Consider the following 70,481-nt stretch of genomic DNA (forward strand, 5'->3'; position numbering starts at 1 on the left):
TCATTATATATGAGATGCAAATTCTATCTTGATCGCTTATATCTCACGGCATGTTTCATAGCAAACCTAAAAGTTACTTTTATAACTATTCAGTTACGGATTAGTGTTTGACATCCCCTAAGTATACCATTACATCTTTTATGAATCAATAACAATATCAAGTCTAAGAATCCTATAGATACACCATTTAAAATTATAACTGATAACATATCATATAACAATCCTAGCAGTATCTCAAGGTGGATCTATCAAAGATCATGTTCTCTAACATGTGTCTATATTATTGATTTGATATTTCTATATCTATGATCTGTGAAATATGATCATCAATCAATACATGTGCTAATATATGAATTATTGTTGTCTCACGTAATGATATAAGACTAGAGATCATTTAGAATAACATCACAATAAAACAAATAGCTTCACAAATAAGTCACGTACTTACCAATTAATGTAAATGATAATTGTCAAGAAACCAAATAACATATTATTTAAAAATATATAAATATAAACATGATATAATCATGTCTATAATTGCTTAGGACATATCACCAATAGTATGGAAGAAACAGTGAAAGATAAAACGTTCTTTCGTGGAAGATAACAAGAGATATCTTTCAACATGCATGGTATCTGTACCTAAAGAAGCTAATTTGTAACAGTAGAGGACGCGTTCTTTTCCTTGTGTTGTTGCCATCCATCAATCCTTCTTTTTATTTTAGCAAGGAAAAGGGAAGTTGACCGTAGCGTTTACTAACGCGCAGTGATCGACAAAAAAGCGCGGCATTTACAGCCACCATGCAACCCTTCGCTCCTGAATAAACGTTTAAATATTTCATAGTTTCATTTTCTATCATGCGCAGGTGAAAAATAGAGAGAGATTATGCTGATATCTGAGTCTATCCTTAGCTAAGGAGCCGTCTCATTGCAAATTCTTTCGTTTTTTACAAGTACAATACAACAAAGAGTGGTAAAAATTGGAGTAGATTCTGAGAAACATGTTAATGTGAAAAATTGGAGTATACAGAAGGACGCCCTGGTTGCGGTTGCCTTTCCCTTTTGATTGATATGATGATGGCCTCCACCACCTGACCCTGTCGCCTCCACCACCACCTCACCTCTCTTCTCGCCTCCCCTATTTATCACATCGCACACTAGCGCTCTTCAGTCCTCTTCTCCTTCTACTTCCACTTGTTCCAATAGCTAGCTAGCTAGGATCCATCATTACATACCATCGCCTTCCTTCCAGGACCCAACCAAGAAGACGAACAAGAACAATTTCATCCAAGAGCCTGACTGCCTGCCATGGAGCACAGGGAGCAGGTGATAATTTCTTCTGTCTGTCTTGTTGATTAATCTCATCTTGCACTCCCTCTGCATATATATTAATATCTGGGGAGGGGTCGGAGCATGTGCTTGTTTCATGTCATGTGTACTGCTTGAAATATACCGGAGATTGCCGTGCACCTGGGTTCTTGCTTCTTGTCTATGAAAAAGAAAAGAGGTGCTCTCAATTCTGACCTTGCCTGCGTTCGTCTCCACTCCTGTCATCCAGTAGTCTCATCATATGGCTGTGGCAGCAGAGAAGAGACGAACCCCTCTCAACTTAAGAATGATACGATGATTGTTGTTTACCTTGTTCTCCAACTGCCAACTGGTACTCTCCTTTCGCATGTCTGATGCCTTCTGCAACTGCATCGCATCGTTTGTGGAAAGAATTTCGATTTCAGGCACAAAAGCAGCAAACTGCCCTGCAACTTGCAACATTAGCATCTAGTCTGAGATAGTTCTTGGTTCAATTCGCCCCCTTGGTCTGATGGTGTCTAAGTGGATAACAATCAGTTCGTTATATTACGTAAGATTTTTGGTATAGCATGCAGTCTGGCAGTATGAGTAAAACATACTCGGTATGATGGTTTCCAGATTATTTGCTTTTTTGCTATAGCATGGAGTCTGGCAGTATGAGTAAAACATACTGGCAGTCTGGCAGATTATTTACTTATTTCGATAACTGATTTTGAATCTTTTAACAAAGACTGAAGAAGACTTGTCTGAATCTTCTTGCTCTCTTGTAGGAGACTACTGCAACAACTATTTCGATTGACATACCGGCAGGAAGAGTGGCTGATCATCTCCTGACACCGACACCAACAGAAGCAGACATCATCCCAATTCCTCCTGGTTCTAACACCAAAAGCATCCCCATCACATACACACCCGGTTCTTCCTCCAGCAGAAGTAGTGCTCCCCCAAAGCCCCAACGCTCGCCGTCGTTTATGTTGAGGAAGACAGTCAAGAGCCTCTTGCCGGTAGGGAGCTTCAAGTCATCAGTTAAAGGGTACGAGGCATCTTTCTCCAAGTTGTTCAACTCTAGGATGGCAAGGACGTCGTCGCTCCCGTTGGACCATGTTTCAGGGGTCGATGCACCACTGTCACATGAAGTCGATAAATCTTCAACCACTGTAAGAATTTCACTTCACTCTTGTAAGTTTGTGATGAAGAGATCATCTCATCTTCATTACTCACTAATTATATCTTACCTGACCTGCACTGGTGGCAGGAGAAAGCAGTTCACATATGCCGCTCGCAGTCCCTCCCCATGAACATGAAGAGATTCAATGCAAAGAGCTTCAAGAGGATGGACTCACTGGGCGGCAAGTACCGCATTGTTCCTTCGACACCGAGAGTCCAAGCCGCAAGCAATGTCGTCCCTGATATAGTCCCTACTGAGTCAGGTGGGTAATGTCCAGCATCTATCGATGAGTCTGTACATATCCCGCCATTACTGAATTACTATCAGAGTTTGTAGGGTGCTAATCAGTGTATCATCTAGCTCCTTCATTCAGGCATCGGCGAAGACCATGGCGAGGACATACCGGAGGAAGAGGCAGTGTGCCGGATCTGCTTGGTTGAGCTGTCTGAAGGCACTGACACTCTGAAACTGGAGTGCTCATGCAAGGGTGAGCTTGCTCTAGCTCACAAGGACTGTGCCGTGAAGTGGTTCAGCATCAAGGGAAACAGGAACTGTGAGGTGTGCAAGCAGGAGGTCCAGAACCTCCCCGTCACCCTGCTACGTGTTCAGAGCACGCAGGGTGAGGCGAATCATGTTGGCATCAGGTCGAGGTACCAGCGGTACAGGTAATGAATTGCTGTTGACAATTGCCGCTCATTTTGTCATCTTTTGGGTACAGAAGAACACCTAAGCTAATGTCGTAGTAGTTAATGAATAATAGCACACTTGTGCTACCATTTCTTTTAACAGTACGAAACCCCATCTGCACCGTCTTCATTGAAGATTCGGGGCTGAGTACGGAATGGGGGACGGAGCCTCCTAGGGCTCGACTCCACCGTGGAGTCAAGCCCCCACGCTCCGTGCGTGCCTACGAAATGGTGCAAGAGCCAGGGCTCCATCCCCCGACCCGCGGTTGCTCCCCACCGAGCTTTACCGCCCGGGCATTCGCACTTGTGCTACCCTTGACTACCTACTTTGAGCAGATCACCATCATACGTGGTGGTTAAAATAATTTTCGACGTGTGCCAAAAAATAGACCTGAAATTTGCAACGAGATGTGTGACATGTTTCTGGTCATACATGGGTAGTGTCTTCTATTCGCAAACTTACCCTTGACGTATATATGATCCTTCCTCCTGTTACTCAGAATCTGGCACGGGACACCTATCCTTGTAATCATAAGCATTCTCGCCTACTTCTGCTTCCTGGAAGAATTACTGGTACCTCCCTCTCGATCTCGTTCTTGCCACTGAAGCACAGTCAGGTACAATCAATTACTACATATATGGATTGCTAAAATTTCTCTTCGGTATATATGTGTCAGGTCGCTCATAACGGCATTGCTGCTCTGGCGATATCGTTGCCCTTCTCATGTATACTGGCCCTCTTCTCATCATTGACCACAACAAGCATGGGTATGACAGTGAGCCATTGTCCCATCTGTTCCTCGCATACCTGTAACTAGATGCATGCTTGGTTTGATTGTAACGGCTTCCCTGCTTCATGTGCAACTTTGCATGCAGTGGCAAGAAGATATGTCTGGATTTTCGCCGCAGTTCAGTTCTTCTTCGTCGTGTTCTTCACCCATCTGTTCTACAGATATGTAAGCACAAAACACACCAAGCTCAGTCACTCACCTGAACTTGTGAGAATTTTATCAAGCTCGGACGTGTTCTGAACCAGTGATCGATCTTGGCAAAAATTCCTGCAGCTCCATTTGCAGGCCGTGATATCCATCATCCTGGCCACCTTCGCTGGGTTTGGCATGGGGATGACCGGGAACTCCATCATCGTTGAGATACGGCTGTGGAGGGCGAGGCGGGTGGTGCCCCCGACTGACACCCGTCGTGGTCGCAGGGCTCCGGTGGCATCTCATCAACCTTCCGGCCAGTCTTCAGCTGCCGGCGATGTTGAGAACCCTCGAGCATAGAACATTTGCAGTTTCTAGTTATCTAGCAGTTGTAGTTTACCTGGGAGGTTGGGACCATATTTTACTGTATAAATGGTACAGCAGGCCAGGTCTGGAAGTATTTTTATTTTTATGGTGAAGAACATGCAAATCTTTTTCTTTTCTCAGCTCTTCTATTTGCAGCATACGTAGAAGAAGTGTGCTACGAAGTTTTCCCGTTTAACTCGGGAACTTTCCTGTGTTCCATATACTATGCATAAGAATATATACAATCAATACTGTAACATTATGGTATCACCATTCTCTGTTGCGTGCTTGGGACATATATGTAAATCCAATTAGAAATCCAAAGAAAAACAAGCAAATGCCTTTCACATTTTTGGGTACGTACTGATAATGCATAGGACCGTCAATCGTTACATTGAAGAAGAGGAATCGGTCACGGCGAGCCTTAACTTCCGCTGAACTATATACAGCGAGGTCAAGTGATACAAGCATTCGCTAGATCTCTTTACTTCTATATATATACAGGGAAAGTCAGCATCATAAACCAAATCTAATATCACAGTTTGTAAGATCGAAAACGAGATTAGAGAGAGTTGAATAGACACTTTACAATTTTTTTACGAAATAGGTACTTCTTGTTCACCCAACGTCTTTCAAAATTGCACAAACAAAAATATAGATTTTAGAGAGACAAAACGAGAAAGAAAGTTCCAAGATAACATGACTATACGGATGTAATATGAACCATATACTCTATTCAAGACTATTCTATATGTCTTTAAGTATAAAAACTTGAAACTTGAACGAAGAGCAAAACAAAAGGACAAGCATCGAAAGAATTAACTCTCTGTATTGATGGTCTAGAGAAAAAAGGATTCAAGATCTCTTAAATATATAAGTATATAAATATTTATACCTCTAAATCTTTTTACTCCTATATATATACAGGAAAAATCAGCATCATAAACCATATCTGACATCACAGTTAATGAAAAGACGACATCATAAGCCATTGAGATGTGACATCACGGCATATGAGATCAAGAATATTCTATGTATCCTAAAGGGCCAGGGATCGTTGGCTTCTCATGGCACTGTAGCTCATGCAGCACGCCGCTGGAAGGTGGGTCCCACCATTTACTGTAGTCATTGTTCATGCTACTGTACCTATTATTTATGTCATTTAGTAATAAAAAATACATATGTGTGTGTATAATATATATTATATATGATTGGTAATATATATATACATGAGTTCAGAGAAATCTAGCATCGTCATTAGCCTAAAAAATCGTCGTCACCTCCTTCCACGCTTCTCTCACGTTCTCGCTCCATACCAACTCCCGTCCTGCGTGGGTCTGAGAGAGAAATCCAGCGTCCTCTCCGGCCATCGACCAAAAAATCCTCACCTCCTTCTTCTTCCATATGTCTCACGTTCCTGCTCCATACCAACTCTTGGCCCCACGTGAATCCAGAGAAATTCAGCATCTCCCTCAACAGACTCCAGCCGCCAACCCAAAAAATCCAATGCTAGGAAAATGGATGTCGTGGGAAATGTTTGGCGTGACTACTCGCGATCTACTTCTGTCTTTCTCGTCCTCTTCGCCATCATCTACTGTATCTAGCTAATAGCGCCCAAATCATCTGCTCTTCCTACTAAGTTCTTGCTTATTGCCCCCTGCCAACAAAAGATCTGAGCGCTTCTAAGCTACTATTGCTGATACTTGCTACTGCTTGCAGGCCTTGCAAGCTTCTGCCAGTGGCGGAAGCAGCTGGGGTGCCCGGGCACACCAGAAATTTAAAAACGTCAGTAGGGAGCAGTTATGCATTTTTACGTTGGGCCAATTCTCACAAGCTCCTTTGCAAAGTCCTGAGGGCCACGACTCAAGTGGAGGCCTCACTGCACGCTCTCAATCAGAAACATCATCCATCACCAGTTCAACAGGAGTCCAACTCGGTAGCAATCTCGCGGCATCGATGGTGCCTGCACACTGCACTGCACTGTACTGCACTGATTCACTCAGAAACGACCCTAACGTCCATACCCGGTGCTGGCAAGCGGCGACCCACGAGCATAATGGCGTCGGCGTAGCACTCGGCGGCCAGTGAAACGACGCCGTGGCCGAGTCGCCTAAGCGGATCCAATGAGGTGATTTAACTCTGAAATTTTCACAAATTGTTTCATTGTGCTTTCGATTTTAATTTGAAACCGATTAGGAATTGAAGTTTTGTTGTCGTCTTGTCGATTTGTGAATATAGAGTTCAGATTTAAAAACTAGTGTTGAAATATGAAGAGGAACAAAGACATTCAGCACTACTATTGAACTTGTATGCTTGATTTCTATTTTACTTTGTGAGTGATGAACTGAATGTGTGTGGTTCATTCGACCGGTAAACTTTGCGCACACCCACTGCTAATTTTCTAGCTCTACCACTGGCTTCTGCATATGTCAGTCACTCGAACTACCACCCACTTGAAACGTGAAATCATTCTAAAGAAGAAAATAGCCTGACATAGTTAATGCTCGAACTCTATCTCGTATAAACTTCAGCCAAAAAAAGATATCAACAAACATTCAATAATATATCACCATGGTCAAGTGAACATTCCACGGGATGATAAGTTCAACACTTTTTAAAATGTTTTACGTACTAAAATAAGCATTGGAACTCATCCATAAAGACGATTTAATTGAGTGAGATATTTGACCTTACACTCTTATCATGAGAGAATTGATCTAGAAACAATTTTGAACGAGAACGTGAAAGATAAATTTATGCATTCCCATGTCATAAAACCTAATTGTTGTTAGATTACTATGCTTAGACTTGGTATATTCTACTCGGTTTAGCGTATTACGCAAGTCTCTTACCTTTCCATATCTCCTCGGCATCTATTTATATAAACCGCCTGGATAGATATGGAAAGGCCCTGGCCTCCGGCCTATATATGTAACATATTGTTGCATCAATCAATCCATTGCGTATTATTATCGCTATCATGGTATCAAGAGGGCTCGATCCGGCACCTTCACTTCCGCAACCCTAGCCGCTTACCACGGCAAAACCCTAGCCGCCCTAGTTGCTCAATCGTTGCGGCTACCCTAGCACCGTTGATGGTCGCCCATCATGGCTACCACCTACGATTCGTCGTTCTCCACCTCGATGGCTGGCGACAACCATTTGTCCACCGAGGCACGACAGGCTGAGGCCATGCGCTTGGCCAAGGAGGAAGAAGACTGACACGCCTGTCTCACTGATGCGGAGTGCTAAGCAGAAGCTCCTAAGGAGGCTTGTCGGCTTTAGTTGTAGCACGATGCCTAGACTACTACCATCCCGTGCGATAATGCTGCCCACGCCACCACAACCGCTCTCCACGCCCAAGCTATTGCCGTCGTCAACTTTTGCACCCTTGTGCCTATCGCCCTTGATCTCGCTTCCTCGAACTACAACAGATGGCGCAGTCTGTTCCTTAACACTCTCAACAAGTATGCACTTGCCGACCACATCCTCTCCGACGATGTTGATTGGGCGCTCATGGATTGCACCGTCCTCTCTTGGATCTATGCCACCATCACCCAAGAGCTCTAGAGATCATCATGGTGCCCACGCCGTCTGCCCGCCTCGCCTGGCTCGGCCTCGAGCAACAATTCCTTGGCAACAAGGAAACTCACGCTCTTATCCTTGATGCAGAATTTTGTACAAGGCGATCTTTCGATCTCCGACTATTGTCGCAAGATGAAGGCCATGGTCGATGCCCTCAGCGACCTTGGTGAATCCATCCTTGACTAGACACTTGTCTTGTTCGTCCTCCGTGGGCTCAACGACAAGTACACACACATGGTGGCGCTTCTCAAGCGGACTAAGCCATTTCCCTCCTTCATCAAAGTGCGCTCTGATCTCTTGCTCGAGGAGATTACTATGCAATCGAAGCTTGGCGCCTCTTCCCACGTCCTCGTCGCCACTGCCCCAGCGTCCACCCGCCCTCCTTCTTCGACAGGCAGCAACAATGGTCCTCCCGCTGGTGGGGGTGGTGCTAGCAGTGGTGGTGGCCCAAATGGGGGCAGTGCCACTGGCTCGTCGCGTGGGCGTAATCGTCATTGTAATTGCAACAACAGGGGCAACAGTAGTGGTGCTTCTTCTAGCGTGCCTCCTAGCTAGCTGTCCTTCTACAACCTGTGGACTGGGCTAATACAGATATGGCCTGGTTCACAACCTCCACGCCCTGATGCACCTCGTCCTGCTGCACCAATTATATGTGACCCTTCTCCGCCTACCCCGGTAGCTGGTCTCTCCGCCTTTACCAGCATGCCTGGGCCCGTGACACAGGTGAGTGCTCTAGGGCTAGTGCTTGGGCTCTTCTAGCATCTCGTCGTGCTTCCTGGTGTGTCACCTTATGGTATGTGGCCGCAAGGACCAGTCGTCGCCAACTGGGATCAGCAAGTGCTCGCCATCGCCTTCCAGATGATGATGCTCACACCTCCACTGATGACTGATTGGTACTTTGATTTAGGAGCCTCTTTGCACATGACTTCAAACTCCGGTAATCTTAGCATGTCCTATCCTCCTTCGTATTCCACCCCCCTCGAATATCATTGTAGGCAATGGGTCTTTGCTACCCGTTACCTCCACTGTTTCCGTGTCGTTGCCTACCGCTCATTGTTCTTTCCACCTTCGTAATGTTCTTGCATCTCCACATATTATCAAGAATTTAATTTTTGTTCATCAATTCACTATTGACAATCATTGTTATGTGGAGTTTGACCCTAATGGTCTTTCTGTGAAGGATCTCAAAACCAAGAACGTGATCGCCAGGTGCAATAGTTCCAGCTCGTTGTACCCTTTCTAGTCTTCGGCATCAGTGCCTCTTCCTCATGCCATCACTGCTGGTGTCACCTCTCCAGTTGTTTGGCATCATCGTCTTGGTCATATAGTCATGAGGCTTTCGCTAGACTTACTAGCACTGCGGCTATTCCATGTAATAAAGTCTCCTCTAAGTCTCTATGTCACGCCTGTCAACTCGACCGGCATGTTTGCTTACCTGTTGAGTCCTCAAAATCTTGAGCATCTAAGAATTTCAACTTAATACAGTGTGACCGTTGGACCTCTCCTGTCGTTAGTGTTTCTGGTTACAAATATTATCTTGTTATTCTTGATGACTTCTCGCATTTTCTTTGGACGTTTCCTCTTCGTCTTAAGTCCAACACTTCTCCCACACTCACAAATTTTTTCTCCTTTGTCTCAACTCAGTTCAGTTGCACCATTAAGGGTATTCAGTGCAATAACGGTCGAGAGTTTGATAACTCCTTCGCACGCACGTTCTTTCTCCAACATGCTGTCACCCTTCGCCTAACATGCCCCTACACCTCACAACAGAATGGTAAAGCTGAGCGCATAATTCTTTCCACGAACAACATTATGCGCTCTCTCATGTTCCAAGCGTGTCTCCCTCCTTCCTTTTGGGTCGAAGCACTTCATGCGGCAACTTATCTTCTTAATCATCATCCCACTAAAACACTAGACTTCGCGACACCATTTTTTGCCCTTTATGGTGTTCATCCATCTTACTCACATCTTCGCGTTTTTGGTTGCAAGTGCTACCCAAACCTTTTCTGCTACTGGCACAAATAAGCTTTCTCCTTGTTCTACCCTTTGTGTTTTTCTCGGTTATCCTTCAGATCACAAAGGATATCATTTCTAACTGGATTATCATCTCTCGCCATGTGACGTTTGATGAGTCTTCTTTTCCTTTTGCCGAGGTTTCTCCTCCCCATCCTTTATCCTACTTTGATTTTCTTTCTGAGTTCGATTGTGTGCCTCTTCCTATTGGCCCCCATTTTTTGCAGGTACTTCTGTCGCCGCCTCACGTCGTGCCAACCTTGCTACCCCTGCTGATGCTTTATCGCGGGTTGTTATTAGCAGTGTTGGCACCGCTCCCTTGGTGTGTTCGCCTAGGTCCGAAGAACCCGTGGTTGGGCCTCTGCCATGTCCCACTGCCCCTCTTGGCCTCGTGCCAGAGGTTGTTGCTAGCAGGGCCTCTCAGGTGGTCACTCCACCCTCGATGTTTGTGGCCCGAGGCAGCACGTGTGCCAGCATCCCCAGTTGCTGTGGATGCGCTCGAGTCAATCGTGGCCGCGTCCTAGGCTGCTACATCTCCTGTGGCCGTGCCACTAGCTATTGTGTCACCCGTGGCCACACCCCCGGCTACGTCTCCTGTGGTCCGTGCACCACATTCTACGGCTGCCCCTCCGCTTCCACCTACGGTGGTCCCTATCATGCCTGTGACTAATGATCACACCATGGTCACACGCGGCAAGGTAGGTTTCTGTCAGCCAATTACTCACATGAATCTCCATGCATCCTCGCTCTCTTCATTGCCAAAGACATATCGTGGTGCTCTTGTCGATTCCAATTGGTGTGCAACAATGACTGAGGAATACAAGGCCCTGCATGCAAATAATACTTGGGATCTTGTTCCCTGTCCATTCGGAGCTAATATTGTGACCGACAAGTGGGCCTTTCGACACAAGTGCCTTGCGGATGGATCTTTTGATTGGTACAAGGCACGTTGGGTCCTTCGTGGCTTGACTCAGTGGCCTGGCATTGATTATGACGAGACATTCAGTCCAGTTGTTAAGTCGGCTACCATCCCCACGGTGCTTACAATTGCTCTCTCTTAGGATCGGCCTATTCATCAGGATGTGAATAATGCTTTTCTACACGTTACTTTGTCAGAGACCGTCTATGGTGTGCAGCTGACTAGATTTGTTGATCCTTCTTGGCTTGATTATGTATGTCGTCTCAACATATCTCTATATGGTTTGAAGCAAGCGCAACATGCCTGGTACAATCGGTTTGCTTCTTACATTCTCTCTATCGGGTTTGTTGGTGCTCGATCAGATACATCTCTCTTTGTTTATAGGCGTGGTCATGATACCGTCTACTTGCTCCTTTATGTCGATGATGACATTGTGCTCACAACCTCCTCAGATGTTCTCCTGCGGTAGGTTATTGGTGCTCTTCAGCTGGAGTTCTCTATGAAGGATCTTGGCAGTCTTCATAACTTTTTGGGGATATCCGTTACACGGTAGTCTAGTGGTCTATTCTTGTCGAAGCGACAATATGCTCTTGACATTTTGGAGCGCACTGGTATGTCTGACTACAAGCCTTGCACTACACCCGTAGGCACTTTTGCTAAATTATCTTCTGCTGATCCTCCTGTGGCTAATGCAACTCTCTACCATGGTATTGTCGGAGCACTACAATATTTGATATTTACTCGTCCAGATATTGCATATGCCGTCCAGCAGGTTTGCCTTTATATGCATGATCCCAGTGAGCCTCATTATGCTCATGTGAAGCATATTCTTCGATATCTTCACGGCACCCTTGATTACGGTCTTCAACCTCACCAGACATCCACAACAGATCTTATTGCTTATTTAGATGCTGAATGGGCTGGCTATCCCAACACCCATCGCTCTACTTCCGGATACGGTGTCTTCCTTAGTGATAATCTCATCTTTTGGTCCTCCAAGCATGAGCCTATTGTTTCTCACTCCAGTGCCAAGGCCGAGTACCGGGCCGTTGCTAATACCGTAGTCGAGACTAGTTGGTTACGCCAACTTTTGGGGGAGCTTCACTGTCCACCTCATCGTGCTACTATTGTCTACTGTGATAATGTGAGTGTAGTTTATCTCTTGACGAACTTAGTGTAGCACCAACACACTAAGCAAATCGAGATTGATCTTCACTTTGTCCGTGACAAGGTTGCTGTTACAGCTGTGCATGTCCTTCATGTCCCGACGACTTCACAGTATGCTGACATCTTCACCAAGGGTTTGCCTACCTCTGTCTTCACCGAGTTTTGTTCTAGTCTGAACGTTCGTTCCACTACCACTCCGACTGCGAGGGAGTGTTATATTACTATATTTAGACTTGGCATATTCTACTCGGTTTAGCGTATTACGCAAGGTCTCTTGCCTTTCCATATCTCCTCGGCATCTATTTCTATAAACCGCCTGGATAGATATGGAAAGGCCCTGACCTCCGGCCTATATATGCAACACATTGATGCATCAATCAATACATTGCGTATTATTCTCGCTATCAATTGTCTCACTTTTAGGTGATCACTAGCTCAATACAAGTTTATACGCTGTCAAGTGTATAACATATGTTAAAAAGACATAGCATATGTATGGCCATTGCATCGTTGTCAAGTGGCGACCATCTAATCCTAATTAAAAATTAAAACATCAAAAGAAATCTAGTTCAAGATGATTTATATATACTTGTACCATAAAATGTTGATTATAGTTTTAGGATCTTCGATCCTAGGAAATATCTAGTCTCTGTCTAATATATAGCTTCTTTGGCTACTTCTTTTCAGCAAAAACCATTTTTGACCAGTGCTGATTTCCTTTACGACCTGCTCGATGCATAAATATACGCTGGCCTCAACAAAGTGGCGTACATATACACACACGCCAGCATATTCTTTCCTTTGGGACTTAATAATAAAAGGTAGGGCCACACGATTATTTTGGTTAATTTCCAGGCCCACAAGTTTCTACTTTGTCAGTAACATACTGTACATGCATGGATGCACACACCTGGATGTGTCTGAATCTGAAGAAACCCCCGGGAGCAAGCTAAGAAGCATACATGCTTTGCCCAAAGGCTCAAGGTTGGAATCGAATCACTTGCTCTCAATGCAAGTTTCCCTCCTCACTCACGCAAGCACGTACGCTTACTCGGCCACCATGGCCATGGCCGTTGATGTGTATATATATCAACTGGATCCATCAATCCGTCACCCATCGCCATTGCACTCGAACTATCGATCGATTTACGCACTCGATCTAGCCAACCAGCCACCACAGCATATAATCAATGGCTTCCAACAACGTGGTCGCCTCAGAGGTGAACACCGGCGTAGCCAAGCTCAACGACCACCTCGCCACCGCTCTCACCGGCGGCGAGGCCGCCGGGGCCACCACCATCATCACGCTGGCGGGGGAGAACAGCGGCGCCACCATGGAGGCCACGGGCGACATGGAGGACATCGTCGTCGTCGGCAACGCGGACGCGGACGAGAATGAGGATGACCAGGAGGAGGAGAGCGTGGTGAGCGCCTACACCAACAGCAACTACCAGGCCGTCAACAACTCCGTGCTCGTCGCCGGCAGCTGCACTGTCAACGACCCCGGCGTCCACGTCGTCGTCGTGGAGCACGTCGACGAGATACGCGACTACGACGACGACGTCGATGGCCAAGACAACTAATATTATCATGGAAGGAGAGCATGCACGCAAAATGTTCAACAATCAACTCGGCCCGAAAATGTTCGAAAGAGTTCAGGTGATCCACTCGTGATCGATGGACATATATATATCCATGCATGAGATATATCCTGATTTGTTTGCAAGACTTTGGTTTATAATTGCTTGGTTTGGTCGATGTATTATTTACTATGTTGCTTTGGTCGACTTTGTACCAGTGGACTTGTAAGTTGCCTGATGCACACATGAATAAAATTCTAGCTTAATTACAAGAATGTATTTATGCCCGCATGAAGTTTTCTCTTGTTGTGCATTCACTCGAGCTTTATGCCTGGTGAGAAAAACAAGAGAGGAATTGTCGATATATCTGTTGGCACGGCTACAATAGGTGGTACGTCTGTGTAATCATCACAGACGCTCTCATAGCAAAATTTAAGGCATAAAGGTTTTTCTAAAGAAAAGAGAAACAAGTTAATCTCTTCCGGCGTGGTCCAACATGGATTCATCGATCATCGATTGTACCATTAGTTCATTCTTTCACCTCCTTAATTTATGCTAAAACCAATCATGAACAATTAATAATTATGCGGAAAAAAGTAAGAGAATCTCAAAGATGGTGATCAGACCATCATGATCCAATTCGGCTACTGGGATCCCACCGACGCCGTTAATAGCTAGCAATCATATGCATCATCGACTAGTCGATTAATTAGTTTCTCTCAGTGATGTATTTTCAATGCATGAGAAATTGAGTAGGATCTGTTTTGTGCGTATATATGACGTTTAGGAGAAATACACAAACCCTCCCGACTGCCAATTAGATAAGGCAGACAATTCTTACAGGGAACTGTCTGTGGATAACTTTGGGGAGCACGGGGACAAAAACAGCCCTGAATGCATGCACATCGCAGAAACATAAGACGGTTGATCTTCATAACTGTCTGCGATATATAACACCACCGCAAATATATTTTCAATATATACAAACTGACTACAATATGTTTCTAGACGCTTTTTTTAGGCGAGTCGGGTGCATTATGGTAATGACAGGAGTCAGTTTTCTTGTTGAACTGACTGGAATACGAAGAGTTAGGAAGCCAAGAGGATGACGATTTGCGATATATATTCGCGTGTGCAGAGGCTAGACGGTTAGGGCTTCCTCCTCACTCTCTCTCACTTCGCTCTCAAATCCACGCCATGGCCTCCTCCTCATCGTCATCGCCCTACTCGCTTGTCCCTTTGCCACCACCGACGTTGCCGCCATTAGTGCCTCTCAGGTTGTCATCGCCCATGCTTTCTGTCCGGCCGTGATGAAAAGGTTGACACCAATTAGGCGGCGACTCTTTTTTGTGCTCGAGTATGGTGACGAGTCATTGGCGTCTGACACCAAGCCCAGAGGATGAGGAAGAGGTGGATCAGGGCGACGACGATGTCACCAATGAGTATGGCTATGACAGAGATGATGATGAGGAGCCTGAGGAGAAGGGGGATGGTGACAAGGGCTACGATGATGAGGAGCTCGAGGAGAAGAAAGAGGAGGAACCCGAGGAGGAGGGCGACAATGATGATAAGGACGAGGAAAATGATGATGCTGATGAGGACTCCAATGGCACCGAGTATGATGGCGACGAGGATTATTAGGTGGAGCTCGATAGGTCGCATTGGTCCTAGCTGATGCTGATCGATTATAACGATGACGAGGACACTACGGCCTCAAAGAGGAGGAAGCTACAATATATAGTACTACTATAGCTAGTACGTAGTACCATGAAGGTCGTGCATGCAGTAGATAGGCAATGTAGGCAGTGCAACGACACTAGCCCAGCTTCATTTTGGCTTCATGGGAGCCACCCGTATTTTGTCTTTTGGTTGGTCGTCATATAAACCAATATGCAAGATGTAAAGTATATATCTAAATTATTAGCTATGAAATATATGCATATGAAATTATGGATAGCACAATTCATGAGATCAATGTAGGTTCAAAAGATTGTAAAAAAAAAAAGAGTATCGAAGATATGGCAGTTGGTTCTTAAGAGAAAAATGATTGTGATGTTATATATCACAGTCGGTTCTCATTACAAACCGACTGTGATACGTCCTTTAGGGTTAGGATTTCATGGCCAGGACGAAGATATGACAGTCGGTTTTAATGAAGAAATGTTTGCTGTTACCAGAACCTTATAAACATCCCAACTTTCCCTCCTAATTTTCATCTCCACCCCCTCCAAATTTTCAATTCAATTCCCTCCTAATTTTCATCTCGCCGTCTGGCCTCCACCTCACCGCACAACCTTCTCCACCCTACCTTCTCGTCGTTGATGGTTCCTTCCTGCTAATCCTTGATAGGAGCCGGGGAAGGCGGCGATGACATGCATGATGTCGACGACAGATGCAGCAGTATGGATCTGATGTGTCTAGATCAATCTAGTGTAAGAGGAGGTGGCATCACGGCTTCAAGGCAATCATTGTTCATGCAGGGGCGAAAGATGGTACGGGAAAGAAACGGCCGATGCAGCGGTGAACCAAGGAGGAAGAAGGGCATGTCAGCCGGTGCGACGGTGTGCTGAGGAGGAGGAAGGATGGTGTGACGGCCAAATTGTAGCAGTGCACAAATCAACGACGATGTGCAGATCGGCTCTGGTGCCCTTTTGTCTTTTCTTGTTTTCTCGGCTTACATGCTGATGACTGTGACAACGACCTTCGTGTTGACCGTGTGTGATTCATGTAGGATTTGGCAGTGAACATGCGATGTCGAAAACAACGACTGTGATTCGACAGTTGTGGACTTAGCCCTACCTCCTCGTCCATGGCGGCCCCAACCTGACATGGCGGTGTTTGTGGTGGGAGGCTGACGACATTTTTTTAAGCTTCCACACACATATCTGATAGTTATTGTTGTGCATTGTCTGAGATATGTCCTAAAAAATAGACGGTTTGTCCTAGAAACCATCTGCCATATGGTTTGCCAGACAGTTACTTCAGTGTGAGGTGATACATATGGGTGTCGCTATAGACTGTTTCTAGTGATTAGCCATCTCTGATATGTGATTTCACAGACGACGCGCCAACGATTTCTTACATGAATCTTTAGAGCTAGAACTCAAAATATTAATTACGTACTAACTACATGTTACTCCATATCGGGTAAAAGAAATATGTTTTGTATAACGTACAATCAAAGTTTTTAAATTTTAGCCATCAACATCTTCTGTTATACATCGAGATTTAGCATTTGAAAAAGATACAAGTATGTTTGTCACGAAAAGTAATTTTGTTATTATGATTTTGCTATATATGTTTTATAAAAATGGTAAAAACAGAATTAGCGATCAAAGTTACTCTTTTGATGGCCATATCGATGCCTAAAACAGTACTTATTTGTACTTGGAGAGAGTATACAAGTAGTGGAATCTTTTGAATTTTGATCTCAGATCTCCACTGGTTTGCGCAGCGGAGATGCTCGGTGGAGGAGGAAGCTGGCTCAGGGACGAGGTGGGATCGGCGGTAAGGGATAAGGCAATGGTGGACATCGGGGAGAAGGAGGATGTGGTGGTGCAGTTCCGTTTCATGCTGTTGGCTCTGGTGGATGTTGTTTCTTCCTCCGCAGTTGAAAGTGGGAAGAAGAGAAGAAGAGAGTGAAGTGAATGGTCGAGAGAGTAATGGGCTGCCTACGTCGCATGCGAATATATAGCGCAAAAAGATGTGCACGCATCTTCTCGGCTTCCCAACTCTTTATATTCTAGAAAGATCCAGAGGGAATCATCGGCAAATGGACATATATATTGCAGATGGTTCTTGTTTCCTGTTTTACAGACGGTTCTTTACTGTATTGCAGGCAGTTACATACGCAACCGCCTGCAATAAGAATCGTACGGCTTGAGGTTTATGTAACATCTCACAAATAAACATCTGAACAAGCATAAGATCTTTATTAGCACGATACAAAAGCACAGAAACAAATAGAAAAACCTTTTCTTAGCAAAGTTTCGTCTTTTCCCTTTACCTTTTTCTCGCTTGGCGCTTTTGGTTTGAATTTAATTTCCGGTGAGGAAACGGCCGCTGAGGAGCATCGCGTTGGGCCGCTGAGTACCCATGGGATGCCCCGCTGTGGTAGGTAGCACGCCCCACAAGCCGAGCTTGGAGGGCCGGCTCGAACACCGACGGCACCAGCGGCGCCGCCACGACCGGGAGGTAGCGGCGACCAAGCATCGTCGACCCTTATGCGTGTGATGATCCTCGGCGTCTCAACCGGCACAGAGCGAGGGGCTTGCCGGGACGGAGGTTGGGGGCGGAGGAGGGAGATGGCCGACCGGGGAGCGCAGCCGTTTGCAAGAATGAACGTGGTGGCCCTCACGTTTGCAGCAGAGGCAGCGGGTTGCATTAGTTTCTGCAATCCACGGCAACGTGGTCCGGCGAGAAGATATTGAAACATCTCCGCACCAGGTCCGCCGGAACCGGGCATTGACCACCGCGAGGCAGCTCGCTCCATCCTGCGCCAGGCACGACGCCTCGTCACCCGCCGCTGGCCCTCACTGTCGACCATGGAAGCGACCTGCATCCTGTCCCCCTGCTGGCGAGGGGCCCGAGCGACGTGCAGTCGCGACGCATCCACCTGGGGATGGGCCGCACGACGGGCATCCGCCATGAGCCTCGAGGCCGCGACGGTGGACGACTAGGGGCCGATCGATGGTGCCATGGTCTGGTTCACATTTACTGTTCACACACATCTATTCCCTCCAAGCCCACGTACCTATCCATGCATATGATAAACTAAGTATGACGATTCAACGTTAATAATATGACTAGTCTTGCTATAATATTTATCATAATAATATTTGATTAAAAATTAATCTCTACAAAATAGCGAATGGAAGAGGGTTGAGGAAAGATTTGAGCATAAGTTGAGTAGTTAGAAAGGGAAGATGATATTAATTGAGGGTAGATTAGTCCTCTAAATTCTATCTCAAGCAACTTTCACGTGTTTATGATGTCATTTTTTGAAATTTCTTATGGTGTCCTAAAGATACTGGATTATTTACGGTCTAGATTCTTTTAGCAAGGTGATAATCACAAGAAACAAATACAGATTAATACGATTGGATATTCTTTACCAACCAAATGACCAAGGTGAATTAGGTATTACTAACCTATCGATCAAGAATATATGTCTCCTCAGCAAATAACTTTTCAAGCTCATTAATGAGGATAGAGTTTGACAACAACTGCTCAGAAACAAGTATCTAGATTCTAAAGCGCTCACATAAGTATAGAGCAAACCAGATGATTCACATTTCTGATATGGCCTTATGAAGATTAAAAAAGAATTTCTTAAATAGGGTTCTTTTCATGTACAAGATGGTAGCGAGACTCGATTATGGAATAATACTTGGTAACGAATATCTTCGCAAAGCATGGATAACGATGTAGTTATAGAATAAATGCTTCATGATGCTTTTTATCATGCTTTATCTGCTAGCTTTTAGCACTGATTTCGGGGGCTATAACTCCTAGCGCTATTATCCAGAAAGGGACTTTCATAGGTTCAAATTGAAGCTCTCAACGAGACCTACAACTTTGCTATTGTCAAGATTTTCATTTGAGATCGTTTTGAACTCCGAAACTTCATGAGAAGATGAGGTTGTCCAGGACTCTACGAAAATTTACAGATTTCGTGGATCCTTTGTGTTGGGCCTTCTAGATGATTTGTGTGCCGACCAAGGGCTTGAGCTTGGGTAGTATTGGGTCTAATGGTACCTTAGGCATATCTAGTGTTTTAGAAAATATGTTTTTTCAGAGAAATTTGAATAGGGTTTGAATTTGAATTGAGCTTGGAGTGAATTTAAGAGAAATAAAAAATGAGGTTGAACAAGAATAGGAGTAGATAACGAATTTGAATTTGGATTTAGGTAGAATTTGAGAAAGATGAGAGATTAGTTTTAAACAAGGATTTAGATAAGATTTGAATTGAACTAGAGAAGAATCAGGTATGATCAAGGATTGAATAGATGATGAATTCAAAGATTTTGAATTCCAACTATTAAGATCTTTAACACTCAAAACACCAAAGAGAAAGAAAAAAAAAGAACTCTAATGCATTTACCTAGCCCTTAACAAAACTCAGCATGCAATGCATACAAAATAATAACCTATTTTAATTGATTATTTATGAAAATAGGTTTTAAATCTATTCTACTGGTGAAACTACCTACTAATGTTGAAAATTTTAAAAAGAGTTGTAAATTATAAAAACCAGGGTGTTACACGTCTCAGATGCAAAAAGCCAAAATGTTATCCATTTACTAAAAAAATGATGTTTGTTACAAAAATGCATAAAATTAGAAGAAAAAAGTAAAAATTATGTTAGTGGAAAAAAAAATTTATTTATGCTCCAAACTTATACTCGAATCGTATACACATATTGGTTTGATTCGTATATGTTTTGATCAATTGTCAAAATCATACGTCAGGTATAGGTAGTCCAATTAAAATCAGAATATGTTAGCCTTGCCTTGCCTTGCGTGCGTGCTATGCTTTGCCTGCTGTCTGCTTGATGTAACGATCTTGAGCTACACAATGCTTCTTAATCTATTATCTTACTAAGAATTTTGATTTTTTAATTTTTATTATGATTTTTAGCTATTGATTAATTATATTTTATATGGACTCTTTATTTAGGTATTTGATTTTTAATAAGACTATATTGTATATGGATCCTTATTGTTAATTTTATTTTATTTGGACTCATTATTGCTTCCTAAACCGTATGGAAGTTAAACTGTTAATTTTCCATATTTTTTTAATTTTAATTTAGGTATTTATTAATCGTATTTGATATAGATTTTTTGGTTTCCGAATTTAGCTATTTATTAATCGTACTTGATATGTGTTCTTTGGTTTAATCTAGATCGATAGATGTTTATAATAATGAGTGATCTAAGATTTTTTTTCCAATTAATATAGTAATTTTGTGATGTTAAGAACGAATGTGGTGACTCTTTTTTCTGCTCAAATAATAATATAATAGATTTTTCAGCCCAACCGGCGTTTCTCTGGTTCACAACACTGTCTTGGCCCCGATACAAGTACTTGTTCCGAAAGGTAATTATGTAACATTATAATTTTGCTATGTTTTATAAATATGGTAAAACAAAAATTAGTGGTCAAAGTTGCTCTTTGATGGCAAAACAGCACTTAGGTGTGGCTGGAGGGAGTGGACAAGTAGTGGAATCTTTTGAATTTGGATCTCAGATCTTTCATTTCTGATCTTAATGATGATAGCCAACGGGATCCTTGAGGGGAGAAAAAACCTAAAGAGTTTATTTTTTCTTTTTCTTTTGACATGGCGACACTGCGGTGCATTTCGAGCTGGCCGGAGCATCTGGTGCAAGATAAACAAATTTAATTGGAGTCTGAAATAACACGCAAATACAGGGACCGCAGCAGCTACCACTGCACAGGATGCGCACTCACTGTATATGCAGCTGCAGCTGCTACTGCTACAATAGCAATTGCAGATATACTTTCTGTCTTCTAAATCAGCTAACTAGCTTTATCTGTCCGGCAGACGGCAGTCAGTGTGGTCCTCCTGATTAGGACTGCTAAACCCATCATCACACCCACATTGCATTATGGCCTTCCAGCCAGCTCTTTTCTTTTCTGCTGTGAAAAATCTAGCACAAATCTGAAGAATAAGAAACAACTTTTGATTCGATATCCTATACTTTGGAGCAGGCGAATTTTAACTCTCAACATTAAGAATTCAACTGTTGCCTTGTTATATAAATTCGCCTTTCAACTAATTCTTGTTTATAAAAAATTCACAAATTTTCGAATGGGAGTTGTGGTGAAATTCAAGATTTCCTACTGTGAAGAACCTAGTCCCACAGGTATAGAAAAGAGCTTTCGGTTTGAGGAGGGAGTTTTGAAGCTTTCTTCTTAATTATTTCAAACTTTCGAGCTGAGATTCTAGCAACATTTCAAGTTTCTAGCAAATTTCATGAGGATGTGACATGCCTCATGCATTGTCGCACGACGGAGGGAGCAAACATGAACAGGAAGGTGATCAAACAAATATTCCTCGTTCCAACTAGAGCTGAGACTTAAGGCCATGTCGTGACGATATGGTCCAGTCCCGTTGTGTCTCGTGTCACATTCTATTATGTCATGCCGTGTCAGGACGAGTTAACTCTAAACAGACCTAAACATAGTCTTCGGTATATTGTGCCAGCCTAGGCACAATTCTGTTTCATGTGACCTGATAATACTTACATATTTATCTTTTATCATCTCTCACCGAATAAACAGGACCTTAGTGTCTCATGTTTTGTATCAGAGAAATTAAAGGATAAACACGAAAAAATGATTATACAAATTGTGTCGTACCCTTTTTCACCATACCGGCATACCTATCTTGCCAAGATCTTAGATATGACACAACCTTTATGTTCATACCGTACCAATCCAACCTAAAATATTTCGTGCCGTATTGTGCTTTGGACGGTGACAAAATATCGTGCTATGAGCGGTCAAAAATGACACGACCCTAGTCTCGACTCTAGTTCTAACATGGTTCAGAAAAAAATGAAAATACACATAGCAAATTCACCAAATAAGATGGAAGATTATCCTAATACGAAATGCATCACCTAAAGTTATGTAGCAGAAACATTTAACTCGTAGCCAATCATTCAGAGAACTAGGAGTGCTTGGAAGCAAAGCACTATAAAATCCATCGCACACTCCCCATTCCACTCACTCCACTCCGAAGTAGAGGCGCAGAGCAAGAGCAGCTCACGACCAATCACCATGGCCTGCAGCAACCTCAAGCACCTGGTCGTCGCCTTCCTCGTCCCGCTCCCCTCCATCCTCTTCTACCTCTCCTTCGTCCGCCCAGGGGGCGACGGCGACGACAGCCCGCTCTCCTCGTGGTGCGCCGCGCACCCGCTCCTCCTCGCCAACATCCTCTTCTTCCTCAACGTCGACGTCCTCTTCTGGCTCGTCGGCCTCCTCCTCTCCAACCACTGGGTAAGCGAAGCACACTCCCCACTTCATTGTCCTGTCCCCTTCCTTCATTTCGTTTCCCTTGCCTGCGATGTGCTCGACGAAATGCCGACTCAGTTGACCTTTACTGTTGCAGCTCATTGACCTTTACTGGACCGTCATCCCGGTGATGCTGCTGCACTACTACCGGGGACACCCGGCGTCCGTGATGGACACAGCGAGGTCCGCGGTGGCGGTGGCGCTCACCTGGGTGTGGAGCGCCAGGCTCACGCACAACTACCTCCGGCGGGAGGGCTGGGAGTTCGGCAAGAGGGAGGACTGGAGGTTCAACGAGATGCGCGGCCAGTACGGCAGGACCTGGTGGTGGATGTCATTCTTCGCAGTCTATATCTCGCAGCAGGTGTGTCCATTCTTAAATTTTGTTGCAATGTGTTTGAAGAAATGACAATCAGACATCGCGAAACATAATCTCACGTTGGATCGTTCTGATCCACATGCTTCTTGGCCGGCAGGTATTCCTGATCGGCATATGCCTGCCGATGTACGCCATCCACTCCAGCAACCAGCCGTGGGGCATCTGGGACCTCTTGGCAGCAACCGCCTGCATCGCCGGAATCGTCATCGCTCACTTTGCCGACACCCAGCTGCACAAGTTCGTGACCATGAACGAGAAACTGAAGCAGCTGGGCGAGCCTACTGTGCCGACCCTCGAGGAGGGCCTGTGGAGGTACTCGCGCCACCCTAACTACTTCGGCGAGCAGCTCTGGTGGTGGGGACTGTACCTCTTCGCCTGGAACCTGGGTCAGTGGTGGATGTTTCTCGGGCCGCTCGTCAACAGCCTCTGCCTTGGCTATGTCACGGTGCTCGTCGAGCGGCGTATGCTGAAGCAGGAGCATCGGGCTGAGGCATACAAGCTGTACCAGAAGAGGACCTCGGTGTGGATCCCCTGGTTCAGGAAGGCCGTCCCAGAACCAAAGCAGAAGGAGACCTAAGTCCGTCGTGCAGTTTATTTTGGCCAGGTTGTTCACCATGTTGTTGTTCCATTCTGTCGTGCCAACCACTTGTCATTCGATCTGCTCTGTGCAGTTAACTATGCTTGAATTGTAACTTGTATCATGATCACCTGTTAAGGTGTAAATTAATAATAATGTAACTACTTTGATTTGTCTAATCGCAAGCTTGCTTGCTGTTCATCTCGTCCATCAGAAGGAACAAACATGATGATGTACACTAAGATAAGATCATTCCTGACAACTGAATTTGTGTATGGATCATCAACACTAGCTGCCAATGCAATGTGGAGAATCAAATCAGGTTAGTTACATTTTGGTCATCCTCCCTTTTCTCCAATATTGACAAGACAAATATTTACATCAAAGATGAATAAAATGTCTGCCTCTACAAGTCAATTCTGTTCCTCTGCTCCAACCGGCTTGTCGTCGGTGACGACCTTGGTTGGCTTCTAGCTTGCCAGCCTCGTCGACCGTCAGAGCTTTCAGCTCACTGATACCAGGAGCAAGTTCTCAGCCACCTTTGAATGTCAGTGCTTGGTGTGTTCATGTGGGGGTGATGGTGTAAGGAAGCAGGACATTGACAGTTTTGAATGGTTTCCTGGGCTTTCTGGACATTCGAAAGGCAGTTTCTTTCTAGGGCAATATTTGATAGGCATTTATTTACCGCCGTTTCTCTGATTATCCGCCTTGCGTTCTTGCCTGCTGCGGTGGCGAAGGCAGAGAGGACATGCTACAATTGCTCACTGCAACAATGCAATGACTACTTTCCCTATTTAGGTGAATGGTTAGATTTTCGATTGAGATAAAGGGAAATGTAAGATTTGAGATTTAGTTCAAACATTTCACCTTACTATCACTATGTAAACATGCCATTAGATAACTCGCTTCAAAGTAGAATAACACTGACGCAGACTCCTAAGAACTAACAACAGCCATATGATCATCCAATCTGCACCCAGGAACGAAATCGCCAGAATTCCTTATGGACACTATCTCTGATCAAGACCAAGCTCACTAGATTACTATACTAGGTAGTCAAGAGTGAAGGGATCGGTGATGTTTTAAGAGTAGAATGAATTAGGACACCTCGAACTATTTTTGTTTCAAAAATAGTATAAGATAAATCTATATCAATTTTTATCTAAATCTACAGGTTTATCGAGTGTGTCTACTCTATATATTAAAGCACTTGTCCATATGCAAGGGTCTCCGCGTCCCCGTACACGCTTCTTGTCGCTGCTCCATATCAAGTCGGAGGGTCAATAAGCTTGCCGTGTCGGCGTACCATTTGGTACAAAATTGGATAACTCCTTGATCCACTCTTTAGGTAGTATGATCCACTCTTTAGGCAGCAATCACCTAGCAACACTCTCTCTAAATCTATAAGGACTAATCACTCACTAATCTTGTGATTAATTACCTTGAATAATCATATTAAACACTTTGGTGACTTGGATGTCTTCTCAGGTGTACATGAACTTCTCTGGACTCTAGCAACCTCAAATGACTGAGTGAAGGGGTATTTATAGTCTCAAACCCGCACATTAGCCGTTACTCAGAAAAGTTGTTAACATCGGATGATCCGGTGAGAACAATAGTACTAACATCGGATCATCCGGTGAGTACACTTTCACAAACTAGCCGTTAGAGCCCCACTAAAGCCTTTTTGAACACCGGACACTCCATCACCGGACTATCCGGTGAGTTATCCCGAGCCATCCGAGCACTTCCTTCTTCTCTATGTAAATTATTCCGGTGAAAGCACCCGATGCACATCACTTTATCACCCAACTATCCGGTGAGTTAACTTCAGCCAACCGAGCCAATGTAACCCTCTCTGAAAATAATATCCGGTGTGCACAGCCTTCATTACCGGACCATCCGATAAGTTGAACTTCGTTTTACCTCTTTGCACTATTTATTGTCCGATGTGTGCAACACATTAATCACCGGACCATCTGGTGTTTTGATCTTCAACTTTAATGGTTGCAACCTTTTCTGGACAAATTGCTCTGGTGTGTATCTTCTCTGATCACCGGACCTTCCGGTGATGTCTTTAGGTATCTCTCCCCTTTGTCAAATATGCTCCGGTGGGTTCAACATCTAGAGCACCGGACCATCTGGTGAGACAAATCTTCCTAGGATTTCTCTAGTTCAGTCTAACCTTGTCCTAATTGTGGTGGCTTATTCATATATTGTATCCATAAGACCTATTAACATATATTCTTTACAAACATATTAATCTTATTGACTATATTATCATTAATCATCAAAATCACAATCATAGTCTAATAAAACGATTTTCGCTAAAAAAGCAAAGTTCACATTGATAGCATCTTGCAATTGTACAAACATGATCTCGTCTCACACGACTGAATAGCTCTAAATATGACACACTCTGGGTTAGATTGAACTGAGCTTATGCATATATATACACGCACAAAACATTTGAAGATACTACTACAAGTTAGCACATGAATACAATGATGGTCCTCAAACCCACATAAAGTTAGGAACATTCCTTCTCGATGAACATCAACTTTTATTCGTCGAAAAAAAACATCAACTTTTAATGACTCAAATGATTCACTTTCTTGCTATTGCTTTAAGCTAGTGTGGCGCCTTTAATCTTAGGTTATAACAGAATGATTACATGGTTACTTTGCAATGTTATTTATCCCAGCCAGCTGCTGTTTGGCCCAAAAGAAGAGCACCTCGCAGCACAGCGCGGCGGCCTAAATATTCAAGTTTGTGAAAGAGGCCACATGAACCACTTTTAGTTAGGTTGATCTCTCTGTATCATTATCCTAGTTGTTCGATCATGGGCCCCCAACTTGATCACATCGAGTTACTAGAATTCCTCCTAGTATATAATTAACGCCCAGTTGCTAAGCAGCTGGGTAAACTAAGGTATACTGCTCAATCTAATCTGATCTTCTTTTGGCATGCGTGCCATGGTATCTTATGAACTTTTGGCCAAAAAAAGAGAGAAAGCTATCGCCGTTCGGATTTCTATAACTCTGATTGATGCTTCTATTCTCAGTCCGGTAGGCACTCTGATACTAAACGTCCATAACAGTTTCCTCGATCCAGCTATCTTTTCTTTTCTTAACTTCTTAGGCTAGCAACTTGTTTTGAGTTCCGAGCTATCGATTTTGTATCAACGTTATTATCTAACTAAAGATTGAAACTTCAAACCTTCATTTCAATTGCGTGCACTGATGTAGTGGATTTCATTTTTTGCCGCGTTCTGTCTGTCAGTCAGATGCACAGTTCTTGGGAAACGCAGTTAAGCATCAAATGTCAAAACATGAGAAAGCAGCACGCACGAAGGATATGGCTGAATTTCCCCCACATGTGGAGTATACTAGTTGCAGAGATGCCAACTACTGGCAAGTTCAATGTAATTCTGCTGATAAAAATAGTTGGATCCTTCACTAAAGCAGACTTGGGAGAGAGTGAATCGGTGAGACACCGCGGAATCCTTTGGGTGCTGTGTCCCAAGAAGCAAGGAGTTCAGCATCTGTGGGAAGCTTCGGGTCATCCTGAAGCTTAAAATTTTATTATACTAAGTCTCTAAATCAGTCACCAGTAAATATAAATCTTACAATAAATAATACACAATCATATAACGAGGAGACTGGTGAAATAGATCCACCATCCTAATAATACATAAAGAATTCATACGATCAATAAGATCCACGTCATCAGAGAGCACAGTAGAAACGGTATGCTGACACGTCACTTCCACATGCAACTCGGGTGCAGACGCGACCAAGACTATTTGTCAGCCTTACCGTCGACGTCGGTGAAATCCAGATCTTCCTCTAAAAGCACAAGCAAATGTGAATACAAACGTATTCAACAAGTCTCAACCCATGCCGTACATCAAGGAGTATAAATATATGCATACAATATTGACAAGGGTGAGACTATAATCTTAACATTTGCGGAAAGCCAAGTTTACACATGCAATAGTTCATTTTCATAAAGCAGGTTTTGTGAAAACACTATATAATCAATATTAAATGAGAGGGGTTCAGCCGCGGTGGAAAGTCACCAAGACTTGAGTTTTAATGTTGTCTGGACATTCTGTCCACAGTAACCCACGGTAAACTGCCAGACCTACATCCAAAAAACGGCATACCTTGCCCACTCACACTTCAAAGAAACACACACAACTCATGCTAGTTGTTGTGACCGAACCGTAGTTCATCCATCACCGTGGACATAGCTATTCAAATAGTTTTACCTCTGCAGAGTGGTACATTTTACCCACAAGTTGAGCTTGGCAACACACCACCGTCGTGGTAGTGCGACTCAACAAAGCTATTACCCATCACAGCATCATCCCACTAGCCGCCTACGCGAGCTAACCAGGGGTTCCTGACCTATACCAGGCCTCCAACAGGGTCGACAAGCCTGCACCCGCTTGTAGTTGCTCCGTGGCCTCCCGTTTCACACCTGCCTTTGGACGACCAGTAGACTAGCTGGCGGGGTTTAGGCTAAGCCCTGCCACATACAGGGTCGAGTGGCTCTACGATGAAAACTAGGTAGGATATCACAACAACTCGGTCCTTAGTCGAGCCAAGGCAAACATCTTCACAATAAGCCTGTCACGCAGGTATCACTTAAACTCCCAAGGCATTCCCGGCGGGAACCCTGATTTGCTCTAGCTCTAATAGGATCTCTGTTGTTATCAATATCCGATAAACCTTCCCATCCCAACAACTCACACAACACCCAAGCACCGAGTTTCACACGGTTTGCAAAACTAATTAGGATTAAGCATGAAATACCATTAAAGTATATAGTCCTAAGCATACTAGTAACAAGGTGATCATCTTAGCGTAATTAAAGTTGCCGAGATGAATATCCTATGGTTACCAATGTTATATTCAGAATGATAGCAATCAGGCTGGCTAATCTACAATAGGATATAATTAGATCAATAATTCAAACTATGCCAATAAGTAATACTTCATGCAACCATTTGGTGGAAAACAGTTGCTACGATTGTGGTGATAAAACTGGGTATAATATGATCAACAAGGAAAACGGATCGAGATTTGCCTTCGTTAAAGTCCCCGACGGGGTTCTGCTCGAAGTCTTGTGTTCCCAACTCCTCCTCCTGCTCCTTGAACTCTCCAGTCTCTACAGTGTGACAAACAACTTGTGTAGGCTACTGTCGCCCGTTCAACAGGCAAGAACAAGATCTCGCCCTTTGAACAGGTGAGAACTTGTAGGCCCCAGCGCTCAGTGCATTAAATAACAGGAGAGAGAAATATCTCGCCTGTTCAGTGGGCGAGAACTAGGTCTCGCCCTTTGAATAGGCAAGATCTTCGTAGCTGTGACACCGGACGGACCCACCCAAAAGGTCTCGCCCGTTGAATTATCGAGATCTTTTGGGTATTTAATTCGGCCGTGCCAGCCCTCCCAACGTCAGTTGCTCATTTCATACTACACAACCGGGAGGAGAGGAGAGGATAGGAGGGGGGAGGGGAGAGGCGAAATTTGTGCGGTGAAGCCCTGCCGGAGGAAAGAGGTATACTTTTTTTTCTTTGATTTTTTTACAAACCCGATATAATAGCCACTAGTGTTGGGTTTTGACATAGGTTAGACGCTAGATCTAGAATTTATTTTACAAACCTGATAGTTATAGCCACTAAACGTGGGTTAGAATTTAAATCTAGTTTCAGAATTAGGGTTAGATATAGTTTAGCGATCAAATCCTTTTTATACTCATTTTTTAGCAATTAGATGTAGTAGACATATGTTATGTAATAGATGTATGATTTAGATATAGTGTAGTCATAACTGGTTTGATAGATGTATGATTTAGAGGCGTTTGATGTAGCGATCCGGGAATATTTTGTTACAGTATAGATTACATGTTGGGCTATGTTTGTAATTAATTTTTCATTGTAGATGTTGTTTTACATAATTATTTCTGTTCAGTCACAATAATATTAGCGTTTTTATCGATGGTTGCCAGGTATGTTGAATATATGGAAAATTATGATTTTTTATGGGGACAGTGAAATATTATATGGTCCGAAAGGGGTAGTGTTGTCCGTACTTCACTCAATGGACAAGGGTATCTCGAGACCTATGCACAAAAGTGTTGGATACTTGTACGCCTGGTTGTTGTGGGGTTTCAACATAGACCCTGAGGTTCAAGAGATGACCATTAGCATTATGGGCAACCGAGTGAGAGATGGTGTATGCTGGGAGGTGCACCCGCTCTGGGAAAATACAGTGTGGAAGAGTTACCTGTAGGATGTTGTGCACAGAGGTTGGCCTCCTTTGTTGCTTGTGCAATGGAAGAATAAGGAGACAGTGGGGGAGATGCAGAGTGGGGGGTGCGTGGAGAAGGAGGGTGATGAGGAAGAGTATGAGTATGATGTCAATCCGGATGGTGCACATTCATCGGAGTATCCAACTGAACTGACCGATAAGGCAGATAAGGGGGAACAAATCCCTTCTCTAATTGAACGCATGGAGCGAGATGATTTTCAGGCTGACGAATCCTCTAAGTATGACATCTCGGATGATGAAGATGATGCTCCTATTCCCGCGGACTGGAACAATCCTAACTTCAACAATCTTGTGGTGAATGAGGGAAATCAGGTGGCCTAGGAGTATACACAGAATGAGGTTACTCAGGGTGCTAGGTATCCTATCAGTAAGGCCATGAAGGATGCAATGACTCAATGGACAACATCGCTTCAATGACAGTTTTATGTTGCGAAGAGAAGCAAGAAGGAATATGATGTCAAGTGCGTGAAGGCGGGTTGCTTGTTACGGGTGCATGGCTTCAAGGGGAACTGGGTTGACTATTGAAAGGTATCGATTGTGGTCGACCAAACTTGCATTATGGACGAACTTGAGCCTAGCTACAGGAACATAACCTCAGCCTTTGTCGCCAATGTGATGTACGCTCAAATTGTGAACAACCTGAACTACGAACTAGGATCCATAATCAGGCAAATTGAGGAGAAGTACAAGTACACTATCAGCTATAACAAGGCATGAAGGGCTAAGAGGAAGGCAATTGAGATGAGGTTCGGGACCTACGAAGCGTCATATGGCAATCTATCACATTTGTTGTAGACCATTGCTCGAAGGAACCTAGGGACGTATTGTGACATTGATAAGTACTCATTATTGTTCAAACTTGGCAAGTATGTCTTGAATCGATCTTTCTTCACATTAGGAGCATATATCAAAGCTTTTAAGCATTGTTGGCCTATCCTGTGCACTGATGCTACTTTTCTTACCGATAAGTACATGTGATAGATCCTGACTGCTATTGGGGTTGATGTGAACAACCAAGTTCTACCGTTGGCCTTTACATTTGTAGAGAGTGATAACACCAACAATTGGTATTGGTTCTTGTACCATGTTAGGATAATAATTGTTGGTGCTCGATCGAATGTGTGCCTTATACATGACCAACATGCTGGGATGCTCGTGGCAATTAAGAATCTACAAAATGGAACAGACGATGGCTTGATTTGACCTTTGTGGCTAGATCTGTAGAGTAGGTGGTCCATGAGGCATTTTGATACAAACTTCTTCCACCAATTCAAGAACAAGAACCTCATGAACATATTCAAGAGGTTGTGCGATCAAAATCAGCAGCGAAAGTTTATTGCTCTTTGGAATACGAACAACATTGCGCATAAGGTGAAATGCTCATGTTTGTATTCATCTCACACCCGTACACCATCTTTTCATAGTACAAGGAGATCTTCAAGCAATGGTTCGAGATATACATCGATATCGTTGCTAGATTGATTCGGCCCACTGATCGGCAAAGGTATCATAAGGAACTTTCGCTTCATACACAACCAAGATAGAAGGTTATAGATATAGAGAGTCACGGGCCAAGTGCTATGACTATTACTCATGTAGCCGAAAGGATTCATCCCATCTGTACTCAACCCGAACCTTATATTTCTCACTTCAACTTTGAATTTCTTATTTTTTGTATCGAAGTTCCTCCATTATATTCCATCAGCAGGGTGTCTAAGCATCCGTCTTTCTTGCACCCTTCGGCGTGCCATCGCATCAACTCGGCATTCACTTGTTTGGCAAACAATCACTTCAAACGGGAGATTATAGGGAAATACCAAACCATCTTAGCTAGGGGGTCTTTTATCCTTTCTCTTCACCCTTACATCATCGCTATCGATATCGTTAACGTTGTGCTTGTACCGTGATACACCGAAATGCATCACACTTCTAAGTCTGCATCCCCATTGTGATACAGCATGCAGTCGTTTCGACATGCATGTATTTTCTCTACTTTCAACCCCCAACGGGCAGGCAATCTGCTTGGCGTGGTACGTATTTTTAGGCAACTCGTTGCCTTCTGGAAGCAAGTCTCTCAAGAATCGTAACAACTCGTTGAAGCCCTTATCAGACCAACCATTTTTAAACTTCATTTGCAGCAATGTCAGCGCAACATGTAGCTTGTTGTGCTCTTTCTTACAGCCCGGGAACACTGGTGTTTTATAGTCCTCTATCATGCATTGGAACTTTTTATGTTGCCTATCACCGGTGAAGTCTCCCTCCTGATTGCGTAATATTTCATCTAGGTTGTCATCATCGTTGCTGACAAAAGTATCTTCGAATGTCGACATATCGATGTCTTCGCTAGCTGTCATATCGTTGCCTCCATCTTCTTCGATGTGGGCTGCTCTTCATGCACAACCTCCTTATGTTCACCATGCTCGGTCCAGCAAATGTAGCCAGGCTTGATACCCCTGCGAAACAAGTGTGTACAGATTTGCTCTATACTTGAGAACTGCTTCTCATTCTTCCAGTCAACGCACAAACATCATATATAGTGATCATCACGCTTGTTTTTTGGCTTCCTGTACATCGCGACAGCCCTCAAAAAAGCCTCCACGCCATGAAAGAATTTTGGGCCGCGACGGTTAGCTTTGTATATCCATGTTTGGTCCATCTATAAATTTATTATTATCATTACGTTTTAGCAATCATTAAAAAACCATTGAACTGATAACCATACAATATTTAAAAAATACATTAATTTATTGAATTACCTCGCATCTTAATTGCTCCATATTAGATGACCCATCACCTTCCGTTACTTGGCCCGGATTGAACCCACCTTCTAAATACTGCCACGTCCGCTTACGACTAGCGGGTAGATATACCATCCCTACAGCTCAATATTCAAATTCAATATGTTGATCTATTTAGAGGTGATTTTAATCTTTTTTCTTAATTCACTATTAAAAAATTGAAACTAGGTTTTAATCTATTTAGATGTGATTTAACCTTTTTTCTCTTAAATCACTACTAGAAAATTGGAGATCTAGTTCACCATGGCATAATCGCATACTTTCAAATCTAGAGCAATCGAACAAATAAATCTAACCACAAATGAAATGTAAATCATCTCAATTGGAGCTCTAGCTTCTCTCAAAATTCATTACCATGGAGCAATCACATACATTCATACCTATAGCAATCTAGCAAATAAATCTAAGTAAAAATGAAATATAGATCATCTTATTAACCTTGAAGCACATTGGGCACGTAAATTCCTCCAAATTTTGAAGTCTCCAAGCGCAAGATTGGGCACAAATGGTGGAAGCCGAGCAAAACAGAGCTCCTCTCTGTTCTATTCAAGCTAGGGGGACAAGAATGCGGCTTTTATATACTGTACATTTATTAGTGTCGGCATGTAATACGAACCGGTATTGATACTCAGTATCAGTGCCAGCTCATGGTTATCAGTTGGCACTAAAGTAACAGTGCCAGTTTGTACCAAGAGCCGGTACTGATACTATGTATCAATGCTTGTTCAATCCGGCTTAATCATTGATCGAGTACGAGAAGTTACAAACCAACACCGATACTTCATCAGTGTTGGTTCTAGAAGAGCCAGCATTGATGACTTGGTACGGATGACTATTTCTGTTGTGCTACATCTATGATATCAGATACTTTGATCGACATCACTATTATATAGTGAATTCGGGGGTGAATTCTTTTATCAAGACAGTATAACTAGGAGCATCAAGTCTCGTATAAATCAAGACGCGTAGTAAAAGATTAGGATTAACCCCTCAAATGGCTAAAGAAGAATGACATCTTAACCTTCGTATTTTGTTGTTAATGTTAAAAATAATACTACCAGCGGTTGGATCCTCTCTCTTTCATTACTCTCGGATCAACACAGTATGAATTGTAGATCAAACACAGGAAGGCACGATATAGGGTGGAACTTTTCTTTAATATTTCTCATCAACCTTTACTTTTTTTTGCGAATAGGACTCGAACTATATTAAAAATCCTCATATTATGTAGAGGTCTATAAAAAAATAAAAAATTACAAAGACAATACAACTAGGTTCCCTTGTTCACTTCCGGTAACCTCTGCCTTTCTTCACCTCATTTCACAACAGCTGAACGAAATATATCATTAAAACCGGAGTTAAAACCTTGTACTAACTCTAACTTAGAAACCGGAACCATTGGATAGCCGCAATCCTACAATAGACAATAATCCCTCGAGTCCACTGTTAAGACGCTTCTAAGACTTTGAACGGACATTGACAGTGTCATTGTGAAAGAGGTAAATAATCAAAACAAGTGCCACCTTCCTCGGATTCACAAGATCTAGGAACTCAGAGACAAAATCTGCAGCTGGCGATGGAGTCTCCACACACATATAAATAGTTTTCCTCTACCACAATCAACTGAAGTCTCTATCATTTACACTCAGCGATTTGCACTCCAACATAAGGTCAGGGCTTTAAGAGTGGGGTTAGGGCATGGGGTTCAGGAGGTCCTGAGCAATCTAGCAGCAGCCTCGAAAGTCTAAATCGTTTGGAATCCACACCTGAAGCAGATCTGCAAAACATGCATGGCAGGTAATAATAGGGGTTGCCGACCTGCCCTGCTAGATGCTGCATGCATGCTCATTTAGCTGCTGCCGTGCCAAAGTCAAACACACCACACTTAGTTGCTACTCCCATCTCGTTCTCGTCTCCATCATCAGATCGAGATCGACGTCGACGCGTGAGCTAGGGTTTGCGACGTCGCAGAAACCAAGACTACCGCGTGCAGGCCGGCCAGTGACCAGTACTGAAACTTAAAATATATCTGTCTATGGAGTAAGTCCCAAGCAAGCTCAATGCTGACAACCGATCATCAATCTTTTTACCGCCAAATTGACATTTAGTTACTCCATCAGTAGCATATATAGCAAGCAAGATCAAGTGTCCAAGACGACTAACTTCCAGTTCGACGTACTAGTATATATATCGCAGAGTTTATACATAAACATGTACTATCAGTTACCTAGCTACAAGTGGTTAGTTATCCTATATAGTTAGCTGGATTTACTAGCTTCTGCATGGTACATACCAATAGTGGATCAACGTAACCCATCTATAAGATCGATCGTCCCGGCGAGCTAGCTAGCTACATTGATACAGAGATCAGAGATGCAGGTGCCGCAGATCGCCCTGCTGCTGGTGCAGCTGGCGGTCATGGCGTCCCAAGCTCTGGAGATGGGTTACTACGCGGCGACGTGTCCTGACGCGGAGGCGATCGTGCGGCAGACGATGGAGCGGCAGCACTACAACGACCCGACCCTCGCCCCGGCCATCATCCGCATGCTCTTCCACGACTGCTTCGTCCGGGGCTGCGACGCCTCGGTCATGATCGTGCCCACGCGGACGCGCTCCTCGGAGCGCGTCGCCATCCCCAATCAAACGCTGCGGGGCTTCAACGCCGTCGACGCCATCAAGCGCGCGCTCGAGTCCGCCTGCCCCCGGACCGTCTCCTGCGCCGACGCCCTCGCGCTCATGGCGCGGGACGCCGTCGCGCTCCTCGGCGGAAACCCCTACGACGTCCCGCTCGGGCGCCGCGACGGGTTGCAGTCCAACCCGTGGGAGGTGGACCTCCCACCGCCCTTCGCCAGGCTCGACGACGCGCTCCGGGCCTTTGCCGCTAGGGGGTTCTCCTCCGAGGAGACCGTCGTGCTCTTCGGCGCGCACACCGTCGGCGGCGCGCACTGCTCCTCCTTCCGCTCCCGCCTCACCAACCCCGACGGCATCATGGACGAGCGCCTCCGCTGCGACATGCTCGACACCTGCGGCGCCGCCGACCTGCCGCTCGACAAGGACCCAGTCCCATTCCTCGATCCCGACACGCCATTCGTCGTCGACAACAACTACTATGCGCAGCTCATGAGCAACAAGACGCTTTTGCAGGTCGACCAGGAGGCCGCCACGCACCACGCCACGGCCGCCCACGTCGCGTACTACGCCGCCAGCCCCGACGCGTTCATGCAGAGGTTCTCCGAGGTCATGGCTAAGCTCAGCAACGTCGGCGTGCTCGAGGGCGACGCCGGCGAGGTCAGGAAGGTCTGCTCAAAGTATAACACTGATTGAAGTCTTGAAAAGCTCACTGTATTGATTAAGTGTTGCGTTGGCGCCATCGGTCGAGTCAGAAAAAAAATTAGTTAGTAAAGGATTCTTTGCGAAAATTGATGGTTGACCTTGATTACACTAAAAAATTAGTCAGGTCGATGCTGTAATTTCTCAGGTGTGTGCCAATTAGTAATTCATTGGAAAGATGGCTAATGATGCTTCTTGTCTCTAATGCATGCATGTACATGTTGTTCAGCCAAAGATCGAGTAGTCATTTATACCTCTGATCCCAAATATAAGTCTATTTAGAACTGTTAATTACCTACTTAGCTTTGACCATTAAAATTTTAAAAGTAATATAGATTGACAACATAATTAAGTTACTAGATTAATCGTGAATAATGCTTTCATAATTTATAACTATTTGAATTTGAAATATTATATTTACACAAATATTGTTAGTCAAAAGTATTATATTGGAGATTATATCGATGTCTGTCGACTATTGGTAAAATCGATTATGCATATACTTATTTAAAGTAGAGATGTCTGGTCATCAACTATGTATATTGAAGAGAACGATATAAGATTTTATACAAATTTAGACTCTCCTTAGGATAATAGTCTTATGTCATGTTATGTGTTAATTAATCTTATGAAAAGACAACGATAATGGGTGTGTCTAGATCTAGTCATAAGGATCTTGGCAAGTTCTCTTATGTTATAAATCCTAAAGTTATTATGGGATGAATCTAATCGTGACTCGAATCTGTTGTGAACCTCAATAGTTTGTTTGAGCTTATATCTAGTTTGTCTTCCTCTCTTGGCCTAATCGATCTTCCTGGGTGTAACCTGTCTCACTCTTATATAGTCGGGTCAGAAGACATACCGTACTCGGAATCTCTAAGTGCAATCTTCCCAGTTTGTATTACTTCCAAATCTAGAGGACTCTTTGCTAATCCGGGGATAGTTTACGTATAGAACATGATGAACAGCCTAAAATATTGGCACATGTCTTATTTACTTCATAGTGTTTATAAAACCTACCGTACGTATCAAACTAAGGACATGTGTACGGTGGATATCCGCCTCTATGATATACTCCATCTGGTTGCAAATGTAGGTCGTTTTAGCCTACTCAACTATTCTCTAAATATAAGTTATTCTCGAACTTCTATGCATTTTTTTCTCTTTTGTTCCCATCTTACCCTTGTTTAATAAATGTTACCACTCTCACAAATGAATGAGTTATCTTTTCCAATGTAGAATAAATAAAGGGCAACAAGGTCATTTGATCTACTTTCTTAGTCCTTGTGCATAAGTCTAAAACGACATATATTTGTAATCGGAGGGAGTATTATATTTCTAATAAATATTTTAATTATTAATTATAAAATCATCATCAATGTCCTAATGGACTTTTGGGATCATAGATAGAAATTGTTAGTATCCTAAATCAATCGGTTCACCAAAAGTTCTGTTTAAGAGAGCGAGACATCTATGCAAATTTCCACAAACTCCCTTTTCTATACTTAATGAGCCCAAAATGTAAGGCCGGGCTGGGCCGTAATTAAAGAAAGACCTGGCGGGGCCTCCAAAGCTTCGATATACCCTTGCCCGATCCATTCAGCGGATAACGTACAGGCAGTGGCAGCTCGGCAGCTCCTCCCTCCCCCTGCTCTGCTCTGCTCCGCCCATGGCCTCCATCCTCCAGAGCATGAGCACCCTCCTCGTGCCTCGCCCCGCCGCCCGACGCGCGCCAACGACGAGGCACCGCGCCAAGATCTCCTGCATCGGGTGGGTGCGTACCAATTCGACTCCCCACTTCGATTCTCTCTTGTTTCTTACGTGCTGACCGAGTTGGGGCAGGACCCGGAGGGCGTCCTCGGCCCGCCGCAGGGCGGCCACATCGCGCGCCTCGAGTTCCGCCGCCGCCTCGAGAGGGACTCCGACGCGCGCGAGGCGTTCGAGCGGCAGGTGCGCGAGGAGCACGAGCGCCGCCGCAAGGAGCGCGAGGTTCGGCAACCCAACCCAAACACGAGCTAGCCTCCCTTCCCTTGCTGGGCCTTCCCTCCAACGGCTGCCTGCCATCGTCTGACGCGTGCCTGTTTCTGCTAGGATAGGCGCGGGTGATCCCTGACACGGACGCCGGCCTCGTCGAGTTCTTCCTCGACACCGAGGCGCGCGAGATCGAGGTCGAGATCGGCAGGCTACGACCCAGGTGAGACAAAGAGAGCTCCCAATCCTGCCTGCCTGCCTGCCCTTGTGCTGTTGAGTTCCTCCATTTGATTGCTTACTTAATCTGTCCTGTCGGCTACAACAAGGCTGAGCCAGGGCTTCTTCGACCACCTCACGCGCGAAATAGCACAGATAAAATTTGCAGTCACCAGAACAGCGGTACGGTGCCCGTGTATCCTATCATTCATTGTTTGCAACCTGCAAACATAACCATGTGATATTGTGATGATCTTTACTGACATCAGTTTGCATACAGGAGATGGAAGACAGATTGATCGAGTTGGAAGCAATGCAGAAGGTTCTTCTTGAGGGAGTCGGTCAGTAAACTTCTGCAGTGACATTACTCAACGTGCTAACTGAATCTACATAACTGTTTAACTGTAACACTACTCCCTGCTATTGCAGATGCGTATGACAAGTTGCAGGATGACCTTGTTACAGCGAAAGAACGGCTGATGAAGATTCTGCAATCGAGCGATAGAAAATCGACGGTAAGATCAACGAAAAGCTGAGAATCCTTTCAACTCTTTTTCGTACGATGCTAACCCCTCAGGCACCTATAAATATTTTCACTGTTGTTAACTGATCCTACCCAGTTGCTTGAAATGGTCGAACGGAATGAGCTGAACATATCCATATTAACTCTTCTTGATGAGAACATAGCAAGCGCAAAGACGAGTAATCAGGTGATGTGGTGTCTCTGCTCTCTATCAAGTGTAACTAGGAATACTACAGATCTGTGAACATCTCTAACTTATGTGCTCTTGTTGGTCTATTTTTCAGAATGAGGCTGTTGCTTTCATGGAGGATGTGCGATCATCCATCGTGAAATATATAACAGTATAATTTTTTTTTATGTATGCCAATGGCCCATCACCTGGGGCACTGGACTTATCTTCGCAACATAGTTGTTCAAATTAATGTCATGAACCTGTAGTTTACAAGGTCCTCTTATGGATTTGTAAGTTTGAATTTGTTTCTACTGTATTTAGATGATGTGCTTCGTATCTGCTCCAAAGCAACATTGTAATTAGCCTTATTGGTAAAGAGAAATCGTAACCTGTACCGCCAACAAATACTGCAAAGTTTGAAGTTCATTCCTGGTTGGAATACCTCGTGTGTATCTGTGTACGCATATATTGGGATCAAGTTAAGCCAAAATCAATTTTTATCTAAAGGTGCTTTAAGTTTATCTGATGTGGTTACTCTATCGCAATAAAATTTTGCATCCTAGGTTCCAATTCTAGCAATTACACATGATATTCTAGAAAGGTAAATATGAAAGATAAAACAGTGCAATATTAAACTACAAAATGTAAATGAGGTAATGAGCGCAAACTTGACACGACGACTTTTTTCCATGTTATCGGTAAGTTGCCTCTCACCACTATCCAAGTTGAAGCCCCTTGCAAGTGAAGCTCTCCAGTTGGGTAACTCCACAGTGCTTGCTGTTAGACCTCCCCACACATTGGTGGGTCTCCCACTAGGCACACCTAGTTGTTCACCATCATATTCACTAAGGTAATGCTTTGCTACTCTAGCACAGGCCACTCCTCCCGCTCACAATGCTTGCGGCCGCTCCACAAACTCGGTTGGAGCGTCTCGCAATACTCACCACCGCTAAGTTGTCTACGTGTAGGTAAACACGAAAAGTAACAAGTGTGGATCACTCGTTTGATCCACCTCTAGGCTAATCACCATGTTAGATGCACACTAGGTCTAAACTACCACTAATTAAGTTCTTAATCTTGTGATAATTAACTTGATCTTCAACTTTAACTCCAAGGTCACTCAAACTCTCTCCAATATGTGTGTATGTATTGCGGTGGGAGGGAGCAACCGAAAACGGTCAGTGGATGAGGTATTTATAGAGCCAACCTCAAAAACTAGCCGTTGGGAAGGAATCTACAAAATTCCTAGTCACCGTAACATGCGGTGATCCCCATTCCAGCAGTTTGAAATTTGGCCGTTGGAGCCTTGTCAAAACTCACTGCATTGTGTGGTGACCTTCTTCTTTGAAGCTTGAAACCTTCTGAAAATAAAGTACGCTGCACCGCCCTATGATCACCGTATCATGCAGTGACTTAATCTTGGATTCCTTGATTTGCAACCTCTCTGCAACACACATACGGTGCACCATCCCATAGGCCACCGTATCATTGAAGCCAAAAAAAAAAATCTACACCAACTATCCACTGTCACTGTATCATATGGTCGATAATCGCATGACCTCACCGCATCATGCGGCGACTAGGTTTCCAGTGAGACTTGTCTAATTCGATTTTTTTTCAAGTCCTGATCTTTGTGGATTCTCTTTCTTCATGTCTTGAGTCTTTATTCTGGTATATTAGAGCTAACCAAGCCTAGTGTGCATCACCTATTAGGTAACTAACATAAAGATATTAGGTCAAGCTATTAAACCTAAACCCCTTTCTATAGTATGGCCAAAAGAAAATAAATATATCTACATAAGTGATGCTCTCAACATCATAATCATTTCTAAATAATAGGTCCATATATCTTTATGAAACTATTATTTGACCTTGATGTTCATTCCTTTGTGGTGTTTGGAATCTCAAGTTCATTATTAGCATTCATGAGACTAAATCTTGTATATTAACAAATAATGTTAGTCACTTTCATTATGTTAACATTAATCACCAAAATCACATTGACCCATTGCTAAGGTCCTTGGTCTTTCACAGGAATATGCCAAAGTGTTTGTGATTGCTACAAGAATCTACATCAATTCCTGTTTGCAATTAAAGATTGCATATCACTATACTCAAAACTATAAAGATGTATATATGAAAACTACAACACTAGATTTTTCATATAATATTGTAATTTTTAAAATAAATTCTAGTGATGCAAAGGTTCAAAGAGTGATGGTCAAAGTCAGTTATCGGAGACCGTAAAAAGTTAAAACCATCAAATTCAAAAGGGAAAGATTCCATTTACCAACCTAACTATTCAATTAACCACCATACAAAATTTCGTCTAAGTTAGAAAAAGAATTAAGAATTTTTTTGTGATTGTTTTCATGTCTCGAGGGTTAAACCATTCTTAGATGCTTCCAACCTATGAAAATAATAAAAATAAAGTTCTATGATATTTTGTAACATAGGTATGACATCGTCTATCACCCCACAAAATTTGAACTTAAAACCAACTTGTACAGGAGAAACAAAAAATAAAATTCCATTAGAGGGTGAACTGATCCAGTTTAAATAGCTTGGGGTGGTTAAATGCGACGAATTTTTGTATTAGGGTCAACTGAACAAACTAATAGTTAGGGATAGTAAAATCGAAGTTTCCCAAATTTCAAAAGGAACAAAGTGAGTGCACCCTCCGGAAATAAATGAATTGTTTCGAACATCAATGCAATCTTAAAAAATGTAATTTGAACCACCACTTTATACTTAATATATTTAGTTAACATGAAAAAAGTTATTATGAAAATATTTTTGAAGAATAATCTATTCATATCTATTACAAAATAAAATGATGCCTAGGTATAAATAATCTGAGTCAGACAACCTAGGTTATGGCACTTATTTTATGGAGTGAGCAAAGGCCTTTGGTGCACAGATACTATTAAGAAATAAAGTTGTGGATAAAACTCTGTTTCCAAGGGATTCCATGAGAAACATATTTGTTTGAATAAAAAAAATATATTTCATATCTACTTCTACTACGAGTTCAAATACTCGAGTTGTTGTTTTCTTCCATGTTTTTAAAACGCACAATTCAATATACCATGCTGAGAAATCAAACACATTAAATAGTTATCATATGAATTTTGAATATTTCTTTGACTACTGTTGTACCATGCTTCACAGAGTGTTTCATAGGCTAGTGAGTACAGTCTCTCCAATTGTTGAAGTAGGTTTCACATATTACTACCTTAAATATTTTATTTCTTTAGTTCACATAACATATAATTGTAGAAATTAACAGTAGAAATAAATAATATAGAATAGGGAGAAAAAAGAAAAACGAAAAAGAAGAAAGAGAAGGGGCTGTTTCACGGGGCGAAAAGAGGACGGGATGTGGCAAAGAGGGGAAGAAGATGGCAGCAAGCTAGCCAAGAGACTCCATCGGTGGGAGGAAGGAATGGCTTAAACAAGTTACGAACTGTTGATTTGAGATGAATGATTCAGATTTAATAATACAATATTATAAATGGTAAATATTATTACAGACAAATTTATCTGTTATTACAGTACCGTTGCTAGAGTATTCTCCTTCAACAAAGCACTGTTGCTCCTTTACTTCACCACGGAGGAATCGGGTCCGGAAGGAAGGGGAGGCCGGGAGAGCTCCAGCGCGAAGGCGGCGCGCACGAGATGTGGCGGAGGCGACTCGCCGCTCTCCTTCTCCGATCCCCGTCGTCATCCTCCTCCTCCACAGCCGCTTCTTCCTGCCAGCGGCGGCGCCACCACCTCCTCCCCAGCGAGGTAGCATATCCCTTTTCTTCTCCCATCCCTCGCGCATTCCGTCGAACGCCTCGTTCGCAACTCACCCCCTTCTTCCCTGGACGCTTATGGTTTTCGGATCTGCGCTGGCAGGAACCTCTTGCTCTGAATCATCTTGCCAGGCTCTTCACGTCTCAAGCTGTAAGTTTTTCCCAGACCTGCATTACTATTTGCAGCGGCAGCTGCTGTTCTAGACAGCGCGTGTGGCTAACAGATTCTGTGGGATCTCTTCTTTCTCTAGGGAAGTGATGGTGGCCATTTCCAGAAGCCGTTCATCGCTTTCGTCTTAGGTAAAGTTTCCACTTTTATTCTTACTCTGAGATGAAGATTGTACTTATAGTTGTACATTCACCTTCCCCCTGATATATGAGCGTAAAACTCACACAGATATTTACTAGAGATATAGCAGACTTTTCACAAGTGTTAATCAATGCTATTTCAAGTTGTATTTAGTAATGTCGTTGATTCAAATCCTTTACGGAGACACTATTCATCAATTCCTATATGTAGGGGGGCCTGGGAGTGGAAAAGGAACACAATGTACTAAGATTGCTTCAAACTTCGGATTTGCCCATTTGAGCGCTGGTGATCTTCTACGCCATGAAATATCATCTGGTAGTGAGAAAGGGTAATTTTTATGTGATCCACTGTTACTCTTTTGATGCCCTACGAAAAGGTTTTCAGTGCCTTTGTTCATTTTTACACATGGTTGCTCTTCAGGGAGTTGATTCTAGAGATGATAAAGGAAGGGAGGATTGTCCCATCAGAGATAACTGTCGAACTGATCAGAAAAGCAATGGAAATGAGCGATGCTGAAAAAGTTCTTATTGACGGTTTCCCAAGGTGTGAGGAAAACAGAATCGCCTTTGAAAAAATTGTAAGTTCTCAGTTTGAGCACTCCATTACATTATTAGTCCAGGATTTCCTATTAACGGACTCAGTGGGTGAAGAAACTGACAAGGTCAATGCAGTACATCAGTTCTGATTTAATTTGTTTGGCAAGATTGCACATTGATGAACTTTTCTGGTGTGCAGATCTCTTGACTGTTTTGATATCACCCTAGACTTCTATTACTAGTAAAGTAGTAAGTCGTATGCAATCAGCGTATGATGACAAATGAATGAATAACTTTGTGATGGTAGAGAATGATGCACTCTGTAGGTGTTGTGTAACTACTAACTTGTATTATTGTGGCCAGTTAATGTTACTGCGATCAGGGTGCAGGGTTTTGTTCCATCAGCTAGTAAGAGTACTGATTCAAATCGTACTGTTGTGATCAGTTATTAAGAAGACTAGCGTGCCAAATATGTTTGTTGTTGTTGATAGTCATCTAAATGAATATTCTATCATACCCATTCTGGTACATTGATAAATTACTTACCAAAAACTTTCAGATTGGTACAGAACCGGACCTTGTGATTTTCTTTGACTGTCCTGAGGATGAGATGGTTAAACGCCTCCTAGGCCGTAACCAGGTTAGTCTCCATACTTCCTTTTATAACTTACGGAGTAAACTGCTCTTTGCCTCTTTACCTTACCAAAATTGTAAACTGCTCTTTACCTTTCAAAAAATGTACTCTCCTACTTGTACATTGAAATTTAGCAATAATCCAGATGACCTTTCCTAGTATTGTAATTTTCCATCAATTACTTTCCATATTGACAATCAACTGCATACTCCCCCCAACCCGCCCTCTCTGGAATTCATCTATATTTAGTTATTTACTTACAGAAAAGATAGCTTTGCTACACGATAGTGTAAGGAACTACTCAGTACCTTGTCACAAATAGAATTTTATTCATATTCTATTCAAATTGAAGAAAAGAAAGACCTACAAATACAACTTCCTTAGTTTAGTGAACTTCTTTAATTCAGCAATCTAAGGTGCATAAATTGCACCAAACCTAAGTCACGTGTGAATTGCTAAAGTAAAGATAGGAGATTGCTGTTTAGCGGAGTATATTCGTGGCTATCAAAAGTATAACAAGGAGATTGAAAATCTGATTATAGTTATCAGAATCTAGTGAACTTTGTTGCAAATCTGGCCATAGACATGTGATTCTACTGAGTTTACTCCTAAGTTATGATGAGCTCTTTTCTCTTATTATTTTTCATTTTTCTCATGTATGCATTGTAGGGACGGGTTGATGATAACATTGAGACAATTAAGAAGCGTCTAAAAGTGTTTGAGAGCTTGAATATTCCTGTTGTTGACTACTACTCTTCAAGGGGAAAAGTTCACAAGGTAATTGAACTATTTTGTTTTGTGCACACTTCCCAAACGGGACAACTTCTTTGAACTTCACATAAAATTGTCTTCATTCTGTTGCAAGGTTGACCGATAAAGCTTCTTATAATGTAGAATGTTACACTGTTTCCATCTGAATCTAATCTTAATGCGTACTCGAGAAACATATGGTTAGCAAAGCTTAAATGTTTTCATTCGTCAAAACAGAGAGAAAAACAGATATGATGCCATTTCCCGGTGTTTAGATTGATTTTAATGTAAGAGCCCTGTTTTCTGGGGTTTGATGAGAGAACTGAGATCTACTGATTGATTTGAAATTATATGAGAAGCCATATTATTATCGATCAGGGGACATTGCCCACATAAATTAAGTGGCTAATTACTGGATAAGTGATAAGAAGAAGGAATATATTTGGGAGAATGTTTTTTCTGTATATCAACTTTAGGATCTAGTATTTCTAAGATTACAATTGTTCCACTGCATGCAGATAAATGCAACAGGAACTGCAGAGGAAATCTTTGAAGGAGTCTGCAAGCTATTTGCCTCCTTACGGTAAATCTTGATGTTTGACACGTGAATTTCTCTGAAAGATTAACAATGAAGAAAATTATCTGATAGAAATGATTATGCTATTTTTCATTTCCAAGAAAAAGAGACCATCTATTTGATGGGTCTAATAGCATGAGCTTGAGTTGGCAAACTGTATGTGGCCCTACTGGAGGCTCTTCATTCTTGCATTATCTGATTGCTTGCAGATTATTCTCTAGTAGCACCAAATTGGCCTTGTATGTGGTCAGCTGTCATGTGATAGCAAGTTGTCTTTTAGCAATAATTTGTCACTTCAAAGCTTGCCGTTGTAGCTTGGGTGTGTTAATATAATCCTTACTGTTTGCAACTGTATGGCAGGAGCATCTTGGGTACTGTAGGAACAGTACATCAGTACGGTGCCACTGACGTACTGTAGCACCGGTATGCTGAGTTTAGAGCCTATATAATGGGCAGCACCCCCATATGCACACCATTTGATGAGTTTAAATCCAATAAGTAGAAGCTATTAACGGTTATAGGCTTTTGTGTGTTTGAATAACCATCAGAAGCGTTGCCGCCTCCCCCTTTCTTTTGCCATCAGAGCCGCCGCCTCCCCCTTTCTTCCGCGGTGCGTGTGCACGGTGACGGGCATTGTCGCTGCCCAAGGACCCTTCACCCTGCTTCCGCTCCATGCATGTGAGCCATTGATCATCTACTGGCTTTAGCCTCCTAGTCACTTCCTCAAGCGTGATCGTTGAAAGATCTAGAAGAGTCTCAATGGATATAGCAATTTGTGAAAATCTCTTACTCACAGATATTTTTCTATTACCTTTTGTTCTTTCATCGTTTCTCCGAGCATAGCGAGGTTGGTGATGAGGCCTGAGAGACGCATCGTGAAATCGTCGATTGTCTCCCCATCACGAAACGAAATTGCCTCGAATTCCTTCCCTAGTTGTGCGCTGAGGCCTTGCGGACGCGATTGTTGCCAACACATCGACGTGATGGCATCTCAAGTATGCTTGGCACTCATTTTGACAGCGAGCATGCCGATCATCTCCTAGGGCATGGCATGGAGGATGACCTACTGCACCATGCGGTCTTCTTGGAAATTCGCATCGTCAAACTCCACTGCGTCCCAGAGACCGCGAGCCTGCAGCATGATCTTCATGAGTAGGCTCCAGTCAATATAGTTACTCCGTGTGAGGATCGGGTACGACGTGCCTCTAACCTCCTTCACCATACGCTGGACGACCATATTGCGTCCACCGACGTCTCGGTGTCGCAATCATTGTGGCGGCGGCAATGGGGAGCTGCGACGGTTGAACTGCCTCTGAGAACTCAGAGCCGCACCACACGTAGGAACCGACATCGCCGAGATCGATCAACCCTGGCTCTTGATATTAATTGTTGGATTCAATCCTGCGAGAGGTGGGTCGTATGAACATACACGCGAGCACACACCGTTAGCAGCTTCTGATGTCTATTAAAAAACACCTAAAAGCCTATAGCTACTAACAGTCTCTAAGACACATGAGTTTTCTCGCTGCCAGCAGCTTCTGATGTTTATTCAAACACCCAAAAGCCTATAGCTACTAACAACCTCTACTATTTGGCTTTAGGTCATCCAAAGGTGTGTATTGCAAGGTGGTATTACAAAGGGGGGGGGGGTGGTTAGCCCAATATATAGGCACAACAACCGTCCTATTGTGTTTGCATCGTAGCCAACAGAAAGAAAAAGATTAATCTAACTGACACGTAAGGATTACTCTAACAGGGTGGACCATCAGCTAAGGAAAACATTGTGTTGATGGTTCACAACAAAGAAAGACACAATCACAAGCAAAACGAACGGATACCATTTTTCTTTTGGTGTTGATGGCAACAACAGCGTAAGGGAGAGGGTTGTACTTTGTCTTTTTGTTGACTCGTTGAACTTAGGCCTGTAGTAAGTTTGTTGACCCATTAAAATGATAGCAACCGCATCTGCAGGCCCCAACATTCAATATGGAGTTATTGTTATGTAAAATGAACAACTCCTGCATGACTCGTTAACCTACAGGCAAAAGAAAATTGAAGTTTTGAACTTTAGCATATCTTGAACCAAGACGATGACCAACATGAATTTATCCTCTCTGCAGGTTATCGTCTTCCACGGAACCTGGGGGTGATGCTTAGCAACGCTAATGTATATTCCTTGAAGACAGTGCCCACTTTGGTTAGGGCCCAAAGGTTCTCTCTCTCTCTTTTGTTCCTTCATGCATTTACATCGTTAGCACGGTAATTGTACATATATGCTCCCCTGTGACCACCAAATAATGGCCGCTGAAACACAGAGGATATGTCTGAAATGCCGAACCCTAATGACACGGGAAATCTTGCCCACGCTTTACGCTTGGTTTGCTCTTGTCTGTGGTTCTTTTCTTCTTTTCTGTTCTGAGGTATACGTCTCTGTCGAGATGGTTTCTGGTGCCTGATCTGCCTGAAACAGTTGGAAATTGAAACTGTGGCCTGAGTTGTGGCAACACCGGTAAAGCCGGTTTACCTGCTGATTACTGAGATGGAGTGGTAACCATCCGTATTTTGAACTGAATCGGCTGGCCACCATCAGTTTTCAGAAATTCGAATAGCAGGCAGGCGGTTGACGAACTCTTGCTTAGTTCCCGGCCACCAGTAGGGGTCATGATTTTTATATGGAGTGGAGTGTGAAGCCGGGATGGCCCTTTTATTTTTCTTCAGCCGGCAGGCGTGCATATATAGATTACTTTCGTCACCAGTTTGGGCTGAATATGATCCGAGGCGAAAATGACAAAAAAGAAAAAGAAAAAAAACTGGTGAAGATGGAAGGCCAGCAGTGCCACGAAACTCCAAATGGAGCCATATCGTTATCATCCTGATTCTTGATCAGAGAGGTAGGCAGGCTACACCAGTAGTAGCTACAGTCGGTCTAGCTTATTCAGTGCGGGTTACATCTTCCTGCCGTCTAAATGCAAGCAACCATTTGAAATCAAGGAAGAAAAGTAGTAGAAACAAAATGTTGCTTTCAAATTCATTTTGCAAGCAATCATTTGAAAGAAGGATATTTCCTTGGAAAGGGAGTGTCCTGTGCGATTAGACGCTGATTTTTTATTGATTTTTTATCGGCAAAATAGCAAAAATGTCCCTTGTTGGGCTATAGTATGTAGCAGGATTTTCGATTGGACGGAGAAGCATCACCTGCATTAGCCTTGTTCCGTGCATGCCACCAAGACCAAATAAGAGTTTGGATCTTCAGATGAACTTCCCTTTGCATGGAGCCGAAGTGCAGCTTGCTAAGATATTGCGTTCTCCCTCTAATCCCATCATCAGCCAACATTCTTTGACCATCTTATATACCGGTACTGCCGTCCTTGAATTCGTCTCCAAACCTTCGCTTTTATGCATTCAAAAGCTTTGGACTTCATGCGACCAATATTTATCATTTGCAGCCTCTGTTTGCATATCAAGTTGGTGATGTAGCCCGTTCCTGATGCCTCGCCGAGTCTGTTTACTAAACATCACCCAAGATTTATCTTCATTTATGGGCTGTCCTGAACAATTCTCATAGAGACCAAGAATCGATTGCATCTTAAGCTCACCACTTACACTTGCTTGCATGAAAACCAGGGAATCGTCAGCAAAAAGCAGATGATTTATTCTCAGTGCATTATGATTAGCACACACTTGGACACCCGACAATGAACCGTACTCATCCGCCATTTGCAGTAGAATAGAGAAAGCTTATAGATTACAATACACAAACTTATCGGCCTCAGATGTCTCCACCACACTCCCAGCATCTCTTTTCAACTTCCTTATAGTGTTCACTCTCTTCATTTCCATGGCAAAAGCATGAAAGAAACCAGTATTGTGGTCTCCCTTGTGTAACCAATTGGCATGAGGTTATGTTGATCCTGCAAGCGCTCTAGCTTATACCTCAGATGTTCCCGCGATACTTTTGTTGTGTAATGAGCCCCCTCCTGCACTGCTCCATCTCCTTTTTCACCTTCCTGATACAGTTGTCAAGCTCCTGCACTGCTCCATCTATTTTGATTTGAAAAATAAGATACACCCTACATTTGTGGGCGAAGGGAGCATAGTTTTTCGCATCGATCAGCTCATACAAATATATTTGAGTGTATATATACCAACTTGTTGCAGCTAATGTAGACGATATGGTAAGATTAACATAACATCCATGTATAGTGCCGGCCGGCTCGGAAATGGCAATGCAGTCTCACTCACCTATTAGCTCCAAATGGTAGCACATCATCACTGATTACGTACTCTGTCCAGTCCAATTCATTTCTTGCTGCAGATCAACATTTATAAGAAAAGGGTTGTATGTAAACTATTTTGCATCAACATATATATATATATATATATATATATATATATATATATATATATTCACATAGAAAAGTAATTTTCCAATTCTCAAATTCTGTTGTGATACTACCAAAAACCTTGCTACAACGACGTAAATTTCAACTCGAGGCAGTGTATGTACAACTAGGCTAATTGACGTGCCTATACGTGCCCATATAGAACTTTAGTGTTTGATCAAAGCAAATAAGATTATGTCTAGGCAATCCGTATACGGTAGTATTATCTGAAATTAAATATATGAGTTAAGACATAATCAATCTAATTCTTCATATTTGTTATAGAGTAAAGTAAAAATAAGTAGTACGCGTATATTACAGAACTAATAGTGTAATAGATTTTTACTAAAGCCACTACATGAAAATAAGGACAAGATTTCACTACCGGTTTTATAGGATCCAACACTGAACCGAACCGAGCCAAAAAACCAAGCAAAAAAAACCTAGTTGGCATGTCTATCCTATCCTTCTACCTCTCGACTCTCTTGCAACAGGATTTGGATCCACTGATGTTGATATCATGGTGACTTCGTCGCTAACACGTGGACCTCGCCCCACATGTCAGCGACGACACACGACGTTAGGGGATCCTCGTCCCTCGCAACATGGCAGCACCTCCCCCCTTCACTTCTCTCTCTCCCTCTCCCTCTCGTTCTCTCTTCTCACCACCGTGGCTAGATCCGTGCTTCCCTGACATCAACATCGCTAGACTCGAGCTCTGAAAGTGCATCTAGGACCTCTAAGTGGGTTTTGGCTTATTGATGACAAAACGATTAAGGGACTAATAAGTTTATTGAAGCTATGAACAGGTTTTAGTCTCATTGATGAAGTTATACGACGTTGATGTCCCTCAAAAAGAAAAGAGAAGCGATTTGTAGTACTCAATAGGATTTAATTTGATTTTATCTTTAAAATTGAGTCTAGAAAAGCCGTACTATCAAGAGGGATGCAATTGTTAGTTTTGATGGTGTCTCAATGCTCAAAGTAACCTCTTAGAACCAAATATTGAGAGAGACATTCACCCACGGACACCGGAAAATAGGCAAAGTGCTCTGAGTCCGGAGTCTCCAGTGTTCACCGGATACTCTGGTACTTAGTGTTTTAGGCCAGAGTCTCCGAGTGAGACTCCGCCAGAGAGTCTCGGTTTCGATTTAATTTTAATTGTCTGTAGTCTCCGGTGTTTACCGGATACTTCGGTGCTTGGTGAATTTTGGCCGGAGTCTCCGAGAAAGTTTTCGGCAGAGAGCCTCGGTTAGTATTTATTTTAAAAATGACCGGAGTCTTCGGTGTTCACCGGATACTCCGGTAGTTGGAGTTTTCGACCGGAGTCTCCGAGTGAGACTCCGCCAGAGAGTCTCAGTTAGCATTTATTTTAAATGTCCGAAGTCTCCGATGTTCACCGGATACTCCGATACCTGGAGAGGCCGAAGAGTCCGGCAAGTCTTCGGGCCTTTTCTTTGTGGCGACTAAGAGTCACCCGGAGTCTCTGGTGTTTACCGGATACTCTAGGCAGTTCAATAGAACTGTAGCGGCTAGTTCTGACACTGTTCTGAGCTCGTTTTGGATTTATGGCCGGAGACTCCAGTGTTCACCGGATACCCCGGGTTAGGTCAACCAGAATAATAACATTTAGTTTTTGAGGGATAGCTATATATATCTCCACACCTCTTTGCATTGAATACTTACTGTTGCTGCTGAGCTACTCTTTGACAAAGCCTCCTAAGAGCATTTAAGAGCTCCTCCAAATCTCTCTAGTGCTTAGATTGCTTCAAAATTGAGAGATTGAGTTTGGAAGAGTGATTTGAGTTGTTGAGCCAAAATCCAACCTTTGAGCATTGAGTTTGTCGTCAAGCGTTCACTTGTGATCTTTTCTCTTGGAGCCTCGTGCTCCTAGACGGCAAGGCGCCGCCCTTAGAGCACCCAAGAATTGTGGAGTGTCACGGGAAGTTTGTAATCGCCTTCGATTTGAGTAAGAAGATCTAGCTTGATCTTTGTGGTCGCTAGGAGAGGATAGAGTTGAAAAAGACCTGGTTCTTTGAGAGCTCCTCAACGGAGACATATGTTTTTCTTAGTGAGGTGGCCGAACTTCGGGATAAATTCTTGTCTCCTTATTTTTGTGCAAGCTTTACTAATTGTTGTAGTTTTGGAATTTTTCCCAAATTCTATTATTCATGAGTATCTTACTGCAGGGTATTATTGTTTAAGTATTTTACTCCTAGTAGAACCTGTTGTATCTCTTAGATTCTAGTTAACTTGCTTAGATTCATTTCGATTTCGAAATCCTGTATAACCCGGATAATTCGGACAAGACCGGATAGTCCGGACTCCCGGAGTATCCAACCTTCACCGGAGTACCTAGGCTTTGTTAATCCGCTGCTGAGTTTAAAATTTAGAAACGCCTATTCACCCCCTCTAGGTGACTTTAAGTACATTCAAGCTCCCTCTCTCCATCTCCCAGATCTTGATCCAGCCGCGTAGAGGGGCTCGTCTATGTCGGGTCGTCGGTGCCGGTGGGTGGAGGGCAAGGTGGCGGGTGGAAAGACGGCCTTCACGCTAAGGGACAGCAGATCAGATCCTTGTTCCTCCATGTCGACAGGGCTGGGGCCTTCGCGGCTCCCCGTTGGCCTTGACTGTGCGGCCGACACCATCCGCGTGGACGGCCTCCTCGTCGGTAGGGCAAGCTCCTCCACGAGAGCTCAAGGGGATGCCGAGAAGTACGACAAGGAGACGGGGAATGCGCAGGGCGAGCAATTCCACGGCGACCACGATGAGCAGATGCGGGAGGTAGGGAGGTGACAGTTCGATTTGGCGACGGCGGCTCCCCGATCTGCTCTCTCTCTCTCTCTGTCTCTCTCTCTCTCTCTGGGAGGACCCACTGAAGATGGACGCGTGGAGGAAGCCGCGGGGCTCAGTTTCGTCTTGTTGGGCACTGCTGGTGTAACACCCTACTTTACAACTATGCCTAATTATTTGAAAATAGAAAATTTTGGCAGCATTTCCTTTGTAGGGTGGTATAACCGACAAAAAGATCACAGGCAGACAATATATGATATAACCAGTATATATATAGAAACCTTTACGACGCTACCAGCGTCGTACCACGATATAAACCAAGCAAACGACAGACCACCAAAAACACCACTTATAACACCGGTTGAGCTATTAACATGGTGATGAGGTAGTGTGTGCAGCTACCAAGATCCATTCCCAAAATGCACGTCAACATCTAAACATACCTGTAAAGATTTAACAAGGGGTGAGACGAGCTCAGCAAGTAACCGCTATGAATATAAACACATCTCACTTAGTTCAAAAGTATTTGGGAAATAAACATTCTTCTCACGACACAAAAAAAACACCTGGTTTTAAAGAGAATATCTTTTCAGAATATTTGTCGAGAAAGTAACGACAAACTTCAACCCGGTCTCCTATCAAAATATGGCATTCAACTCCCAGAATTCTGTATTCTTCAGATATCATAAAAAATGTATGAATGCCATGATGCAACTCCATTTGAGAGCTAGACGATGCCAACATCTCATGCAACTCCATGTACCGGTACGAATCACGCACGATGGCAGTGATCAGCCTTTATCACCATATGTAGTGCATAAATGCATATGTATGCATGTGAATTGACGTCAATTCTTCATTCCTATTTGAATGACTCGTGATAAAAATCACAACTGATTCATGAGGACAAAGGTACAATCCAAATCAATAAAAAAAGCATGGATTTAAATACTCAAATGCAACATCATCCATGATTTGAATGAATTAAAAAAAAACATATACTTCGATTTTATTTGCAAAAGGAGTAAGACATGAATATAGACATAGCACGGAATCACACCCCCACGTTACTTGCCTTTTACCAAAAGCGACGAAGAAAATTCGATCAAGAACGCCCAAAAGTAGTACCATCGAGAAATCGCATTCGAAAGATTGACGACGAATCCGACGAAATTCCGAAATTTCCAACTTTTCCTTCTTCTTTTTTTCTCTTTTTTTTTCTTCCCCCTTTTTCCTTTTCTCCTCTTTTTTTTTTTCTTCTCTTCTCTTTTCTTTTCTCTTTCTTCCTTTCTTCTTCCTGGCTCTTTGCTCGGCGCTGGCTGCTGCTTGCTCGCTGCTTCGGTCAGGCCACAGATGCACGGCGGCCGGCGGTGGCACACGGCAGGCGGGCGCGACGCAGTGGCGGCGCCGGCGGCAGCAGCAGCGCAGGCACGCAGCAGCGGCGACGGCGGCTCGGCAACGTGCGGCGCACGCAGTTGTCGCGGCGGTGCGCAGCACGGCGGCGCAGGTAGGCCGGCGCGGCTGGAGGTGTGGCGCAGAGGCGGCACGCCGCTCGGCGGCAGCTGGCGAGGCAGGAGACGCGCGGCGCAGGGAGAGAGAAAGAGAGACGCGAGAGAGAGAAAAACGTGAACGTGAGCGAAGAGTCTGGATGGATCGGGTTGAGGACCGATCCATCCAGTACTTATCCTTTTTTTTTTAAAAAAAAAACAACGAACGGTCTAAATTTATTGGACTTGCTACGGATCACAAAGTGCCCGGAATGGACATATGAATAGCAAAATGGGTTCTCTCGACGAGATGAACGCAACCACACTCTCCGATCGTCCATACGAGCAACGGATCAAAAAGTTAACTTTTGGTCAAAATCTTCTCTCTCTTTTTTCAAAAATTCGGTATTACAGCCGGTTCAGGGGATACGCGTAAAGCAGACATACACAAACAGTGCGCAGAGCCCCTGGCTCCCATGTTGGCACAATAGCTATAGTGAGATAGGGGCGCCCGTTAGAATGTGTAATAGATACATTTTCAAATGCCATGTGTGAGCATGCATGATGAATCAGGAAGTTATTCCAACTCAGTTCAGGGAGGCTTGGGGTGACTATTTTCTTCTTTCATAATACAAAGATGCATATTTTGTTTAAAAAATACAAAGATGCATATATAGTTCCTCCTAGGTATTCTGAATTGAAAAAAGAAAACATGAGCTTGCATAGTTTGTTAACCAGCTGACAGCAACGACAAAAGCTAGGGCCTCCTGAATAGATGGCTGTTGTCATGTACTCCAAAGAATAAACGAATGCCATCTACTAGGTGGAACAGAGATGCAGTCCAAAATTCCGAACTGAACTATCTGAGTGCTGCGCCTTTGTGGTAATCAGCCACGAACATTGGAATGTTTCCCAGTTTTGGCCACCACTGTCAAGCAAGATAAGATGTATGCGAATGAATCTTCACAGGAATAAGGGTTAATTAATCAATATTGTTTTTACTTGTCTAGTGAATAATAGGTACCTGAAACAGATTTAAGATTTATTAGGCAATCATTTCTGAAGTATACCAACAAGTTATGTATATCTCCTCAATCTTTGAACTATATCCGGTACACAAGAAATAAATTACACTAGGAGAATATGGGAATAAGATGAAAAGGCAACTCTGTTTCATATGATACTTTTTGAGGTTGTGCCGCATAAAAGCAGCCAACTTTTTTATTTATTTCTGCAGTATACTTTTCGAGAAAAGTAATACGTAGTTATGATTTTTGTTTACAAATATATAGTTACGATTTTACAAATAGTGTTATTTGGAAATTTATAGATTACAGCCTTACAGGTGGATCAAGTTCGATTTTTTAAGTACATACAAACAAACATTGAAGTACATTGTGTACTAGAAATAAGTAGCACCCCTAACCAAATGAATTCCAATTACCGGCAAGTACCCTTTCAACTTTTTAAGCCTTGTGCGAGAATTCTGAAAGCAAGAAAGATCGAGAGAAATTAAGAGTTAAAATTTAGTTTTAGAGACGGTGCCGAATCAAACCGTATGATGTTTTAAGCCGTTCGGAAAAACCTCGGAGAGAATGAACAAATGTGAAAGCAGCAGTACATTCAATGCGCAATTAATATACTGAGTGTATATATTCATCTTTGTTCCAAATGTTGAAATGTGGTTCATCTTCTTCTTCTCCCTCCTTCGCAAAAAAAAGAATCACAAAAATGCCAACGAACAAGAAGCCAAGAATCCATCCCTCTATAGACTATATATGCCGTCCTCATTCTTCGCCAAGAATCGCAACCGTCATCGTCCTCATCCAGTGGAATTGGATTGAATCGAATCGTCCGAAATCAATTCGAGGGCAATGGCCGAGCCGGAGGGGGAGGTGGAGGTGTCGCCGCCGGCGAAGCGCGGTTTCCTGCGCTACAACTCCCCTCTGGCGCAGGTGTCCCTGCTCGGCCTAATCTGCTTCTGCTGCCCGGGGATGTTCAACGCGCTCTCCGGCCTCGGCGGCGGCGGCCAGCTCGACCACACCACCGCCGACAACGCCAACACCGCCCTCTACGCCTGCTTCGCCGTCTTCGGCGTCCTCGGCGGGGCCGCGCACAACCTCCTCGGCCCGCGCCGCACCCTCCTGCTCGGGGCCCTCACCTACCCGCTCTACGCCGCCTCCTTCCTCTACTACAACCACCGCCACTCCCAGGCCTTCCCCGTCGCCGCCGGCGCGATCCTCGGCGCCGGCGCGGGCTTCCTCTGGGCGGCGCAGGGCGCCATCATGACGTCCTACCCGCCGCCCAACCGCCGGGGCACCTACATCTCGCTCTTCTGGTGCCTCTTCAACCTCGGTGGCGTCCTCGGCGGCCTCCTCCCCTTCTCCTTCAACTACCACCGCGGGAACGACGCCGCCAGCGTCAACGATGGCACCTACATCGCCTTCATGGCCTTCATGCTCCTCGGCGCCGCGCTCACGCTCCTCGTCCTGCCCCCCCGCAGGATCGTCCGCGACGACGGGACAAAGGCCACCAGGGTCACCTACTCGTCCCCCGCCACCGAGTTCGCTGAGATCCTCGCCCTCTTCGCCAACTGGAAGATGCTGCTCGTGCTCCCCGCCGCGTGGGCCAGCAACTTCTTCTACACCTACCAGTTCAACAACGTCAACGGCGTCCTCTTCACGCTCCGCACCAAGGGCCTCAATAACGTCTTCTACTGGGGCGCGCAGATGCTCGGCTCTGCCGGCATCGGCTACTTCCTCGACTTCGGCTTCGCCAGCCGCAGGAAGAGGGGTCTCGTCGGGGTCGCCGCCGTCGCTGTGCTGGGAACCGCCATCTGGGGAGGAGGACTCGCCAACCAGTTCAGGTACACGGACGGCAAGTGGGAGCACCTCATCGATTTCAAGGACGGACGCCGATATGCCGGCCCATTCCTGCTCTACTTCAGCTACGGCCTGCTGGATGCCATGTTCCAGAGCCTCATCTACTGGATCATCGGCGCCCTCGCAAACGACTCACAGATCCTCAGCAGGTAACTCCTCCAACTCAATTCGATCCATCTTATTGCTATTTTATCTTGGTTTTGGTTTTGGTTGGTACAGCTCACTGACTCACTAGGACTTGCTTAAGATGATTAAAAAATGATCGCTTAGCAATTGGCAGAACTGAATGGCTTCAAGTTAGTGGCATTGGATTATTCAAGATGCTCGCTTGGCAGTTCATAACATGGGGTATATCATCCTGGTATTCATGAAAAATAAATATTACCCTGGTTATTCAAGATGCCCGCTTCAAGTTAGTCGAATTATTTAGATCTGGATTGGAGATTCCACTGACTACTGACTACTTCACTCTATTTTTAAAATCAAGTCACACAAACCATGCTGCCACCATGTATATTTTAATCGTCAACTCCAATTAGGTCGTGCCCTTTCCCTGTGGAGTTTGGACTCTTCGACTAATGACGAACACGGAAGATACTGGTTAAGAAAAGAGGGAGCGCTGCGAGATTTTTAAGATGTATATGCTAATAGTTTCGAAGCGATCCCCTTTCAATCTTTTTCCTTTTATTATTAGATGCTGAAGTTCACCTTTGAAATAGGTTGTCATTTCTGATAGCGAAAGACTTTCAACAACAAACTTGAGATGATTGGGGATAAAGATTCTTATCCAGCTTTCCCTCAAAAGATTCTTATCCAACATGCCTTTTTTTTTTTTGAAAAAATAACTGTCTCAGACAACATTCTTAATATGCTGCTGCCTGCCTTTGTAATCTTCTTGGAGTACAAGGCCTCTTGAGCATGTGCACATGATGAAATGGGGAAAGAGAGAAAGACCAAAGCACACAATTGTCCACAAATTAAAAAGATCCACCCTTTAGCACACATTTGATGTGGATCAAAACTCTTGTTGATCCATCTCTTGAGCATGCACATGGCATGGATCAAAACTCTTGCCTGAAACCAGTGGTGAACTCTTGTGCAGGTACGTTGGATTCTACAAGGGGGTGCAAAGTGCAGGGGCGGCTGTCGCATGGCAAGTCGACACACACAAGACGTCCCTGATATCCCAGCTGATTGTGAACTGGGCGCTCATGACCGTCAGCTACCCCTTACTTGCCCTGCTGGTGTTCTTGGCTGTGAAGGACGAGGACAACTCGGTTTCCTCGGTCGAGGATGGCAAAGACAGAGACAGTAAGCTCTCTGCACCAACCAGCTTTCACTGAGGATTGAGATGCTGCGGCTCCAGTGTGTGTGTGTGTGTGCGCGTTCCTTTCTTCCCCCACACGTTGTAGAAATCACAGAGAATTTAGCGTACCTATGTGGAGTAGCTTATGGGGGTGACAATGTTCATTAAGGATAGATACAATGCGATTCTTGTCTGTAGCGACTAGCTGAGTTTATGCAGTTGCAGTATGGTCGCATTCCTTGTTTGAACCACTATGTAAGGAAGATAAGGTTTCAGATGCAATCAAGAAATGACATTCGTACAGGGCTTCGTTCTTTTTCTGATGCAGATATTTCTTTGAAGCAGAAAACAAAAATTGATGCAGATTTTGGTTCTTACTGTTGGTCTGAATTGACTTGTGTCATTCAGACTTTGGCCGGTGATTTCAGCTGTTGCTTGGTTGAACTTTGCTATAACCGTATACCTGCTTGGCTCGAAGATTCGAGGTTTCACTTTTCTGTCGATGGAATCCGTTGCCAATTTTATTATTAATGACCAGTATATATCACTGTTTAATTTCGTGATTTTGCACAGTTGAGGTCGTTTTCGTACACTCCCTTCACACCAGGATGTATTCACGGTACAAATTTACTGGAGATCTTGACGAGCTTTGCCTGTGCAGTAAGTATGCATGCTTGAGACCACCTTGTTTGGTTGGTGACCTGTGACAGAAAGCACAGCACCTGATTAGAGAAAGAGTGAATTTCATCGGCGGTCCCTAAACTTGTCCATCTACTCTCAAATTGCAGATTCGGTCGGTTTATTGTACCATCACAGGTCCAAACAACCTCTGACTGCCCCTGGTTGCCTATGTGGCATGCCAACGTGGCTGGGCCGCCACCTGAGTTTACTAGTTGCCTAGCAAGGACTTATCTGATGGTTTGAAAATCATTGCCTCTGATAAAGACACTCTAGTCATGAGGTCAGTTGCTGATAAGGTAAAGAACTTTGTGCTGTACTTTGATCACCATAACCATGTTGGAGGGCAGCAATGGGAAGACATAGAGATCAATCCTAAAGCACAGTTGCCCAAGGTATTGAGCCCTAGGAAAGTGAACTATGTTGAGAAGAAGGATGATTGAGAGGCTACCTGACTTGTACAGCAATCTAAAGAACAGCAGGGATGAAGAACCAAGAGCTGAAGCTAGAGTTGATGGGTCTGAGAGTGGAAGTGATGACAGTGAGGAAGATCCAGACTCTGTGGACAGTGACTAGGAGCTAGAGGATGGAGATGATGATCTCGTCGTGGATAATGTGGATGAGGAAGTCAAGGGCCAAGGGGTAGCAAAGGGAAAGAAAATAGGGAAGGGAACAAAGGCAGCAAGAAGTAGGAAGGGAAAAGCAGCAGCAGTTAGCACAGCAAGAGGAGGGGATCTGGATACTGATGATGAAGAGTTGGAGCTACCTGAAGATTCTGATGGAGAAGGCTGGAGTTGTGCAACTAACTGACGCTATGTTGTCTCAGATGCTACAAGAGGTAAGCACATCACAGATACGTGCCTTGCAGCCACAATTCTGCTTGTTCTAACATTGCAACTTACTGACATCATGTTAACCATCTTTCCAGGCATCAAACACTGCTGTTGAAGAGTTGCATGCTGGACCATTGCCAGATTCTGCTTACATTGCAGACAACCAACCTGTGACAAGGCCAGTTCCACTCACCGCTACATCCAAAGATGGCGAGGCAAAAATAGCCAAGCGCAAGGCTGCAGGAAAGAAGAAATCTGATGTTCCTCCTGAAAAGAAGAAGTGATGGTCTCTAATGGCAGAAGTGTGCTTTTGGTGATTCTTTTGTGGATGACATATAGGTTCCTTTTGTGAATGAAACATAGATTTCTTTTGTGCAAAGGTAGATGTTCCTTTTGTGATGTAGTTTGCACCAAAACCATGTCTGGATGCTTACATTATTTGATAGTTAGCAGCAGCAAAACAAGTAATGCGCATGCTAAATTCAGTGTTCTGTGATGTTGGTAGCACCAAAACTAAAAAAATCTGGATGCTAATTCATTTGATATTCAGTATTAGCAAAACCTTTGGTCTTTAAGTTGAGTTCTTTGTTCCCTTAACTGCATGCATCGTGCCAGTTTGTTTCTTCTGTGTTTTGTCACTTGTGCTCAAATACATGCATAAATTCGAAGCATTTTCATTTGCAACCGGCACTGAGACTGAATTAGCAGCTTTCAACTCGTCATGGTTCACTCCTTCTCCAAGCTGTCTTGTCTCTGATTCCGGTTCCTCAACACGAACCCGCATGCCACGATGCTCCCTCAAGTAGACCACATAATCTTCCTCCCAGAACCAAAAATCACAGCCAGATCTCTCTCTCTCTCCAAAATTGGAAACTAGAGGCCATAAAATAAAAAAAGGGCAGCAAATTCAACTAACACTCAACTGAATCGAACATGTCTTGTGCTTTGGGCAAGTGAAGAAGATGCGGTCTGAATTCTACGTTAGCTGTAGCACCTCCCTGCATAGGAGCTTGATGCCCCTGCGATGGCGCAGATTGGAAGAGGAAAAGGGTGAAGAACGAGAGGGAGGCGGCAGAAGAGTGGAAGGGATTTGGAACGGGGGAGGCATAGGAATCCATTGGCACGCTAAAAGAGTATGGAAAAGGAAGATGAAAACAAGAAACAGCACGAGGAGAAAGAAGAGATAAGGAGGAAGGCGAGGGAGAGCCCCTCCTTTTTGACTCTGATCCGCCACTACTTGGTGCTCATGTGTTTGTGATATCTCGTGTGTAAGAACAAGTGGAGTACTATTTATAGATAGATATGTGTTATATGTTGGCATATGCTGCATTATCAAGACAAAGAAGGTAGTAGCCGAAGATATGTGGTAAAGTGTGGGCATGTATCAGCATAGGGTGGGTAGATTCACCAAACCTACAACACAGGCTGCTCGTTGATGGTTTGGTGGCTGATAAGAACTGATCAAGCAAATGAGGTCAATAGGTGTAACACATTACCTTCAAAATTTGCTTACAGTCTAGCTCACCTGTAGAGTGAGCCCATATACGTATAGCACATCTCTTATATTTTTGTTCTCGTTTCGTGTAAAAGGATTAATCCGAAAAGCCATTAATTTCGAGTGGTGGAGGGGTTACACACACCACCCACCATATGTAAAAAGACTACAGGTCTGTTGGTAAAGATTTTGCCCTTCCTTTTTCGTTAGGCCACCTATTGCCCAATATAGCTAATTCACACGCAGAGATTCTTATCACCCGAAGAATGGGAATAGAGACTCTAAAACAGTTGTTTTTATGCCATTAACATTCATATAATAATGGGGAATTCGAGTGTTGAGATTCAATATGGTTGTTGGCTGTAGTGGCCAAAAGAAAACTTTGGCGAGATCTTGGTGTTGGCATATCGTACCAATTTTACATATTTATATAGGCAAGCAGGCTCTACCGAGTAATAGATGTAGAGTGTATATGTCTTGTTTTTGAGCCCCAATAATAAGAGATTTTGTGACTGTGCCCCGTCTACCACATGATCGTCTATCGTGGATTGGAGCCCCAAATGCATGCTATGCACATGAATCGGAAGAGTACGAAGATAATTGAAGAGATATGAAAGTTAATTTGTGAGGAGTTAACTAAAAAATGATGGAAAGTTTTGCGCTAATATTAATTTGATTCAAGTAAGCTAGGCATAGTAATGGTACAAACTAGCAAATCGGGTACTTACAATATGATGTATACTTGGTAAGCATGATTCTAAACATTGTGAATAAACCTTGATGAATTATGATGCAAGGGGGTTTTGAAGTGTTAGGAAATTAGCTATCAGCGGAAGCAATGGATGGATCTACCGAGATGATGCACACGATCACAGACGACACCAAAAGCACGATGTTTGTTAATGAGGTTCAGTCGAAGCCTACATCCCCAGGGCATGACTACGGGCTCTCCTCCCCACCTAGCAACACCGGTCGCTTCCTAGGGTTCCCGCAAACTTGCTACCTCTGCGAACCTGTCGCTATGCCGTCATGGTTACAAACAACGGCCCTCCTCTCATAATTTTGAGGAGACCTGGTTACAGTAATCCTACTAGGATTCTGTCATATACCTCTAATACAACTCTAAGTCCTATACGTAACCAACTCCATACAATTATTCGACATATATCCAACAAACTCCACCTTGGCGAATAATTTGCCATTTTGAAGCCGTTATGCGCGAACCTCTTTGTACACCAGACTTGAGTTATCGCCTTTGCCGCTCAACAAGAGCTGCTCGATGAGTTTAACTCAAACCCACCGCCTTCTAGAGACACTGTTATCCCTGCAACTTCAAACTCCATGACTCCACCTGCAACTGAGCACATTTCTCTTCTATCAACACAACCTCTTTGAGCGAAATCAGATTCCTCCTTAGCTTTCACACATGCCCGACTCTCTGAAGCACACAACTTCATAATAAATCTTGATTTTGATAGTACCTTATTTCAACAGCACGGTAGTCCGCGTCATCACATAAGTAGATACAACCAAAATCACCAGACTCCCTGTTAGGCGTCACATGAAAAACCAATTGAATCCGATATCTATGCTCCCAATTGACTGCTTCTTGATACTAAGCAATCCAATGTTGCTTTTAGAGCCACACATAGAAATTGCCACACTAGCATTGCTCTTTCACTTGACTGTTTAGGTTACGATTCTCCAACGTCTTATACCATAGCCTCATGCAGTCCCAAACCAACCAGATTACTCCAGTTGCAAGTAAAGATCTCCATAATCTTTACTTCCTTCCAATTCAACCCTTGAAGCTTCTTCACACCCATTGATCCACACTTCAGAGATCTGCACGTACAACTCGAATCGATTCGCTCCCTTACTGATTTGGAAACATGCAAACCCTCTCCGATGCCATCCTGCATCTTGAGCTCACGCCATGTGTTGCCACGCTACAGAAAATAACCACCACCGGCCCTCACGCTCCTATATCATTGTTGTCAGTCTCATCATTTCTGCTACTCGCGGTATGACTGGCCTGTCGCCACCAGCCTCGCCCTGCACCACGGTATATTCACCCTCCAAGTGAACTGCCTGTTAGCCTTCCTCGGACTGTCTACCATGTGCCCGCAAACTGTTCGGCCATCACTATCGAACTCTTATCAGTCGCTTTGTGTACCACAACCAAACACCATCGACAGCCCATGCTCATCACCGAGCACTGCAACACCGGCCTGAGTTCTGGCCAACCGATCGACTGCCTCTTCTCCTTCGCCTGTTGCAATATTCATCAGTGTCTGTAACTTCCTATCGCGCTCCAGCACCTGCGCACCTCGTGTTTGCGACCTGCTATCACACTCTAACACCTGCGCACCTTGTGCACGTGTACACGACACACATCGTCACCCGTACGCCGATCCATCCAACGCCTGACCAAAACTTTGATCTCCCCTCGTCGAATACCAGACATTCGGTTTTGCCATAAATTATCTACCTGGATTCATCACTGAACCCACCCATCGTCGTCCAATCTCCATGCACACGTCGACCCGCCGTGGCCGTACATCTGGTCGCCCATTAAACCAATCGTCACTGCAATGACCACTATAAATACCAAATCTTGTCATCAACAAGTCTGTATAATAAGAGATTTTGTGACTGTGCCCCGTCTACCACATGGGTCGTCTATCGTGGATTGGAGCCCCAAATGCATGCTATGCACATGAATCGGAAGAGTACGAAGAGAATTGAAGAGATACGAAAGTTAATTTGTGAGGAGTAACAAAAAATGATGGAAAGTTTTGCGCTAATATTAATTTGGTTCAAGTAAGCTAGGCATAGTAATGGTACAAACTAGCAAATCAGGTACTTGCAATATGATGTACTTGGTAAGCAGGATTCTAAACATTGTGAATAAACCTTGACAGTGGGAATAAACCTTGATGAATTATGATGCGAGGGGGTTTGGACGGCTATGCTCAAATGCACTACAATTCGAGGCCTCCAAATCAAAATCCCCTTCTCACGCCAAGATCCTCCACGCCTTGGTCTAGCACGCCTCCGCCGCCATCCAGCGTGCCTCTTCCATCGGCTCCGGCCCAGCTCGCCTCAGGAGCCACCCTGTAGCACAGCTCATTCGCCTCCAAGAATCCACGGCCTCCACGCCATCTCCCATGCTTAAGCTCCAAACCCTCCTCCAGTCCGGTGTTGCCATGACGAACAATTTCAGAGAGTGTTCAATCGTTTCTGTGTTGCATATTCTTCAAGATATCTTGTGTAATTGCTTTGGATTTCCCGTAATAATTGATGAAACCCATTGCGTAGACCAATGCTTGTTCGTTTTAGTGTGTGCAGGCTCATACATGCATGCTAAATTTCTTGAGAAATTGTTGTGTGTTCTATTCTTGTTTATGCAGCAGCTAGCAGGTTACCTGCTCGATGAATTGCCTTCCTGTACTGATGTAGAGATTGACTCTGTAGTGCCCAGGTTAATAGCTTGACCTGTGATTTGCTGTTTCTGAGCAAAATGCAGCCCAGCCAGAAGCCATTCAGAGTGCACTTCTGTTTTCCCGTGACTTGTGCACTCCGGGTGCTAATTAAACGCCCAAACCTATACTAATGTGGTACATTAGAAAGGTATTAATTTTGTGCTGCATAGGAGGTGGAGTTTATTCCGTTGCCCTCCCGTCATATTGTATTAGTCGAATTATGTGATGGGGTATTATGTGATTAGTCCCCTCTGTTCTGCTGGTATTTGTTAACATTAATAGATGATTTAGGAAGCCTTGTAACCCTCAAGGGGCGCGTCATCTATTTATATAGGCCAGCAATAGCCGCTAGCATAGCTTACATCGGGAGCAAACTTGGCCCTTACGTCAAGTCCTGATTACAACTTATCATCTTCTATCTATAGCCAAACAAACAAAGGAAACAAAAGATTACAAGTCAATCTAGAGTTCTTGTTATATCTCTAACAGCCCCCCTCAATTATAACTTTTCTAAGTTAAAATTACACCTAAAATTCTTCAGCTGTTGTACCAAGAGGGAGTTGGTAAAACCGTCTGCTACTTGATCTTTTATAGAGATAAAGTGAATCTCCAAAAGTTTCTGTGCCACACACTCCCGAACAAAATGATAATCTACTTCAATATGCTTTGTTCTGGCATGAAAAACTGGATTTGAAGAAAGATAAGTTGCGCTGATATTATCACACCAAAGACAAGCGGCTGAAGGACATTGCACTCTAAGTTCTTTCAACAAGGTTGGTATGCACATAACTTCTGCTATAGCATTGGCCAATGCTTTATATTCTGCCTTAGTACTGGACCTACACACAGTAGCTTGCTTCCGTGCACTCCATGAAATAAGATTACAACCCAGAAACACAGCAAAACCACTGGTAGAGCGTCGATCATCAATGCTCCCTGCCCAGTCTGCATCAGAGAAGGCACTGACCAACATGGAAGTTGATTTTGCTATTTTAAGCCCTGTACTTAGAGTTCCTTTAAGGTTTCTCAATATTCTTTTAACAGCTACCTAATGAACAGAGGTAGGAGAATGCAAAACCTGACACACCTTCTTAACTGAGAAACATATATCAGGCCTTGTTAAAGTCAAGTATTGCAAGGCACCAACAACACTCCTATAGTGTGTTGCATCTTCTGGTCCCAGCAACTCCCCTTCTTGAGCCGAAAGCTTATCAGATTTAGACAAAGGTGTATTCATAGATTTGCAATTATCCATCCCTAAACGCTTGATTATATTTGACGCATATTTTTCTTGAGACAATAAAATACCATCACGCAACTTTTTTACCTCGATGCCCAGAAAGTAATTTAGATCTCCTAGATCCTTGAGAGCAAACTCTGTTTTGAGATCTTGAAGCAATGCTGGCACTGCATCTTGTGAAGAACTTGCAACAACTATATCATCTACATATATTAGCAGAAATATTATAACTCCACCTTTATTATAAAAGAACAAGGAGATATCAGCCTTTGAAGGACAAAAACCAAGTTGCTGCAGCTTCTGACTTAACCTGGAATACCATGCTCTAGGTGCTTGTTTTAGCCCATATATTGCCTTGTCTAGCTTACAAACATGCTGTGGCTTAGCGTGTTCTTCGTATCCAGGAGGTTGCCTCATGTATACATCTTCTTCTAAAACACCGTGCAAAAATGCATTCTTCACATCTAGCTAACGAAGACACCATCCCCTGGAAACTGCAATAGACAAAACTGTTCTGGTAGTAGCAGCTTTGACTACAGGAGTGAAAGTGTCCTCATAGTCAATTCCATATCTCTGTTTAAAACCTTTTGCTACTAATAAAGCTTTATACCTATCTATAGTTCCATCAGCCTTTCTTTTAATTTTGTAAACCCACTTACAATCAATAATTTTCGACCTTTCTCAGGAGGAACCAGATGCCAAGTTTTATTTTTTTAGAAGTGTTGAATACTCCTCATCCATCACCGCTTTCATCGCCTAGGGCTTCTTCTAACTCTTGTGGTTCCCCTGTAGAAGTAAAACAACCATACCTGATTGTTCCATCGGTGTAAACCTTGGATTTACGAATCCCATGCTGTAGTCGAGTCACAGGACGAGTCGGCGATTCTGGTGCATCTAGTAGCAGAATCGGCAGTGCTGGTTCTTCAGCGGATCCGGTGTCCTGCGCATCACACACACCAGAGGATTCGATGTCCTGTAATTTGTCGCCTCGATTCCCTGCAGACGGAGCAGGATTGATCGGCTCTAATTCTGAGAAATCACCAGGGACAGTCACCGTGTTTGCAGGGAAGACAACGCCATTTTCTGTGCCACTTTGTTCTGGTGGATCCTGCATGAAATCATGACCAGAACCTTGCAAATTTTCATTGTTAGAATCAGGATTAATAGGATCATTAGTCAACTGATCATTGTGTTCAACCCCATGATGCATACTAGGAAAGTTTTGTAGATGAAAGGGGAGCAGGTTAATTTCAGAACGCAAAAGCGAGCCTGCATTGGGATGAAGCTTGAAAAAGGAAAAATCTCTTAATCGAAAACGACATCTCTAGAAATATAGATGCGACAAGTAGAAACATCTAGACACTTGAATCCCTTGTGCATGTTGCTGTAACCAAGAAAGACACACTATTTAGAGCGAAACTGAAGTTTTCGAGAATTATAAGGTCTAAGATTAGGCCTACAGGCACAACCAAAGACACGAAGAGATGAATAATCTGGTTTTTGATGAAACAAATGCTCAAGAGGTGTAGTGAAGTTAATGACTTTACTAGGAGTGCGATTAATAAGATATGTGGCAGCAAGAAAGGCTTCATCCCAGAATTTCAAGGGCATTGAAGCATGTGCAAGAAGAGCTAGGCCAACCTCAACTATATGACGATGTTTTCGTTCAGCAACTCTGTTTTGTTGATGAGAATGTGGGCAAGAGACTTGGTGAGATATACCAACTTTGGTAAAGAAGAAGTGTAGTCTCTCATATTCTCCCCTCCCCCCAATCTATCTGCATGGTAACAATTTTGCGATTAAATAGGCGCTCAGCAAGACATTGAAATTCATGGAAAATCCGGAAAACCTCAGACTTTTGTTTGAGCAAATAAATCTAAGTGAATTTACTATAGTCAATAACAAAACTCACATAATATTTTTTTCTGCCCACAAAATTAGGAGCAGGTCCCCATACATCAGAAAACACAAGTTCTAGGGGAGCTAACGACACACTAGATGACCTTGGATAGGGAAGTTGATGACTCTTAGCCTTTTGACAGGCATCGCAAATAGATTCTTTATTTATTTCAGTAGAACATGGAAGATTATTTCTATTGACGACCTGCTGAACAATAGAAAAAGATGGGTGGCCTAAACGATTATGCCATCGTGAAGAGGATGGTTTGATGGTACCAAAAACAAACTTCTTTGAATCTAATGGAGCTGAAGGAAGAGGATAAAGACCACTTCTACATCTGCCTTGAAGAAGTATTTTCTTCGTGTCCTGATCCTTTATCAAAAAGAAGTTAGGGTGAAATTCAAGAAAGGCATGATTATCGGAAGCAAGGCGATGAACTGATACAAGATTCTTTTTAGCTTTGGGAACATGAAGGACATTGTTCAAGTAAAGATGACAACTAGGGGTATGAACAATTGTATGACCAATATGACTAATGTCCATACCTGTTCCACTTGTTGTATAAATTTGATCTTCTCCATTGTACTTGTTCTTCATGGTCAGTTTGTCAAGCTCACTGGTGATATGATCTGTGGCACCTGTGTCGGTGTATCAGTTGGTGTTGATCCCATAAGAGGTTGTGGCCACCCCAGCACTCTTTTCTTCAGGGACAAAATCTTGATCAAAACAGTGCTAGCAGTCAATCACAGTGTGTCCTATCTTCTTGCAGAGTTGGCACACCGGACGTTGCTGATTGTTGGGTGCGCCCCTGCCACCTTGATTGCCACCGCGCCCTCCTTGGCTAGCGCGGCCACCACCACGACTGTTGCCACGGCTTCGACCGCTACATCCACACTGGTTTCCACCACGACCACCACTTGAAGCAGCGTGCGCAGAGGATTGAGAGTGTGATCCTCCAAGAAGTAGATCCATCCGGGTTTCAAAACTAAGCAGTTGAGCATAGAGCTCGCCCATCGTAACAGGTTCCACTCGAGCCACAAGGGCTGACACGAGCGGATTGAACTCATAATCAAGCCCAGCAAGAACGTAGGACACCAGCTCCTCCTCCTCCAGAGGTTTCCCAGCTGCTGCCATCTCATCGGCTAGAGATCTCATCTTGCCGATATACTCGGTCACCGTCATGGCGCCTTTTTGTGTGGTTGCAAGCGCGATCCGGGTGTTGACTGCCCGTGCGCGAGTTTGAGAGGAGAACATATCTCCAATCATCTTCCATGCTCCTGCTGCTGAAGTTGCGGTCACCACTTGTGTTAGGATTTCTCGTGAGAGAGACCTAAACAGATAACTGAGAATCTGTTGATCGTAGGCCAGCCATTGTAGGTATGCCAGATTCGGCACTTTCACCACCTTGTCACCTTTCTCAGCATCAATCTCATGAGAAGGAGGTGCAGTGGAGCCGTCCAGATGATCGGCAAGTTGGGCACCACGAACTGAAGTAAGAACTTGGGCCTTCCATAGAAGGTAATTGCTCTTTGTGAGCTTCTCTGAAACCGGCTGACTCAAGGTGGAGTTCATAGCCGAAGGAGATGAAGAACTCTCCATAGTACGAAGGAGATGCAAAGGTGGATGAGGGCTTCAGTGTTCGCTTGGGGAAGTTCGATCGGTCTTGAGCGATCAGAGGCCGATCGGTTCATGGGCTCTGATTACCATAATAGATGATTTAGGAAGCGTTGTAACCCTCAGGGGGCCGCGTCATCTATTTATATAGGCCAACAATAGCCGCTAGCATGGCTTACATCGGGAGCAAACTTGGCCCTTACGTCAAGTCCTGATTACAACTGATCATCTTCTATCTATAGCCAAACAAACAAAGGAAACAAAAGATTACAAGTCAATCTAGAGTTCTTGTTATATCTCTAACAAACATGAGCAGTGATGTAAGTGTTAGTTTTATCTGCAAAAACAATGATTAGCTGATTAGTTGATGAGAACTTTATCTACTAGATCGTCCTGGTAATATTCACTCAAATTGTTTCATCACCAATTGATTAGATTATTAAGCTACCCTGAATTGTGATAAAGCATACAGATACATGCACTACGTAAGAAACCAGCAAAGAAGACACCACATTAGCGATGACGGTTCAACATGCGTCACTAATGTCATATTAGTGATGGGTCCAATAAGGACGCGTCACTAATGTGTCTTCTGATCAGGACCAGATATAGACCCGTCACTAATGAGTGGTTATTAGTGACGGGTCGTAACATGACCCATTACTGATGATAATAGTGACGGGTCAAGTTCTGACCTGTCACTAATTATTAGGTCATCAGTGA

The 70,481-nt window shown here is 43.7% G+C and overlaps 7 protein-coding genes and 1 non-coding gene across 9 annotated transcripts; 7 read left to right on the plus strand and 1 right to left on the minus strand.

The window, feature by feature from the left end:
* Window positions 1–1,104: 1,104 nt before the first annotated feature.
* On the plus strand, window positions 1,105–4,718 carry LOC133923813 (uncharacterized). Of its 2 annotated transcripts, none has more exons than XM_062369083.1 (8): window positions 1,105–1,326; window positions 2,082–2,465; window positions 2,564–2,738; window positions 2,850–3,141; window positions 3,663–3,735; window positions 3,840–3,930; window positions 4,039–4,118; window positions 4,227–4,718. In XM_062369083.1, the coding sequence occupies exons 1-8, from the start codon at window positions 1,309–1,311 to the stop codon at window positions 4,443–4,445; spliced, it is 1,332 nt and encodes a 443-aa protein (XP_062225067.1). In that variant the 5' UTR covers window positions 1,105–1,308; the 3' UTR covers window positions 4,446–4,718. The 2 variants fall into 2 exon arrangements, with proteins under 2 accessions (XP_062225067.1, XP_062225066.1); XM_062369082.1 differs by having other exon boundaries at window positions 1,111–1,326; window positions 2,079–2,465.
* Window positions 4,719–13,252: 8,534 nt separating this feature from the next.
* LOC133923385 (uncharacterized) lies at window positions 13,253–13,990 on the plus strand. Its single transcript, XM_062368697.1, has one exon. It carries the CDS (start codon window positions 13,326–13,328, stop codon window positions 13,716–13,718), a length of 393 nt encoding a protein of 130 aa, XP_062224681.1. The 5' UTR covers window positions 13,253–13,325; the 3' UTR covers window positions 13,719–13,990.
* Window positions 13,991–22,419: 8,429 nt separating this feature from the next.
* LOC133923386 (uncharacterized protein C594.04c) lies at window positions 22,420–23,909 on the plus strand. Its single transcript, XM_062368698.1, has 3 exons — window positions 22,420–22,742; window positions 22,855–23,118; window positions 23,231–23,909. The coding sequence occupies exons 1-3, from the start codon at window positions 22,524–22,526 to the stop codon at window positions 23,708–23,710; spliced, it is 963 nt and encodes a 320-aa protein (XP_062224682.1). The 5' UTR covers window positions 22,420–22,523; the 3' UTR covers window positions 23,711–23,909.
* An 11,172-nt stretch (window positions 23,910–35,081) lies between these two features.
* Window positions 35,082–36,178, plus strand: LOC133923387 (peroxidase 44-like). The gene has a single exon (XM_062368699.1). The coding sequence runs from the start codon at window positions 35,221–35,223 to the stop codon at window positions 36,169–36,171; it is 951 nt and encodes a 316-aa protein (XP_062224683.1). The 5' UTR covers window positions 35,082–35,220; the 3' UTR covers window positions 36,172–36,178.
* A 1,602-nt stretch (window positions 36,179–37,780) lies between these two features.
* On the plus strand, window positions 37,781–39,498 carry LOC133923815 (uncharacterized). Its single transcript, XM_062369084.1, has 8 exons — window positions 37,781–37,951; window positions 38,020–38,166; window positions 38,274–38,371; window positions 38,475–38,547; window positions 38,645–38,705; window positions 38,794–38,879; window positions 38,985–39,074; window positions 39,172–39,498. The coding sequence occupies exons 1-8, from the start codon at window positions 37,847–37,849 to the stop codon at window positions 39,232–39,234; spliced, it is 723 nt and encodes a 240-aa protein (XP_062225068.1). The 5' UTR covers window positions 37,781–37,846; the 3' UTR covers window positions 39,235–39,498.
* A 3,130-nt stretch (window positions 39,499–42,628) lies between these two features.
* LOC133923816 (UMP-CMP kinase 2-like) lies at window positions 42,629–48,049 on the plus strand. Its single transcript, XM_062369085.1, has 9 exons — window positions 42,629–42,848; window positions 42,960–43,007; window positions 43,108–43,156; window positions 43,377–43,494; window positions 43,587–43,743; window positions 44,262–44,342; window positions 45,006–45,113; window positions 45,605–45,669; window positions 47,784–48,049. The coding sequence occupies exons 1-9, from the start codon at window positions 42,738–42,740 to the stop codon at window positions 47,818–47,820; spliced, it is 774 nt and encodes a 257-aa protein (XP_062225069.1). The 5' UTR covers window positions 42,629–42,737; the 3' UTR covers window positions 47,821–48,049.
* A 7,973-nt stretch (window positions 48,050–56,022) lies between these two features.
* Window positions 56,023–58,816, plus strand: LOC133923817 (UNC93-like protein 1). Its single transcript, XM_062369087.1, has 2 exons — window positions 56,023–57,356; window positions 58,310–58,816. The coding sequence occupies exons 1-2, from the start codon at window positions 56,200–56,202 to the stop codon at window positions 58,548–58,550; spliced, it is 1,398 nt and encodes a 465-aa protein (XP_062225071.1). The 5' UTR covers window positions 56,023–56,199; the 3' UTR covers window positions 58,551–58,816.
* Window positions 58,817–69,121: 10,305 nt separating this feature from the next.
* On the minus strand, window positions 69,122–69,260 carry LOC133925743 (small nucleolar RNA Z247). Its single transcript, XR_009911010.1, has one exon. It is a non-coding gene; the product is annotated as a small nucleolar RNA Z247 (small nucleolar RNA).
* Window positions 69,261–70,481: the final 1,221 nt, after the last annotated feature.

This window comes from Phragmites australis, chromosome 7, assembly GCF_958298935.1.
Source record: "Phragmites australis chromosome 7, lpPhrAust1.1, whole genome shotgun sequence".
Taxonomy (NCBI): domain Eukaryota; kingdom Viridiplantae; phylum Streptophyta; class Magnoliopsida; order Poales; family Poaceae; genus Phragmites; species Phragmites australis.

Excerpts from the sequence above, each read along its gene's own strand:
- LOC133923817 (XM_062369087.1), top strand. The coding sequence starts at position 56,200 with ATGGCCGAGCCGGAGGGGGAGGTGGAGGTGTCGCCGCCGGCGAAGCGC. Across the intron at positions 57,357-58,309 it reads GACTCACAGATCCTCAGCAG|GTACGTTGGATTCTACAAGG; the intron begins GTAACTCCTCCA and ends ACTCTTGTGCAG.
- LOC133923387 (XM_062368699.1), top strand. The coding sequence starts at position 35,221 with ATGCAGGTGCCGCAGATCGCCCTGCTGCTGGTGCAGCTGGCGGTCATG.
- LOC133923386 (XM_062368698.1), top strand. The coding sequence starts at position 22,524 with ATGGCCTGCAGCAACCTCAAGCACCTGGTCGTCGCCTTCCTCGTCCCG. Across the intron at positions 22,743-22,854 it reads TCCTCCTCTCCAACCACTGG|CTCATTGACCTTTACTGGAC; the intron begins GTAAGCGAAGCA and ends TTACTGTTGCAG. Across the intron at positions 23,119-23,230 it reads CAGTCTATATCTCGCAGCAG|GTATTCCTGATCGGCATATG; the intron begins GTGTGTCCATTC and ends CTTGGCCGGCAG.
- LOC133923816 (XM_062369085.1), top strand. The coding sequence starts at position 42,738 with ATGTGGCGGAGGCGACTCGCCGCTCTCCTTCTCCGATCCCCGTCGTCA. Across the intron at positions 43,744-44,261 it reads GAATCGCCTTTGAAAAAATT|ATTGGTACAGAACCGGACCT; the intron begins GTAAGTTCTCAG and ends AAAAACTTTCAG. Across the intron at positions 45,114-45,604 it reads CAAGGGGAAAAGTTCACAAG|ATAAATGCAACAGGAACTGC; the intron begins GTAATTGAACTA and ends CACTGCATGCAG.
- LOC133923815 (XM_062369084.1), top strand. The coding sequence starts at position 37,847 with ATGGCCTCCATCCTCCAGAGCATGAGCACCCTCCTCGTGCCTCGCCCC. Across the intron at positions 37,952-38,019 it reads AGATCTCCTGCATCGGGTGG|GACCCGGAGGGCGTCCTCGG; the intron begins GTGCGTACCAAT and ends GAGTTGGGGCAG. Across the intron at positions 39,075-39,171 it reads GCGCAAAGACGAGTAATCAG|AATGAGGCTGTTGCTTTCAT; the intron begins GTGATGTGGTGT and ends TCTATTTTTCAG.
- LOC133923385 (XM_062368697.1), top strand. The coding sequence starts at position 13,326 with ATGGCTTCCAACAACGTGGTCGCCTCAGAGGTGAACACCGGCGTAGCC.
- LOC133923813 (XM_062369082.1), top strand. Across the intron at positions 2,739-2,849 it reads TATAGTCCCTACTGAGTCAG|GCATCGGCGAAGACCATGGC; the intron begins GTGGGTAATGTC and ends TCCTTCATTCAG. Across the intron at positions 3,931-4,038 it reads ATTGACCACAACAAGCATGG|TGGCAAGAAGATATGTCTGG; the intron begins GTATGACAGTGA and ends CTTTGCATGCAG.